The sequence below is a fragment of the Pristis pectinata genome, chromosome 10 (assembly GCF_009764475.1).
Source record: "Pristis pectinata isolate sPriPec2 chromosome 10, sPriPec2.1.pri, whole genome shotgun sequence".
NCBI lineage: Eukaryota > Metazoa > Chordata > Chondrichthyes > Rhinopristiformes > Pristidae > Pristis > Pristis pectinata.
Window position 1 is genome coordinate 78,348,938 of NC_067414.1, and position 72,089 is coordinate 78,421,026.

Here is a 72,089-nt window from a genome sequence, read left to right on the forward strand (position 1 = left end):
TGGTCTGTAATTCCCAGGATTATCCCTATTACCTTTCTTGAGCAAGGGAACAACATATGCAATCCTCCAATCCTCTGGTACCACTCTTCTGGCCAGGGAGGATGTAAATGTCATCGTCAATGCCCCAGCAATCTCTTCCCTTGTTTCCCATAGTAACCAGGGACTTATCTATCGTAATGTTTTCAGAAGCTCCAACTTTATCTCTTTCTTAAGCTCAACATGCTCCAGCACATTAGCCTGTTCTACACTGACCTCACATTCGTCAAACTCCCTCTCCCTACAGCTGAAGTCCCTCACTGAAGCAAAGTATTCATTAAGGACCTCCCCTTTCTCCTCCACCTCCAGGCACACATTTCCCCTCTATTCCTGAATGGTCCTACCCTCACTCTAGTCATCCTCCTATTCTTCACATATGTGTAGAATGTTTTAGGGTTTTCCTTAACCTTACTTGCCAAAGCCTTCTCATTGTCCCCTTCTAGCTCTCCTAAGTCCCATCTTAAACTCCTTCCTGGCTACCTTATAATTCTTAAGAGCCCTGCTGATTTTTGCTTCCTAAACCTTCAGTATGCTTCTTCTTCCTCTTGACTAAATGTTTCACCTCTCTTGTCAACCATGTTTCCTTTACCCTACCATCCTTTCCCTGTCTCAGTGGACAAACCTATCCAGAACCCCATGCAAGTGTTCCCTATTCCATTTCGCTGAGAGCATCTGTTCCCAATTTACACTCCAAAATTCCCGCTTAATAACATCATTATTCACCCTCCCCCAATTAAAAACTTAGCTAAAAACAGCTGCTTTCAGTCTATTACAGCTAGATCCTCTCATATATGGTATGAAAATCAACCCTCTCCCGAATTCAGGACCTTAATTAATGTCACTTAATAGAGTCACAGAGCATGGAAACAGGGCCTTTGGCCTAACCGGTCCATGCCGACCAAGATACCCATCGAAACTAGTCCCATTTGCCCACATTTGGCCTCTATCCCTCTAATGTTTGTGACCATGTTTATCCTTTTCTGTAATTACCATGAAACTTACAGTTACAGTCACTTTCTCCAAAATATTCTCCTACTGACACTTCGGCCACATGATGGCTGCACCTCCCACATTTGGGCCAGTCCTATCCCCTCTCTAGTAAATATGACTATCTCCATACCAGCTCAAAAAGCTCTTCTGGATTCATTTTAAAAACTGCTCCTAAGACTTTCACACGAACACAGTCCTTGTTAATACCGAGAAAGTTGAAATCCTTTACTCCTATTGACAAATTTTTCTTAAACCCCTTTGTGATTTGTCTGTATATCTGATCCACTATCTCCCACTGACTGATAGGAGGCCTGAAGTGCACCCTAGCAAAATGATCACCCCTTTTTGTTTATAAGTTCTACGTACATGGCTTCATTTGAAGTGCTTGCTAGGATATCCTCCTTCATTATTGAAGGAATGGACTCCTTAGTTAATATTGCAGTCACCTTTTTTTATATCCTTCCTTACCACTCCATCATGTCTGAAGATTCTATTCCCTAAAATGTTCTGTTACCAGCCTTGCCTTTTGAAACATGTCTCTGATTTTCTTTAATGTTTTATGATTGCATTTGACAAAGTGCCACATAAAAGGCTGTGCGCAACCTCACAGTATTGGGGCAAGTGTGTTAGCAATGGATTGGAGACTAGTTAGCACACAGAAGACAGAATAAATGGATCTTTTATAGGGTGCAAGGATGTAACTACTGCATGCCTCAGGGATGAGTTCTTGGACCTCAGTTCCTTAACATTTATGTTAATGACCTGGAAGAGGAAGTAGAATGTAAAGTATCCAAGTTTACCAATGACACCAAAAAGGTGAGAGGGCTTATTGCAGAGGATATTTGATTCTGCAACAGGATATAAATAGATTGTGAGTGAGTGAAAACTTAGCAAATTGACTTTAATGTGGGAAAATGCGAGATCATGCATTTTCGCAAGGGGAATCAAATGACAGACTATAATGTAGAAAGAGAAAAAATGGAAATGAGTGAAATACAAAGAGATCCAAGTGTTCTTGTGTGTGAATAACAATAAATTAGCAGGCAGCTACAGCAAGTAGTCAGGAAGGTAAATGACATACTGACCTAGAGTTCAGAAAGTATTGTTACAATTGTACAGGACGTTGGTGAGGTCACATCTGAAATATTGTGCCGTTTTGAAATTCTTATTCAACATTGGAGGCAGTCCAAAAGAGCTTCAGTAGGCTAATTCCTGGGATGAGAGAGTTGTCCTATCACAAGCAGCTCAAGTAGTTGGATCTGTATTTTCTGGAAAAATGATGAGTGTCCTTTTTGAAACAAATAAGTTCCTAAAGTGCCTGACGGGATAGATGCTCCCACCAGTGGGAAAATCTTGAATAAGGGGACAAAACAAAGGTACAAGGAGCCAGTTATTTAAAACTGAGCTATGTAGAAATTTCTTCTCTCAAGAGGGTAGTGAGATTCCAACATTCTCTACCCCAGAAGATTGCAGAGGCTAGGTTATTGATTGTATTTAAAGAGGTATATAAGATTGCTTCCATACTGTGCTGTGGGATGGGCAGTTCCCATTTGGCTCTCATTCTGGATCCTTATCAAGACTTATGATTTAATGAATTAGAAGCACAAGTAGGCTCCTTGGCCACATGACCCTTTGGACCTGCTCTGCATTCAATAAGATTTCAGCTGATCAAACATAGGATTAATATTGTACTGATATTAATATTTCAGTCCATCACAAAAAACTAACCTCCCCTCCATTGATTCTGTTTACACTTCCCACTGCCTCAAGAAAGGAGCTAATATAATCAAAGACTCCACCCATCCTAATCATTCTTTCTTCTCCCCCCTTCCATCAGGCAGGAAGTACACACTTGAAAACACACACCACCAGGCTCAAGGACACCTTCCATCTGTTATAAGACTCTTGAACGGATCTCTTGTGCACTAAAGAGGAACTCTTAATCTTTCAAACTACCTTGTCAAAGCCCTTGCACCATATTGTCCACCTGCACTGCACTTTCTCTGTAATGGTAACTGTAACACTGCAACACTGCCTTCCGTTATTGCTGTTCCCTTTGTATTACCTCGATGTACTTATGTTTTGGAATGATCTCTATGGATGCCATGCAAAACAAAGTTTTCATATTGAGGAAGTGAAGGGTTAAGAATTGCAACCATACCTATAACTGGAAGCTGCTGACCCACTAGTTAGGTTGGAATGTTAAGTATGTTAACTGCCTTTGTTTCGGGTATATATATGCATTTATATTTCTTTAGCAAGGACTAGCAAGCTGCTGACCCACTAGTTAGGTTGGAACGTTAAGTTTGTTTCGGGTAACGAACCATTCCGATATTTCAGACGGTGGCGATACTGAGTGTAATTAACATCGAGGTGAAGACTTGGTCTGAACAATGAAGGGTGATACCTGCCTTTGAAAGCCTTGAGTATAACTCAATTATACTAAGACAAAAGGTGTGATAGCTGTCTCGGGATCTCTATAGCTTGACCGAAACTCGCGGCGCCGTTTGCATGGGATGTGCGTGACAATTCCTGTATAAATGTCTGTCTGCCCTTTGTTCGGGGAGAACTCGGGAAGCGACTCTTAGTGAGTGCTGAAGAGAATTCTCCTAGCGGTGCACTGCTAATAAGGGTATTTGTTCGAATCGACCTCGTGGCACTGTGTTATTTACAGCGGACGGAAAGGGAAAATTGATTTCGGGACGACAATTTGGCGAGCCAGCCAGGAGTCCAAGACGAGGTTTCGGAAGCGACCAATGGGGATAACAGCCACCTGAGACGGACGGGCCCACAAGGTACGATTCACCTTGATCCCTCTCAGGGAGTTGGACACCAGATCGATCCCTTTGCTTACCGACAATCCTCTGACGGACTCCTCGCAAACCTGTCCGAGTGCCACAGGTAAGGAGGGGTTCAAGTCCCCAGTTAAGTTAATTTCTGTTCGGGGTTCGAGTCCCCAGTTTTGGGTTTGGGATTTTAAGTTTGTGAATTTCAAGGTTTTGAGTTCTAAGTTCTGAGATCGGTTCTCTGGTACTACCACCCTGCCTTAGGCCGATTCTTAAGAGGGGAAATCCCCCACGGAAAGGTAAGGAACCTGAAGTGGGTGAAGGAAAGAGACCGATCTTATAGGTAATCGCAGCGATTCGTACCGTCCGATCGGGTAGAATACAAAAATGGGACAAACTCTCGATAAGTCTGGGTCCAATACCCCACTATCTAAGTTATGTAAAGACGATCCAAAGAACGAGAGTAACTTCCGTAAATTATCAGCATGCCTCAATAAGAAATTGGGAAACGAAATATGGCCATTGGGGGGGGAACTTGGGATGTAGATAAATGCCTAAAGGCAGAAAAGGCAATTTGGGAGTGGAATACAGGGGAAAAATGGAAATTATTGATGTCCACTTGGAGACAAATGGCCGAAGACCTAACAAATAAATCTAAGCAGGCTAGCTGGGAACATAATGCGCGCAGAAGGGGAATTAGTGTGTGTGATGAAGAGGGAAATCCTAAGAGTTGGGAAGTCCTGAAGTCTCAGTGCGGAGACCACGATGCTGAAAAGAGCAGAAGGGAGAGAGAAGAGGTAAATGAGGTGTATAAGGAGAAGAGCAGAAATAAAAGTAGTAAGGATAAAGTAGAGGTACCTCCCGACATGTCTGACGTGCCCCTGTTGTTCCAAAGTAATGATACGGACGAAGAGGAGGAGGATTGGATGGTCTGACCCACAGCCCCTACCTACCCCCCGGTTTCATTGTTGCCCCCATATAATGTGGCTAGCCCGCCAGCCATCCCGCCCTTACCACCAGCGACTGCTAGCCAAGTCCCGCCCACAGGACAAGTCCATGGCCCTATTGCGTCCTGAACCAGGATGCGGCTTAGTCGAAGGGAAAGCCCACAGACAGGTGGCTCTAAGGCCACAGACAAACGACGAGGCTTTTTGGCAAGGGACGGTCCTTCAACAGATTCTCAGACGGACACCGACTCTGATTCTACCACTGATTATGGCGACCTTACAGATCCCAGCCTACCAACCATGTTGAACGGGGTTAAGGGAGCCAAGGTTAAGAAACAATTCCCCAACAGGAGTGTTCCCAATCCCGATCCAGCCCAAGCCAACGCTAATCCTAGAATCCAAATTTACACCCCTTGGAAGCCTCAGGAGATGTGCTTAATCATGAGTCAGGCGCCCAACCGTAAAACCAACCCGGAGGATTTCATAGATTATGTGATTGGAACAATTCAGATGTATCAGGCCGCCCCCCAAGACCTTTTCAGTCTTTGTTGCATGGCTCTTACAACTAATGAAGTGGCACAGTCGAAAGAACACCTGGGGAACTATGCTGACTGGACAGCCTTTCAGGCAGCCGTCCAGCCTCAGGACCAGGTGGACACTATTAGAACTGTCCTTCGTAAAACCCTCCAACAGCCTATTGACATAACTAAAGTTTTAGGATGCCTACCGAAACAGGGTGAGGACGGCCCAGAATTTTGGGACCGTTTCTGTTCATTTTACGGTACCTATGCGGGGGACGATGCCTACAACAGAGGCAATGCCCCCCCCCCCCCCCCCCCCCAGTTTAATGCCCTCCTACTACAATGCATCCCTGCGGGAGTGGCCTCAGCTATCCGCACTAATGACATGAACTGGCCTGACCACACACGACAAGCCATGAGGAGGGCACTAGTCCACTTCTGGAGTAACGGGCGTGCGTCGAAAGCCACAAAGACAAAACAGGAAATGGTGCAGAGACCCCCTCGGCCCCAACCTTCCTACTCCGACAATACGGGCTATCAAGTGGAGCAGCAATTTTGCGTTCCAGAAGGGGTTGACCAGTCCAGTAAAGGATACCCACTGTACCCCAATGACTTAAGAGCCCCAGTGTACGGGCCCCCTTGTGGGCCACCACCACCACCCTCTCGTAATTACCTAGGACCCAGGGGACCGCAACAACCCGCACCGGCGAGAGCCAGGCCGACGGGATGCTACCTTTGTGGGGAACCTGACCATTGGCGGAGGGACTGCCCCCACTACCGTCATCGGCAGACCAGACACCCTGGTAGACGACAACCTTTTTCAACCAACAACCCGTTTTCTGCCTGACTAGACGTGGAGAGTAGCCTCTCCATGTATCCTGCCCTCACCGATAACCCGGATGATGAACCCATCGTCAATTTCTTAGTTGAAGGAAAGCCAATTCCCTTTATGATAGACACGGGAGCAAATACTTCGACCCTTGAAGCCCCTTGTATTACCCAGCATGATTTTGAACTGTCCACTGCTTCAGTTCCATTGAGCAGACTGGAGGGACAGGAAAGATCCTACCCCTTAACTGAACCCTTACAAATTAAATTTGAAGATCAGGAATGCCTGATCCAGTTTGCGGTAACCACAAGCCTGGGGGTTAACCTAGCCGGGAGGGACCTGCTCTGCTCCTTCCAACTCAAACTACAATGCTTGGATGACGGTATTACCATTACTGGTCCTAAAAACCATAGGATCCTCTGGATTCACCAGCCTCCTCAGTGGTGGACAGTGAACCTCACGAGCAGCAATTTTGACCCACCCTTGGAAACAACTGACCCGCATGTGACACTAGCTTACGACCCCACTGGGGCCTCAAGGGAACTAAAAGGGTTGTATGCTCCTCTCCTGGGTAGCATGGTGACCGTCACTAATTTAGGGGAAGTAGTGGGAAAGGAGGGGGCAGCACTTCTAGTCCAAGTGCCTAATGAATTGTGGAATCAGTCAGGCTTGAGGTCCCCTCACATTACCCTGTCAGTTAACGAGGGACATAGACCAAAGGAACTGGGATTCCTAGCCCACCGGCTTGAGGTACAGGCAGACAAAGGCCTTTTCGGGGTTCCTCAGGCTCTGCCAGGGGGGACCCTGACTTATTACCTTGTCCCTTTCTCGGTGACGGGCTGTTTACACCATCACCGGCCCCATCGACTCCCTTCGGAAGAACCCACCCCCAATTTATGGGCCGCATCGAAGTCCGAGGTAGGGTACACCCCAGTGACCCCAGTCCAGATCCGTGTAAGACTGGGAGCACAACTGCCTTCCATCCCACAGTATCCCCTTTGGAGAGAGGCAGTCGACGGAATAACTCAGTGAAGAGATTCGTTCTGCAAACAGGGCATCCTGGTTCGTTGCCAATCACCTTGTAACACCCCGATTTTACCCGTCCCCAAACCCGGATGAACAGAGTGGCGCCTTGTACAAGACCTACGTAAGGTCAACGAGGTGGTGGAGCCACTACATCCCGTGGTCCCGAATCCAGCTACCATTCTCAGCAGTATCCCTGCCGACTCTTGCATTTTTACCATTGTGGATTTGCAGCATGCATTTTTCACAATTCCTCTCTCTCCCGACTCGCAGTACCTGTTTGCTTTCACCTTCCAAGGTCAGCAATACACTTGGACGTGCCTCCCGCAAGGTTTTATACACTCCCCGACTATTTTTCCCAAGTTTTACATAATCAACTCCAAGGGTTGCACCTTTCTGATAAATCCATCGTTGTCCAGTATGTAGATGACCTTTTACTAGCAAGCCCCTCGGAGCCCGCCAACATCGCGGACACGAATAGACTACTTAACGCGCTCCACTCTTGGGGATACGTAATATCTCCACAGAAAGTAAAACAAACCCAGCGCCAGGTGAAATTTCTGGGCACCCTCTTAAGTGCTACCGAGCAGCGGCTCACTCCCGAATGTATTGCACCCATCATTGCCACCCCACCACCCACTACCCCAAAGGGTATGCGTGCCTTCTTAGGGTTAGTAAATTTCTGCAGACGGTGGCTACCTAACGTGACGCTCCTTACTAAGCACCTCACACCCTTGGCCTCAAGCCAGTCCGTGGGACCCTTTGAACTTACCAAGGAACAAAGGGAGGCCTTTGATAGCCTCAAACAGGCCCTTGCCAGCGCCCCGGCCCTGGGACGCCCTTTGTATGATCGCCCATTTCAGCTCTTCATGAATGTCCTAGAGGACTGCGCTACAGCCGTCCTTACTCAAACCCATGGGGATAGGAAAAGACCGGTGGCATACTACTCCACTCGGCTGGACCCAGTTGCAGGGGGACTTCGACCATGCTCACAAATGCTTCCAGCCATTTATTCCCTAGTAACAGCAGCCTCCAATATAACCCTGCAACAGGCAGTGATGGTTTATTCCTCCCATACCATAATGGCACTCTTAACTTCTCACCAGACGCAACACCTTACCCAGGCCCGCTTAAACAGATATGAGGTAGCACTCCTGAATAACCCACTCCTCACTTTTGCCTACTGTACAACCATTAATCCTGCCACCTTCCTAGAGGCCCCACCTGAGGATCTTGCGGACCCACCTCATGACTGTCGAATGCGTAACCACTTTTTAACTGCACCCCGTCCGGACCTTTCAGATAAGGCCATCCAGTCAGCCGACTTAAACCTGTACGTCGACGGTAGTTCCTACATTTCTGAACAGGGCACCCACCTTAGCGGATATGCCGTGGTAAATGACTCCCAGAGTGTGGAATCTGCATCTCTACAGCCCCCAGTCTCTGCCCAAAAAGCAGAACTCTTTGCCCTGACCCGAGCTTGCATATTAGCCAAGGACAAAGTAGCTAACATCTTCACTGACTCCCACTATGCTTTTGGAGTTGCCCATGATTTTGGCCAACTCTGGGCACACAGGGGATTTCTGACCTCTACAGGTAGCCCCATACAGAATGCGGCTTATGTAAAGAACCTCCTCCAAGCCATCCTCCTCCCAAACAAATTGGCCATCATTAAATGCTCCGCTCACTTTTCAGATGCCTCCCTAATAACCCAGGGCAATAACAGGGCAGATACAGAAGCAAAATTGGCAGCACGCCAGGGGTCTAAAATCGTTCGCAAGCCAAAGATAGCAACACCGGGCACCCCAAACATGGTCACTGTGCAGCACTTACAGGGGGACGCCCCTGACTCAGAAAAACAAATGTGTAAGGCGCACGGGTGTACGCACTCTGCGCTACACGGCCTCTGGGTTACTCCAGTCAGTCAAGTATGTATACCTCATTCTTTGTTACCAATGCTTATTGACTGCCTACATTCTGACACCCACCTTGGCAAGGAGGGAATGAGTAACATTTTACTACGTACCTGGTGGCACCCCAGATTGGAGGAAGCAGCACAAGGCAAAATACGGTCGTGTTTGATATGCCGACAAACCAATGCTGGGAAAGGGGTGAAGTGCACCCCAGGCAAAACGCCCTTGCCAGGTGGTCCTTTTGAATGCATACAACTCGACTTTATTGAATTACCGCATGTACATTGTTACAAGTACTGTCTTATTATTGTTGATGTATTTAGTAGATGGATTGAAGCTTTTCCAACCACCAATAATAAGGCCTCAACAGTGGTAAAGTTATTGCTCACAGAGGTTATACCAAGGTTTGGGGTACCCCGACGGATAAGTGCTGACAATGGCCCCCAATTCATAGGGAAAATAAATAAGCAATTGTGCGAAGCACTGCATATCGAACAGCAGTTCCACTACACCTACCACCCTCAAGCAACGGGTGTAGTAGAGAAGGCTAACAGCACCCTTAAGAATAAACTAACCAAACTAGTGTCAGAGACAGGTCTAAACTGGTTGAAGGTTCTCCCCTTAGCATTATACCATATGAGAATCACCCCCAACTCAGCCACCGGGGTATCGGCTGCCGAAATCGTCTATGGGTATCCGGGAAGAACCCCATGGGACACCGCCACCCAACCCCCCCCCCCCCCCCACACAGGATGACCTTAATATCATGGGGGATGAACTACAAAGGTATTTCAGACAACTTACGTCCTCTTTAAAGTTTCTTCATTCGCAGGTGGAGAGTGCCTTTAAACCACCTGAAGGGCAGAACACGGAATTGCCTGACCTGGAAATCAGAGACTCGGTACTGATACGGGATTGGGAGCACCCTAAACTGGGACCTCGGTGGAAAGGCCCCTTCCAGATAGTACTCCAAACACCGACAGCCGTGAAAGTAAAAGGCCAGATTCATCTGAGCGACTGTAAACGATGGCCACTGGAGGAAAGCTAATAGTTTTTAAATTTGGACTCCTCACCATTACCAGTACTCTTGTGTGGGTGTTAGAGGATAATTTGTTTTACAAAATACATATGCAGCTATATGGGAATCGCACTGTTTGTTACCCCTTGGCAGAGTCAGTGGAAGGCCTTTTTGTAGTCACGCCAGGCTGGAGCCCCAGTGTCCTCTTAAAGTATGAATTTTCAAAAACAAAGTGTGTTGGGCAGATGGGAACTTACAGGAGGTGCTGCCGGGTAAATGCTGGCAGGGAACAGTAACAGGACCTAATAATACAGCCCACCACCAGTCCTTCTCCCACTGCTTCACCGGCACAGGGTGGGGTTGTGGGCTAGCAATTGGACAGCATACGATAGCATGCGCCGCCACTACCTGTACAGAGAGGAATTGCGGGTTTAAAGGGGGATGGTTTAGCCGTGAGTGCGCTGCCACTAGGTGTGCTACATTACTTGCAGGAGAGCAATGGGTTTGTGGAGAAGGGAACAGGACCCACGTGAGATTGTCTAACGTCTCTTTAGAATGGCTAACCAGGGAGAATTACCTGAGGGAGCATGGGAGAAATGTTGCTGGGATCTCTTGGTATTCTCAAATGCCCAGTCCACGGCAATCGGGAAATGTAACCTGCTCCCGGGCTAAGGAAGGGTATGTTTTCCTCTTTAGTGGAACTTACACCACAGCCACCCCCACTCTGCCAGCCTGGTTTGCAATAGGAACGATCAGGCCAGTCACGGTCCCCTGCGCCCAGAAGGCTCATGTCCGACAAAGACTTGTGGTGCGGTCAGTTAGTGAGGAGTTCTGTGAGGATTGGAGGGATCCTATGTCATTGGGATCTCCCTTAGCATTGTTAGGCCATGGATTCCTGAGTACTCTCTCTCTGGGGGGTTCGGCAGGAACTATAGCCGCAAACAACCGGAACTACCTTATTTGTGGACTGGCTGCACTGGGAAACAGTACTATGGAGGGCCTGAAGGCGGTGAACCGGGAACTGGCAGAGCTTCGACTTTATGCCCAGCAGACCCGGTATGCTGTGGATTACCAGCTGGCTCAGCAAGGAGGAGTATGTGCTATAGTTGGGGACAAATGTATCACCAACGTGAGAGATGAGTCCTACTACATCTTCCATGCCATTCAGGACATTCAGACGCAAGTAGATAGCTTTAGACAGGGATTTACAGGAGGGACAAGTTGGTTGGGGTGGCTGCTAGGAGGGTCGTGGGCATCATATCTGCTGCATGGAGCTGTGGGACCAATCGTGATTATAATAGTATGCTGTGTGTTGCTGGCCTGTCTAAATACCTGTTGCAAGGTCCTTATTAATAAGCTCTCGGCCCCGTTCTCAGCGCCGCTCTAGTTTATCATGAAATGATAAAAAGGAGGGAATGAGGAAGGGAATGAGGAAGTGAAGGGTTAAGAATTGCAACCATACCTATAACTGGTAAATATATATTATATATATATGCATTTCTATTTCTTTAGCAAGGACTAGCAAGCTGCTGACCCACTAGTTAGGTTGGAATGTTAAGTATGTTAACTGCCTTTGTTTCGGGTAACGAACCATTCCGATATTTCAGACGGTGGCGATACTGAGTGTAATTAACATCGGGGTGAAGACTTGGTCTGAACAATGAAGGGTGATACCTGCCTTTGAAAGCCTTGAGTATAACTCAATTATACTAAGACAAAAGGTGTGATAGCTGTCTTGGGATCTCTATAGCTTGACCGAAACTCGCGGCGCCGTTTGCATGGGATGTGCGTGACAATTCCTGTATAAATGTCTGTCTGCCCTTTGTTCGGGGAGAACTCGGGAAGCGACTCTTAGTGAGTGCTGAAGCGAATTCTCCTAGCGGTGCACTGCTAATAAAGGTATTTGTTCGAATCGACCTCGTGGCACTGTGTTATTTACAGCGGACGGAAAGGGAAAATTGATTTCGGGACGACAATATGACATGTGACGATAATAAACCAATTAATGTAGGATTAATGTAAATGAGTGTTTGATGGTCAGTACAGACATGAAGGGCTGAAGGGCCTCTTTCCATGCTGTATCTCTCTATGACTAATTGATTTTAAAAATTCGGGGAATTTAGGACTATGGGGAACTGGCACTAGAAAGGAATTGATGCCTGAGAAAATAATGATCATATTGAATAGTGGGGCAGGCTTCAGGGGCCTGGTGACCCTATTCTTTGTGCTCTTGAGTTTTCTACGAAGTGCACTTACTTTCATTAATTCACGTTGTTTTTAATGTATCAGAGAAAAAGCACCAAAATACATCATTATTCCAGCTCTTAATAGTTTGTGATCAGCATAACCAGGGCCCACATCTTTGATGTATCACTGAGACACAAGAGACTGCAGATGCTGGATTCTGGAGCAAAAAAAATGCTGTAGGAACTCAGTGGGTCAGGCAGCATATGTGGAGGGAAACGGATAGTCGACTGGCCATTCCCCTTTGATGTGTTACGTGCAGTCATCCACTTTGTGCAGTGGACCAAACGGGCAGGGCACTGATATACTAAGGAGGTTATTAATTAGAGCTGTGCCCTCAGAAACTGTAAAAATATTTTCAAATTGGTCAGCTTTCCTCTTAAACTCACGTCAAACAGTTTTCATGAAGTAACTGACCTGAAACGTAAAGTCTGTTTCTTTCTCCACGGATGCTACCCTGCCTGACAAGTATTTACAACACTTTTTATTTCATGTCAACTTAAATCTTCGGCCAATTCCGTCTGGAAATAATAAAATCAGCTGCGCTATGGTTACATTCAACTCAAATGGTGGCTTCATGGTTAAACTCTGCCCATGGGGTGAGCGACAGCGCAAATGGACCAATGGCGTCCCGAATCAGGCCCGACACTGATGTCGTCATGCGAAAACACCGGAAAAGGCGGGATTTCCAATGCCGCCATGGAGCAAGAGGATAAAGCGACGGCGGTGCCGATGGATGAAATCAGCAAGCTGCGTATTACCAACGTGTGGACCTTCCTGTTGTCGGTAAATCAAGGAGAACACCGACAATTTGCGTTGCGTAATGATAAAAAAAACCGAGGCTACTCAAATTGGTGGAGTTTTGATGCGTCGCTGTGGGTTGCCTTTCATCGACGTTGCTCAGGCGTCGTCAGGGGTAACTGACGTAATCATCCTGCGCCGGTGATGTAACCTTCGGCAGATGCTTGTGTTCGCCGCCCCCACCGCGGGGCCCTGCGGTCCCCGTCCACCGACCCCCCGCCGCGGGGCCCTACGGTCCCCGGTCCCCGTCCACCCACCACTAACTTGGGGTTGTGTGTTGGACAGGTCCCCGTTTACTCACTGGTGATGAGTTGCAAGTTTACAAAACACTGATGAAAAAACGAATTCTGCAATCTGTGTTTGTAATAAGTTTTATAGTAATCATGATTTGTAAACCATTTACTTTGTTTTGTTCATCATAAAGTTAATAATAAAGAAAGAAATTTAAGATGGTTTATTTTGCTCTGTTGCTTTTGTTTGTACAGATTCAGTGGTCAGAGCCATGGCTGATTGGGCTGCTGACTTTTCATGTTCTCTGCTTTTTCCTAACTCTGGTGACGATCAGATTCTACAGACTGCAGATTGCCCATTTCCTTTTTATGAGTAAGTTGTTTCTTATTTTGGTGTTGAAAATACAAGATGAATATTCAGTCAGAATCTAGTGCTTTAAAATGCTTTAGTTGAAGTTATGTGAGACCTCCTGTTAGGTCGTGTTCAGTTCTGTAAATGTCACCAAAATACCATGATCTAGCCATCCTTACAAGCTACTATGCCTTCTCCAATTTCCCTTTCTCTTAAGTGCTTGAACATATTGTAGGTTTCCAGTGTTGCCAAACTTCTTGTTTGAAATGAACTGATCAGTTTTCAGCCATTGTGGTACCATGACAGCATCAGAGTCATTAGGGTTGTATAGCGTAGAAATGGGCCCTTCAGCCCACCTTGTCTCTGACCTTTTTGCCAATCTACACTGACCCCATTTGCCCATATTTTTGGGCTGCATTTAAGTATTTGTCTAAATGCCTCTTAAACATAATTGTATCTGATTCCACCACTTCCTCCAGCAGACTATTCCAAATATGAACCACTCTGTGCTTAAATTAAAACCTGTCCCACAGATCCCTTTAACACTCCTATCACTTAGATCTGTACCCTCTTTTTTTTAAATATGCCTGCTATGTTTCTTGTAATCTATATACTTCTATTGGGTCTCCCCTTAGCTACCTTCAGTCCGGGGTGAAAAAAGGCCCAGTTTATCCAATCACTGCTCAAGGTCCTCCAATCCAGGCAAATCCTGGTGAATCTTCTCTGCATTCTCTCCAGGTCATTCACATCTGTCCTATAGTGTTGTCACTAGAACTACAAACAATGCTCTAAGTGCAGCCTAACCAGTGTTCTGTGAAGTTGCAATATAACGTCCCATATTTTGTGTTCTTAACCCTGACCTCTGATGACAAGCCTGTCATTGCCACCTTCACCACCCTCTCGAGCTGTGTTGCCACTTTCAGGGAGCAATGGACTTGACCCCTAGGTTTCTCTTTCCATCAAAATTCCTTAGTGGTCATGATCACAATCTTAAAGACATCTTATCAACCCAAATGCAGACTATTTCATGCTCCTCCAATACCGTTCTGTTGCAGTCAATGTGGGTTAGCCCAGGTTAATGTAAAGTCAAAAAAATTCATTCTTGAAATCTAAAACAAAAACAGAAAATGCTAGAAATCCTCAGCAGGTCAGGCTGCATCTGTGGGAAGTGAAACCGAGGTAATATTTCAGGTCGAAGACCCTTTGCCAGAAGGGTGGTCTCTGATAGGATGAAACTGGGGTATTGGTATTGGTTTATTATTGTCACTTGTACTGAGGTACAGTGAAAAACTTGTCTTGCATACTTATCGTACAGGTCAATTCATTACTCAGTGTAGTTACATTGAGTTAGTACAGAATGCATTGATGTAGTACAGGTAAAAACAATAACAGTGCAGAGTAGTGTCACAGCTACAGAGAGAGTGCAGTGCAATAAGGTGCAAGGTCACAACAAGGTAGATCATGAAGTCATAGTCCATCTCATTGTGTATGGTAGTGACAACCTTCATATTCTATGCCCTGACCTACGAAGGCAAGCATGCCTTATGCCCCCTTCCGACACCCTGTCTACCCCTATTGCCACTTTCATGGAAGTGTGGACTTGAACCCCAAAGTCCATCAACATTGCTTGGTGCCCCACCACTTTTCCTATGCTCTACCCCTATTTGATTTCCCAAAATGCATAATCTCACACTTGCTGGGATTAAATGTCATTGCCCTCTGATCTAAATCCTGCTGCAGCCTGAGACAACCTTCTGTGCTATCCACAACACCACTAATTTTTGTGTTGTCTCTAAACTTACTAATCATGCTTCCTACATCTACATCCTGCTCGTTAATATATATCATAAACAACCAGGGTCTCAGTACCAAACCCTGGTCACAGACTTCTAATCAGAAAAACAGGGAAGGGTTTAAACTAGAATTGTTGGGGGGTGGGATCCGAACTAGAGAGACTGGGGAAGAGGTGTTTGGCTCTCAAATAGAGAAAGCTAGTAGTAGGTACGATAGGAAGGTGATAGAGAAGGGACGTGCTCAGACAGATTTGAGATGTGTCTATTTTAATGCAAAGAGTATTGTGAACAAGGCAGATGAGCTTAGAGCTTGGATCAATACTTGGAGCTATGATGTGGTGGTCATTATGGAGACTTGGATGGCTCAGGGACTGGAATGGTTGCTTCAAGTGCTGGGTTTTAGATGTTTCAGAAAGGACAGGGAGGGAGGTAAAAGAGGTGGGGGACTGTCTACGGAGTCTCTGTGGGTGGAGGTTAGGAACAGGAAGGGGTCGATAACTTGGTGTTTTTTATAGGCTACCCAATAGTAACAGGGATATTGAGGAGCAGATACGGAAGCAGATCCTAGAAGGGTGTGAGAATAAGAGTTGTTGTGTTGGGGGATTTTAATTTCCCAAACATTGATTGGTATCTCCAGATAGTGAGGGGTTTAGATGGGAAGGAGTTTGTTAAGCTTGTTCAGGAAGGATTCTTGACACAATATGTAGATAGGCCTACAAGAGGAGAGGCTGCGCTTGATTTGGTATTGGGAAATGAACCTGGTCAGGTGTCAGATCTCTCAGTGGGTGAACATTTTGGTGATAGTGATCATAATTCTATCTTCTTAACACTGGAGAGAGATAGGAACAGACAGACTCGAAAGGTGTTTACTTGAAGTAAAGGGAATTATGAGGCTCTCAGGCAGGAAATTGGAAGATTAAATTGGGAACAGATGTTCTCAGGGAAAAGTACAGAAGATATGTGGCAAATATTCAGGGGATATTTGTGTGGAGTTCTGCATAGGCATGTTCCAATGAGACACGAGTCACGAGAAGATACAGGAACCATGGTGTACGAAGGCTATAATAAATCTAGTCAAAAGGAAAAGAAAAGCTCACAAAAGGTACAGAGCTAGGTAATGTTAGAGATCTGGAAGAGTATAAGGCTAACAGGAAGGAGCTCAAGGAGATTAGGAGAGCCAGAAGGAGATGTGAGAAGGCCTTGGCGGACAGGATTAAGGAAAATCCCAAGCATTCTACAGGTATGAGAAGAGCAAGAGGATAAGATGCGAAAGAATAGGGCCTGTCAAGTGCAGCAGTGGGAAAGTGTGAATGGATCCAGAAGAAATAGCGGAGGTACTTAATACTTTACATCAGTATTCACTACGGAAAAAGATCTGGGGGATTGTATTGGGGACTTGCAGCGGGCTGAAAAGCTTGAGCATGTAGATATTAGGAAAGAGGAGGTACTGAAACATTTGGAAAGCATCAAGTTGGATAAGTTGCCAGGACCCGATGAGATGTAACCTAGGCTGCTGTGGGAGGCGAGGGAAGAGATTGCAGAGCCTCTAATGATGACCTTTGCATCGTCGCTGGAGACGGGAGAGGTTCTGGAAGATTAGAGGGTTGCGGATGTTGTTCCCTTATCCAAGAAAGGGAGTAGGGATAGCCCAGGGAATTATGGACAAGTGAGTCTCACCTCAGTGGTTGGTAAGCTAATGGAGAAGATCTTGAGAGGCAGGATTTATGAACATTTGGAGAGGTATAATATGATTAGGAATAGTCAGCATAGCTTTGTCAAGGGCAGGTCCTGCCTTACGAGCCTGAATGAATTTCTTTGAGGATGTGACTAAGCACATCGATGAAGGAAGAGCAGTAGATGTAGTGTATATGGATTTCAGCAAGGCATTTGATAAGGTACCCCATGCAAGGCTTATTGAGAAAATAAGGAGGCATGGGCTCCAAGGGGGCATTGCAGTGTGGATCCAGAACTGGCTGGCCCACAGAAAGCAAAGAGTGGTTGTTGAAGGGTCGTATTCTTCATGGAGGTCGGTGACCAGTGGTGTACCTCAGGGATCTGTACTGGGACTCTTACTCTTTGTGATTTTTATAAATGACCTGGATGAGGAAGTGGAGGGATGGGTTAGTAAGTTTGCAGATGACACGAAGGTTGGAGGTATTGTGGATAGTTTGGAAGGCTGTCGGAGGTTACAGAGGGACATAGATAGGATGCAAAGTTGGGCTGAGAAGTGGCAGATGCAGTTCAACTCAGGTAAGTGTGAAGTGGTTCATTTTGGTAGGTCAAATATGATGGCAATAGTCTTAATGGTAGGACTCTTGGCAGTGTGGAGGATCAGAGGGATCTTGGGGTCCGAGTCCATAGGATGCTCAAAGCGGCTGTGCAGGTTGACTCTGTGGTTAAGAAGGCATATGATGTATTGTCCTTCATCAATTGGGGTATTGAATTTAGGAGCTGAGAGGTATATAGGTCCCTGGTCAGACCCCACTTGGAGTACTGTGCTCAGTTCTGGTCACCTCACTACAGGAAGGATGTGGAAGCCATAGAAAGGGTGCAGAGGAGATTTACTAGGATGCTGCCTGGAATGTGGAGCATACCTTATGAAAGCAGGTTGAGGGAACTCGGCCTTTTCTCCTTGGAGAGACGGAGGATGAGGGGGGACCTGATAGAGGTATATAAGATGATGAGAGGTATTGATTGGGTAGATAGTCAGAGGCTTTTCCCCAGGGCTGAAATGGTGGCCACAAGAGGTCATAGGTTTAAGGTGCTGGGGAGTAGATATAGAGGAGATGTCAAGGGTAGGTTTTTTACTCAGAGTTGTGAGTGTGTGGAATGGGCTGCCAGAAATGGTGGTGGAAGTGGATATGATAGGGTCTTTCAAGAGACTGTTGGATAGGTACATGGAGCTGAGAAAAGTAGAGGGCTATGGGTAAACCTAGTAATTTCTAGGGCAGGGACATGTTCAGCACAGCTTATTGGCCGAAGGGCCTGAATTGTGCTGTAACTTTTCTATGTTTCTATCCGTCTACCAATGGCCTCTGCCTCCTATTACCAAGCCAATTTTGGATCCAATTAGCCAGCTCACCCTTGATCCCATGTGCCTCAATGTTCCAGACTAGCATGTGGGACATTGTCAAATGCCTTACTAAAGTCCATCTAGACAACATCCCTACCTTTATCAATCTTCTTAGTTACCTCCTCTAAGTACTCAATCAAATGAGTGATGCTGACCATCCCTATTCAGCCCATGCTATTCCAAATTCACAAATCTTACCCCTTGCAATTTTCTCCCAATATTTTTCCCACCACTGACATAAGGCTCACCATCTGCCAGTCTTTTGGCATGTGATCGGTGTCTAATGAAGGTGCAAAATTCTCCATCGGGGCCCCAGCTATCTCCTCCCTGGCTTCCAAAGTAACGTAGACTAGATCCCATCTAGCCCTGGGGATTTATTATAGTTTGAGTTTGAAAACATCTAACACCTCTTCCTTCTTGATACTGACCTGCTCCTGGTTATCTACATACCCCTTCCTGTACTCACTATATTCCACATCCTTCTCCTTGGTGAATACTGATGCAAAGTATTCATTTAGGACCTTGTTTACATTACCTGGCTCTGCACATAGATCACCTTTTTGATCCCTGTTGGAACCCACTCTTTCCCTGACTACCCTTTTGCTCCTGACTGATTTACTGAATGTCTTGCGATTCTCCCCTCTTACCTACCAAAGCTATTTCATTGGCACCTTTCCTGCTTTTCTAATTTATTTATTAAGTTCTCTGGGCTCTATATTCCTCACGAGACTCCCGCAATCCTGAAATATGAAAGTGGCAACGCATAGATAGGGTGGTAAAGAAGGCATGTGGCATGCTTGGCTTCATAGAACAATACAGGCCCTTCAGCCCACCATGTTGTGCTGACCTTCAAACCATGCCTGAGACTATCTAACCCCTTCCTCCCACATATCCCTCTATTTTAAATTCCTCCATATGCTTATCTAACAATCTCTTGAACTTGACCAACGTATCAGCCTCCTCCACCACCACCCCAGGTAGCGCATTCCATGCACCAACCACTCTCTGGGTGGAAAAACCTCCATCTGACATCTCTGTTGAACTTCCCACCCATTAACTTAAAGACATGCCCTCTTGTATTGAGCATTGGTGCCATGGGAAACAGGCACTGGCTGTCTACTCTATCTATTCCTCTTAATATTTTGTATACCTCTATCATGTCTCCCCTCATCCTCCTTCTGTCCAAAGAGTAAAGCCCTAGCTCCCTTAGTCTCTCTTCATAATGCATACACTCTAAACCAGGCAGCATCCTGGTAAATCTCCTCTGCACCCTTTCCAACGCTTCCACGTCCTTCCTATAATGAGGTGACCAGAATTGGACACACTACTCCAAGTGTGGTCTAACCAGAGTTTTGTAGAGCTGCATCATTACCTCGCGGGTCTTAAACTCGATCCCACAACTTATGAAAGCTAACATCCCATAAGCTTTCTTAACTACCCTATCCACCTGTGAGGCAACTCTGTGGATGAACCCCCAGATCCCTCTGCTCCTCCAGACTACCCAGAATCCTGCCGTTAACCTTGTACTCCACTTTGGAGTTAGTCCTTCCAAAGTGTACCACCTCACACTTCTCCAGATTGAACTTCATCTGCCACTTGTCAGCCCAGCTCTGCATCCTATCAATATCCCTCTGTAAGCTTCGACAATCCTCCACACTATGCGCAACACCACCAACCATTGTGTCGTCTGCAAACTTGCTAACCCACGCTTCCACCCCCTCATTTATGTCATTAATAAATATCACAAGAAGTAGAGGTCCCAGAACCGATCCCTGTGGGACACCACGAGTCACAGCCCTCCAATCCGAATGCACTCCCTCCACCACAACCCTCTGCTTTCTACAGGCAAGTCAATTCTGAATCCACACGGCCAAGCCTCCCTGGATCCCTTGTCCTCTGACCTTCTGAAGAAGCCTACCATGTGGAACCTTGTCAAATGCCTTACTAAAATCCATGTAGACCACATCTATGTACTACCCTCATCAATCTTCCTGGTCACCTCCTCAAAGAACCCTATCAGCCTTGAGGCAAGATCTTCCCTTCACAAAGCCATGCTGGCTATCCCTAATTAGTCCATGATTCTCTAAATGCTCATGGATCCTATCTCTTGGAATCCTTTCCAACAGCTTGCTCACCACAGACATAAGGCTCACTGGTCTGTAATTCCCTGGACTATCCCTACTACCTTTTTTGAATAAGGGGACAACATTCGCCACCCTCCAATCCTCTGGTACCATTCCCATGGACAAAGGACTCAAATATCCTAGCCAACGGTTCAGCAATCTCCTCCCTCGCCTCGCGAAGCAGCCTGGGGAATATTCCGCATCAGGCCCTGGGGACTTATCTATCCTAATATTTTCTCACAGCTCCAACACATCCTCTCTCTTGATATCTACATGTTCTAGAACATTACCCTTACCAACACGGTCCTCAGCGTCATCAAGACCCCTCTCCTTGGTGCATATTGAAGAGAAGTATTCATTGAGAGCCTCACCCACTTCCACAGCTTCCAGGCACATCCTCCCACCTTTATCTTTAATCGGAACTACCTTTACCCTAGCCATCCTTCTGCTCTTCACGTATGAGAAAAAAGCCTTGGGATTCTCCTTAACCCTACTTGCCAAAGCCTTTTCATATCCCCTTGTTGCTCTCCTCAGCCTCTTCTTAAGTTCCTTCCTTGCTACTCTATATTCCTCATAAGCCCTGTCTGATCCTTGCTGCTTACACCTTATGTATGCTGCTGCATCTTCCTTACTAGTTGTTCCACCTCTCTAGTCACCCATGGTTCCTTCACCCTGCCATTCTTTCTGTGCCTCACTGGGACAAATTTATCCCTAACGTCCTGCAAGAGATCCCTAAACATCGACCACACCTCGATCATACATTTTCCTTAAATGTCATCTCAGTTTACACTCTCAAGTTCTAGCCTTATAGCCTCATAATTTGCCTTTCCCCAATTAAATATCTTCCCATCCTCTTTGCTCCTATCCTTGTCCATGACAATGTTAAAGGTTATGGAGCAGTGGTCGCTGTCCCCCAAATGCTCATCCACCGAGAGCTCTGTCACCTGACCCAGTTCATTACCTAAAACTAGATCTAATATGGCATTCCCTCTAGTCAGCCTGTCAACATACTGTGACAGGAATCCGTCCTGGACACACTTAACAAACTGCCCCGTCTAAACCTTTGGCACTAAGCAGGTGCCAATCAATATTTGGGAAGTTGAAGTCTCCCATTATAATAACCCTGTTATTTTTGCATCTTTCCAAAATCTGCCTCCCAATCTGCTCCTCAGCATCCCTGCTGCTACCAGGGGGCCTATAGAGTAACTGCTTTTTTGTTCCTAACTTCCACCCATACTGACTCTAGAGAGGATCCTTCTACATTATCCACCCTTTCTGCAGCTGTAATAGTATCTCTAACCAGTATTGCCACCCCTCCTCCACTTCTCTCCCACTCTCCCCACCCCCCCCCCCCCCAATCCCTTTTAAACCACTGAAAACCAGGAATATTCAATATCCATTCCTGCCCTGGTGTTAGCCAAGTCTCTGTAAGAACCACAATATCGTAGTCCCTTGTACTTATCCAAGCTCTCAGTTCATCACCCTTATTCCTGATACTTCTTATATTGGCCAAGGCATTGCGTATAAGAGTCAGGAAGCTGTGTTTCAGCTGTATAAACTTTGGTTGGGCTGCATTTGGAATATTAGTCATTCAGCATGGAAATAGGCCATTCAGCCCAACTGGTCCATGCCAACCAAGTTGCCCATCTAAGCTAGTCCCCTTTTGCCTGTATCTGGCCCATATGCCTCTAATGATTTCTGATCTATGTACCTGTCCAAGTGCCTTTTTAAGTGTTGTTTTGTACCTGTCTCAACCATTTCCTCTGGCAGCTTATTCCATATACGGACCACTCTATCCATATATGGATATATAATTAAATCTCTCCCCTCTCACCTTCAACCTCTGTCCTCCATTTCTTGATTCCCCAACCCTAGGAAAAAGATTGTGCATTCACCCTATCTATGTCCCTCATACAGCTCTATAGCATCATCCTTCATTCTCCTGTACAACAATAAATAAAGTCTCAATCTGCTCAACCTCTCTCCATAACTTAATCCCTCAGATCCTGGCAACATCCTCGTAAATCTCTTCTGCACTCTTTCAAGCTTAATTCCATCTTTCCTGTAGCAGGATGACCAAAATTGAACACAATAGTCCAAATGTGGCCTCACCAACATCTTGTAGAACTGCAACATAACATTCCAACTTCCATGCTCAGTGCCCTGACTGATGAAGGCCAGAATGCCAAAAGCTGCCTTCACCACCCTGTCTATCTATAACTCCACATTCAGGGAACCTTGTACTTGTACTCCTAGGTCCCTCTGTTCTACAACATTCCCCAGGGCCCTATCATTCACTGTGAAAGTCCAACTTGTCTTTCTTGCACTTATCCAAATGCAACACCTCGACTTATCCAAATTAAACTCCATTTGCCATTCCTCGGCCCAATTACCCAGCTGATCAAGATCCCTCTAATTCCTGATGACCACCTTCACGGTGTCCCCATTACAGGAAGGATGTGGAGGCTTTGGAGAGGGTTCAGAAGAGGTTCACTCGGATGCTGCCTGGATTAGAGAGTATTAGCTGTAAGGATAGGTTGAGCAAACTTGGCTTGTTTTCTCTGGAGCATTGGAGGCTGAAGGGAGTCATGATAGAGGTTTATAAAATTGAGATGCATAGACAGGGTAGATAGTTTTTTTTTCCCCAGGGAAGAATTGCGGGTAGACTTGTCAAAACTAGAGGACATAGCTTTAGGGTGAGAGGGGGAAAGTTTAAAGGAGATGTGGGGGTAAGTTTTTAGCATAGAGAATGGTATGGGTGCCATGAAAGCACTGCCATGGGTGAAAGCAGACATGCTAGTGTCTTTTAAGGGGCATTTAGAGTGGCACGTGAATGTGCAGGGAATGAAGGGATATAGATTATGTACAGGCAGATGGGTTTAGTTCAATTTGGTATCATGGTCAGCACGGACATTGTGGGCTGAAGGGCCTGTCCCGCGCTGGACTGTTCTGTGTTCCGTGTTTTGTATTTTTCCTATTTAGACTTTCAATATCCTTTGTCATCCAAGGTTCTCTCATCTTGCCATCTTTGCTTTTCACCTCTGCTGGAACCTGCTGTCCCTGAACTCATACTAGCTCTCTTTGAAAAGTCTGTCACTTGTCAGCTGTCGTTTTACCCGCAAGTATCTGTCTGTCTACTTTCGCTAGGTCCTCTCTTGTGCTATTAAAATAGGTTACGCTATAGTCTGAGGCTACTGAAAGATATTGATCAGCTGGTAAGTTTGGCAGAGCAGTGGGAGATGTAATTTAATCTTAATAAGTTTGAATTGATGCATTTTCAGAGATCAAATAAGGGTAGGACGTGCACAATGAGTGGAAGGGCCTAGGGAGTATTGAGGAACCGCGGGACCTGGTGTACAAGTCCGAAGATCCCTAAAAGGTGGCAGCACAGGTTGATAATGTAGTAACAAAGACAGCTTTCATTGGCCAGAGCACAGAATATAAGAACAGGGAAGTTATGGTACAGCTTTATAAAACATTGGTGAAGCCACATCTGAATTATTGTGTGCAGTTTAGATTGCCACAGTACGAAAAGGATGTATTTGCTTTGGAGAATGGGAGAATGTGCACAGGAGATTAACCAGGATGTTGCCTAGAATGGAGTATCTCAGTTATGAAGAGACATTGCATAGACTTGGTTTGATTTCTTTGAAGCAGAGAAGGCTGGAGGTGGGGTGTGGGAAATCGATGGACCTAATGGAGCTGTGCAAAATTTTGAGAGGCATCAATGGAGCAGACAGTGGTAAACTTTTCCCCATAGCAGAGTGTCTGTAACCAGATAGCATAGCTTTATGGTAAGAAGGAAAAGATCTAGAGGGGATATAAGAGAAAATTCACCCAGAGGATGTTTGGAGTTTGGAATGCCTGAGAGGGTGGTAGAGGCAGAGGTTCTCACAAGTGTCTGGATGAGCACTTGAATCCTCAAGGCTTGGAAGGCTATAGATCAGGTGCTGGTAAATGGGATTGGTATAGAATGTAGTTGATGGTCTGCATTGGACAGGCTGTGCCATATGACTCTGACAATGTGGTAGTCAGTGTTGTGGTTTGTGCTGAAACAATACCTGGATAACATCAGTAAAAGTTCTTTCAAAATCTTACATGCATTCATTGCCAGAGAAAGCTGTAGAGGCAGTACAATTACAATGTTTAAAAGACATTTAGACAGGTACATGGATAGAAAAGTTTAAGAGGGTTATGGGCCAAACACAGGCAAATGTGACTACTTTAGATAGGTATCTCGGACAAATTGGGACAAAGGTCACAAAATGTTGGAGTGGTTTACTGAAGTACTGCATATTATTGTCCAACAAAACAGGTATTACTTCTAAAAACTAGCTTCACTTTGAACTATATCCTCTGCTTTTGATAGAATTGTGATGTAGTGTTTTGTATACAGTATGTATTTTCCCCATCTTTATTTCAGTATTACTCTATAGAATTGATGTGCAATACTACTTTCTTGTGGGGAAAATGAGATGGATATGCATGCAAGGCAAACAAAGTTGTCTGCAATTCATTTGAGTTGAAAAACACTGCAAGTGGTGTGGCAGGCCATTCTGATTAACTTGGTTGAAACTTTGAAAATAAATGCATAACTTGTGGTAATGCTGGGGATTGCAGTATGGTTATTGACACTAGAGGTCAGTGTGGCACTTTATAAATATTCTAAATCTACTCCAGTATAGAGTTTGATACAACTAACCCGTTAACTAATGGGAGGATGTCACAAAATAGGTTTCATCTTGAATTAAGTTGCTAGGTTTTTCATCTAACTGAACCCCAATCTCTTGTCTAATTTGGGCATGTATTTCAATATTTTTCGTATTTAATCATTTAACAATATCATAATACTTGGAACATGGGAACAAATCATTGGTGCAACCAGTCACTACTGGAGTTTATGCTCCATGTAAGCCATTTTCTACACAAATTATTAAAGCCCATCTGTTTATTCTTGTTTTGAATAAATGGAGCTGGTGTCATTGGTAGATGAATGGCGTATGGAATCTGGATCAACCAAAGAAGTCTCAGCCAAAGCAGAAACCTTAGCATGAACTGTGAGGCCCAACTGCCCTATATGTGTACTTTATACTTTACATGATTCCAAGTATCACCAGTTGTCCAGGCAAATGATAGAAAAATAGGGGTCTGTGTGGGAGGGAAGAGTTTTAGAGCAGGATAAAATGACAGCACAACATTGTGGACTGAAGGGTCTGTACTGTGCTGTAGTGTTCTATGTTCTATGCCTACATCTTAATTTGCTGTGTAACTTCACAAATCTAAGACCTAAACATGGACCCAATTTTGGTATTGCTAAACTAAATACAATTCAATATCTATTTGTGATGTTCATAAGGAACTGTCACGTGTATCAGGCTGTGAACCATCTGAAAATTTTGCTGTTTGTTCTCAATACCCTCACATCCTTCTGCAACCAAATGGTGCTTTTGTTGCCCTGATGCACTTACCCTTTGCCTCATAAAATTCCGTTCCTTTACCGTTCACTGAAATCTGCCTTTGGATAGTTATTTAATATGTATAGTTTAATTGCAGTTTTAGTTTAGCTACTCTATTATAGTTTATTACAGTTCACTTGTTTTTATTTTTTATGTACAGTTGATAATGAACTTTAATACTTTCTAATAATCCAGAAAATAGATAAAAATACACTAATTGGAGCATGTAGTTTGCTGTATTTGAACTTTAAATTCAACAGGGAACAGTAAGCAATGCATGTTACATGAGATGCAGTTCGGAGCACTTACCATAATTGTTGAGTCATTTCCTTTGATAATTTTCTTTCCATTTGCAAATAGGCCACCACTGTGAATATTGACCATTAGTGTGCAAATTAATATATATTCTTGTAATAACGTAAACAAAGTTAAAAATGTTGAGCAATGAGAGCAACCATTGGTAGTGGCTGAGTAGCTTTCTCTTTTGAATTTCATTCCAACCTAGAATCTGCCATCTTGATGAGCTACTTTAGGGATTTGCTTCAATGAAGTCCAAACTTAGTTATTTGTAGAGCTTGAATTTTTCAAGTTTTAATTTTGGTTGTGTGCATTTCTTCAGTTATCCTTGTGGGGAGCAAAATAGGTATTTAAAATACTTAGGGCAAATGCATCAACTTTTGGTCTCTAATACATTGCAACTAAGTGGATACTGAAAATAATACTTGCGTATTCAACACCCATTGCCACTTGTGTTTTTAATAATTCAGGTTTCTAATCCAATGTTCTGCCCTGCATTACTGAGTTGTGTTACCAATAAGAATATTCTATGTACACAAACAAAAGCAATTTGTCAGTAGTCCATGTATAATTTCTGCAATTTGAAAGCTATATTCCTGGAGCAAAGTGCATGTCAGAGTTTTATCACTTTTTTTAAATATGTAGGCCTTTGCAGGTCATAGAGATTTACAGCACAGAAACGGGCCCTTCAACCTATCAAGTCTAGAGAAAACATCAACCATCCTTCTACACTTCCCATTAATAGAAGAATACCTTGTTGTGAATAAAGAGATATTAATGCATCTATTAATTGAGTTCCATACAAGTTGAACAAGTTCGCAGGAGATCAGCACGTGATTACATAAACTTCAATCCTGAGACCTAAAGTTTCACATCTCAAATGGACTATTATATAGGTATAGTCTTTCTCACTGATACTTACATTTTGGATGTAAATTAGAGCTGTAATCTCGTAAAACAAAATATCCAGCTTGGGTTTACCTCTTTATTTGTAGAGGTACTACAAGTAGATTATGCTGTGCTTGAGTGCAAACAATGTATTTCTAGAAACTATTTGAGTCCAGTTCTAATTAGAAAGAATAAAAATCTGTTTACTTCCTAATTGTTGAAAACATCCGGCATGAAATGAGAGGTCTTTCTTTCTCCAGTGGCAATCAGTAGTAGAAAGCTGCAGGTAATTTGGTTGTGATTTGGCACTTGCTCAAGTTTCACATGCATTTCTGTTGTCTTTAGATTATTTAAAAATTCTTTAAAAGTACGAAGTGTTAAAAATCTGAAGTGCTTCAAACAATCTACAAATGTTAGAATGTAAAAATTCCTGACAAATTGGTCAAAAATTGAAATAAAACCAACTTCAGTTTAGCAGGTGACTGTTCAAGTCTTGCTAATATGCATCGCATTATTTTCTATTACAGTTGTGTTAGTGTACTGCGCAGAATATATCAATGAAATGGCAGCAATGAACTGGAGGTAAAGGCTATGGAAATCTTTATAATATTAAATCTATTTTATATAAAACTCCATAAGCAGCATCTTTTGTCAATATTTTTTCATTAATTTTTCATAATTGGTACTCTGTATACATTAAAAAGTTGCTAACTTCTTATCATAGAATAATCCAATGTATTAGGTTGTTTCTTGATTACCTCTCTGCTTGAGTTGAGTCTGGTTCCGTAGTCGTATAGTTTTAAATTCTTGTAAAATAAATTATAAATGTTATTTAATCCATCTTGTGTCAGAGAATATACTTAAGTGCAGAATTATGGTTCAGATCATATTTTGACCAAACAAAAGTATCTTTGGGCTGGGCATTCCCATTTTGTTACAACCCTACTGGCACCTTGACAGTTTAGCTATAGGACTAAGGAAAGTGGTGTTCAAATTTGTAGATAATGGGAAGGAGAAATATAGCAAATAATTCTGAGTGTTTAAAAAAAAATGTATACAAGGATATAAATAAGATGGCAGAATGGGGAAGAAAACAAGACATGGATTTAACTATCAGTAATTCTGTGGTGGTACATTTTGATTCTTTAAAGCATTGCACATTGTTGAAGAGCAAATAGATTTTGGAAGTTTCAGTAAAAAGACATTAAAAGTAGCCTTCAAATATGAAATGAATTACCAGAATTGGATATTTGAAATGGAGGCAATGCCATCATAGCAGCATTTAAGAACAAATTAGGGGGTTGAACATGAAGGATGTAGGGCAAAAATTGAAATAAAACCAACTGCTGGTTGCTGCTGGTGGAGGTGATAACCACCAATGTAGATTAGTGAAACTGCTTGCTTCTATATTGTGATTCTACTCTTTTTGAAGCACTTCAGCTTAAACATTTATGATAAGAAAATCAAAATAATTGCAAATGATTTTTTTTATGATCTAATATAAATGTTGAAGTTTTATTTAACAATATGTTAACTTCAATTTACATTTAATCTTGTAATGTTGCTTTTGAAGAGAAAAAAAACTGCTGAACATTTCAAACTTATTTTCTTTGGCTCAAACTTGTCCTGATTTTAAAAGTAGAAGCTCAATTTGTTTATATTTTCTTACAGATTATTTTCTATGTATCAATACTTTGATTCCAATGGGATGTTCATTTCTCTCATCTTTTCAACTCCACTTCTACTGAACACAATGATCATTGTGGTACGAGTTCACTTTTACTTAATTTTGTGCTTTCAGTTGTCCAATATTTGAATAATGTTTCCAGCAACTTCACTTTCTGGTTTTTGCTTTTTTTTAGATCATGTGGGTATATAGAACATTGGCAGAAATGAAGTCACTGAAGCAGAAGAAGAAAGCAAACAGGGAACACGGAAAGAAAACTACCTAAGACTGTTTAAGTAGCTTTGGATTTCTTGAAGCCTGTCCAATTCACCTTGGAGCTTTCCCATTTTCTGTTGTACAAAATCAGTATGAATATAGGTTCAAGGTTATTGTTATGGGCATACCCAGGGTATAAATGTCACGAAATCTTTTTGCAGGAACACAGTACATTAAAAATTGTACAAATTGGAGAGATTTTACAACATAAAAAAAATAGAAACGGGGTGGACCATTCAGCCCCTCATGCTTGCCCCATTATTCTGTAAGGTCATGACTGATCTTACAGTCAAGGTGTAACATTTGTTGATTACACGTGTGCTGACTTTAACACTAAATCTGGTAATTGAATGAATGATATTATGAACTTTTCACCAGTGGTGTATGGGCATAAGATTGCTTCGTTAAATATTAAGTGGCATTGCTGATTCTCTTAGTTTTCCAATTAAAGCTGAGCTTTTGTCTTAGAACTGAAAGATTTGGGGTTTAGTTTACATCTTGAGATCGCCAGAGCAGTACCTTGTGTAGTTAAAGCTCTTGATGCATTGGAAACTTGGTAGCTTTTGCCCCAATCTGTTGAGAAGAGTGCAAGGTCATTTGTATGAGCTTTGGCATTACGCAGTTAAGTGAGAATCCTGGGAAGTAGTACTTTAGATTCTATTTTTTTAATTATTAGTTATCTGTACACTTTTTAACTGAAACTGGTATTTTATTAAATCAGTGTTGTAACTTTTGAACTATCTCGAGTCAAGATAATGTTCCTTATTCCATAAAATGTCATTGGTGGACTTGCATGGGAATTAAGGTTATAAACAAAGGCATGGACCTGACCTGTCTTAATCAAAAATTTAAGAGAACATCGGTAGTATTTTAACAGCCACTGCTTTTGGATCAGGCTCAAGGCTAAGGCTAAGTCAAAGTCATGGAGTTCCATAAAATTAAATGAGCAAAAGAGGAATTAATCTTTTCAGCCTTGGGCAGATTTTCTGAGAACAGAGGATGATCTGCCTTCACTGGGTATATGGAGCCATCTTTTGGAATATTAATAAAATGGGATTAAAAAGAGATGATGTAAGAGTTACAAGTTCAGCCTTGCCAGACAGGGTGATTTGTGGTGGGCCTCCCTCTACCTGGTACATTTGTACTTTTGTTCTAAAGGTTTCACTGAATGAGAAAAATTTAAAAGGGTATCTGTGAGGGGAAAATGTAGCATGATTCAGCCATTAGCTTGGGACCATTGAGCAGAAAAAGTCAGGGACAGAAAGTCTCGGCTGTTGGAATGATCAAGTGAGAGATACCAATCTATGGTTCTATCTGAAGGTACTCTGGTATGGAGGTATAGGTGTCTTGGGCAGTGTCTTTAAAACGTTACTTTATTTATACAGCACAGTAACAGGCTCTTCTGGCCCAATGAGCCTGCGCCACCAAATTACACCCATGTTAACCTACTAACCTGTATATCTTTGGAATGTGGGAGGAAACTGGAGCACATGGAGGAAACCCATGCAGTCATGGGGAGAATATACAAACTCCTACAGACAGCAGCGGGAATTGAACCCCGATTGCTGGTGCTGTAATAGCATTACGCTAACCGATACGCTACCGTGTTGCTCGGGGTGACTTGTGTAGATTTTGATTTCTACCCAGGGCACAACAGGGAAAGGAAAAAGATGCTGGAATTTAGAACGAAAACAAAATGGTGGCAGAACTCAGTGGGTCAAGCAGCATCTGTGAAGGCAAAATAACTTTAAACCACAACAAAATGTGCTAAGTCTTGTTTGCTTTGAATAAAGTACTGTTGCTAAAGTATGGTCAGAGCTGACTAACTTCTGATTTGGTTGTGAGTGGGTTAAGTTGGCACAAAGAAAATAGTTGAAGAAAATTGGTTCTAAATTTCCATGTGGATGAAATCTGTAACTGGATGCTCTTACTGGGAAACTCTAAGTAACAAACCCCTCAGAGAATACAGGACCCATCAAGGTTCTTTCATTAAAAAGTCAATAGTAGATGCCAAAAAGAGCATATTTTTCTTAACTTTTCAGGATCCAAGCTTGAAAACAAAGGTGACTACCCCGTCCATTCTCCCTGTGTACTTGTCGTCTCATTGCCTGGTTGCTTTCCAGGCCATGGAATTCACTCCCTAAGCCAATACATCACTGACTTTGCAGCAGAGTCTCTATTCAGATCAAGCAAATCAATGTAGAAATAAATTTAGTGGGGGAGCCAACCTGAACTGATTATAACCTAAATTTTGGGCATTGTATTGAACTTCCATTATATAGTTCATATGCTGGAGAGAGTACTGATTACCTACTTAAGTATCTCGTGTTTTGAAAAAAAAATACCAATATGTATCTAAAATGGATACTTGATTTTTGCCTCACCAGTTGTGTAAATGTATAATTCATTTAAACTGTACACCAGAAGGATGGAGAATGAGAGTGCTTCAATATAAAAATGTCTCCAAAAATTAGGTTTAAAGTTATTAACTAATAAATAAAGCCACTTTTAACCCTTAATGAATTAAAAGTTGCTTATTTCTCAACCAGCTGACCTATACATAAACTTATTGTAAAATTCTGCTCTGCTAATGCTCAACAGATCCTTCAACTTATACACTTTAAAAATCAAAAGCCTTTAGTGAACAACTTTATCTCAAGTCCTGCTTATGATTTTCCTCCAAACCCACTAGTTTTCTTTAAGAGCTGACAATGGAAAATGGTGAGGGAACTTCGTAAATGCCAGATTTGTCTTTTTTTTTGATTTTGTCATTAGATGTTGTCATCCAAGTATGAGCAGTGTATTCTTAATAATGCCTTATTATGGGTCATTCTTTCTTGTTAATGACTTCCCAGTGTCTGATGTGCACAGTAGCCGCAGGCAGCAGATATACTGTGTTGCTGAGCAAATTGCAACTGGACAATACTTTTGAATTGAAAGGGTGATACATCAATGGCACACTGCTGAATGTCACTTTTGCCATAGTAGCAGGGATTTTTGGTTTTTGAAGCTGGAAGGTACTGTAACCTTTCCAGATTTAAGCACGGGAATGTGATAGATTTTTTTCAGGGCAACAGCTGGTCAGTAGGATAAATGCTAGGCTATGAATATCTACAACAAGTGTCTCACTATCTTTGGCATTCAATGGCATTACCTGACATTCAGTGGCCAGGTTCCTCCACCAGCAACATCCTTGGGGATCATCATTGATGAGAAACTTAACTGGGCAAGCCACACCATGGCTGCAAGAGCAGACGGGAGGCTGAGGATCCGGTTGAAAGGATTCACTCTTGACACCGCATAACCTTTCAATCATCTACAAGGCACAGGTGAGAGTGTGATGGAACACTCTCCCCTTTGTCCGGATGAGTGCTGCTACAACAACTCTTGAAGGTCAACAGAAATGTATTGCCATTCCTTCATTGTCATTGGCTCTAAATGGAGGGGGGGGGGGGGGGGGGGGGGGGTGATCCATTGTTTTTAGGGAGGGTGGACATTAAAAGTTGGACTGCAGATTAATTGTGCAGCTACAGGTCTCTAGTAATGGAATGCTAACTGCTCTTTCAGAGAGTGGCAAACAAGTGGCAGAACTAGGCAAGCTACCATTCTGACATCTGCGCCTTTCCAATGATAGCTGAAGATTCGGTGCATCATGGCCATATTCTTTTTCTGTACTGCATCATTATTCTGGTGGTTCTATGATGTACTGGAAGTTTTGTATTACTGGTGCATTCACTAAAAATATAAGTTGACAATGATTGTCTTCAGTCAAGTCATTGACTTAGCATAAATTTTATTTATCAGATTTTATTTTGGAGTAACTTTTACATATAATAAGTGCGGGAAATGCTGGAGTTACCCAGCAGTCAAGCACCAACTGTGGATTCAGTTCACTGTTTTCGGTGTATCTGTTTGTCAGCTAAGTATTTACAAGTAAACATTTATCAAGGATAACCCCCAGACAAAGAGTAGGATGGAGCCAGGGGATGTGAGTAAGCTTTTAATTGAAAGTTTCTCGTCTATATTCAGTAAGGAGAAAAATATGGTAGATGGAGAGTTTAGGGAGAGGGAAGGTGATATTTGAGAGCATGTTAGAAATGAAGAGGAGTGTTGGATACTGTGGGGCACATAAAATCCCCAGGGCTTGATGAGATGTATGCCAGGCTGCTATAGGAGGAAGGGAGGAGATTGCTGGGATCCCGATGGAGATTTTTACATCTTTGATAGCCAGAGGTGAGGTAGCAGATGACTGGAGGATAGCAAATTATTTAATCAAGAAAGGAAACAGGGACAAGATGGGTAACTAGGCCAGTGCATTTTACATCAATGATAGGGAAATTATTGGAAAAAGTAATTTACGCTTGGAAAGGCAGAGATAGGCAACATGGCTTTGTTCATAGGAAATGCTGCCTCACTAATTTGATTAAATTTTTTGAAGAACTAACTAAGTGTATTGATGACAGTGTGATAAGTATTGTCTACCTGAACTTTAATGAGCCCTTTGACAAGGTCCCTCATGATAGCTGGTCCAAAATGTTAGAACCCATGGGATCCAAGGGAAGCTAGTAAATTGGATCCAGAACTCACTTGGTGATAGAAGGCAGGGGGTGGTGGTGGAAGATTACTTGTATGACTGGAAGTCTGTGACCAGTGTACCACGGGGATTGGTGCTGGGACCCTTGATGTTTGTAATATATATTAATGAGGTAAGAATTGAACCCAGTTTCTGAAAACTTAGAAAGCAGCAGCATCAACTGTTTCACCACTGTGCCACTCAGTTCTTTTGATTGTCTTGCCGCTGTTCCTTCCATTAAAATCAATCGGGAAAGATTCCTTGCCCCTCAAATTTTGTTTAAAAAAGTGCAATTACCTTGTCAAGTTCTCAGAGCTCATGGTGAATCACTGGTAACAACATCCATTTTTCTGCAGAAGCCTCAACATTGCAGTCACTTTCATGGAGGAATAAGGGCAAAGAATGGTAATTTCACTATATCGTTTCACCTGCTAAATCCAGGCCAAGATAGAGGAATAACTAATTGAATTGAAAGATTTTAGTTTGTTAAATTTTGCAGAGATTCCTTCATGTTATTCAAACTTGTATAATTCTTGTTAACCATTTCAAGAAGATCTATGGTTCCAAATAAATGACCGTGTCAAATTTTAACACAACTCTCTCTAGCTTTATCTAGTTCTGTAATAAGCATCACCAGAGGCTGCTTCTTTCTCTGCCAGCTCAGTATGATTCAATAATACCTTTATTGCTTCTTTAGGAACTTCATCGTTTTCAAATTCAAGGTCATTTTATATCCATATAGGTGATGGACCATTTCCTCAGGCAAAGGACACACATGCCACTTGGGATTTCCACTATATGTGGTTATTTTTAAGTAGTCTCAGCTTGAATTCTATTGTACCTGGTTTGATCCAGATCTATCGTAATGTAAGAAGCGCGGTAAGTAATTTGTGACAGCAAGATCCCAGATAACAGATGTCAAAACTTATCAGTTTGGATTAAATACTCAAGTGTCTGGAATGGTCTTAAACAGATAATGTTCTATCTTAAAAGTGAATGTGTTACCAAGTACGATCCATCTTTAGAGATGATTCAAGAATTTAATGTTCATTGAGTATTCAAGCACAGGTTGTTGGTACTGTTAGGAAGACCAGAATTCATTGCTCATGCAAAACTTCTTTTGCAGAGATAATAGTGATATGCATTTTCAGTCGCTAATGCCTGTATGGTGAAGTTCTGCCTCAAATCTACTATCTAGGAGGCTCCAGGATTGTGATGCAGCAACAATAAAGGAATAAAGATATTTCTAAGAATGGTATACATTTTGAAAGGGAACAGACATGGAGGTAGTTTGATTCCCTCATTGTTCTTGTTAGAGGTCATGGGTGTGTGAGTGCTGTGCATTTTGTATACAAGGCACACTGCAGGCATGGTTGTCCAAAGGGAGTAAATGTTTGAGCTGGTAAGTGGTAACATGTCCTGGTGCCAACATTTTGTGTTTTAGAGCTTCTGTCATCCGGACAAGTGGAGAGTGTTCTACCACATTTCTGACTTGTGCCTTTATAGATGGTGGATTGTGAAGTAAACAAATGAAACCCTCTCCATAGAACACTTGGTCTTTGCTCCTGCAGCCACAATGTCTTTGTGTTAGGTCCAATTTGTGGTGATCACGGGGGTGAATGTGATGTTGTTAATGCTGTTGTACCCTGGGGAGATGGCCTGATTCTCCTTTATGCCAAGCAACGATCATCTCCAACATACAGTATGTGGCCCAAATATTACTACCATTTAGTAGCTCAAACCCAAATGTTGTGCGGGTCATCATGTATTTAGGTGTGGGCTGCTTCATTGAGAAGGTGTAAATGAACTGAATCCATCATCACTTCGGACATTACGATGGAAGGAAAGTCATTGCTGAAGCAGTTGAAGGTGGTTGGGCCCAGAACATTGCTTTGAGTAACGTCTGTAGTGATGGTCTGGGCTGAGGTAAGAGGCTTGTAACCAACTGCCCTTGTAATTAATATGATTTTCAGTCCATAGAGTGTTTTTATCCCTCAGTTCAATGACAAAAGCTAGATGTGTGAAGCTGAAATCAGTTTTACCAAGGCTCCTTGATGTCAAGAGTAGTCACACTCACCTCACCTCTGGAATTTAGCTCTTCTATCCATGTTTAGATCAAGGCAGTAATAAGGTGTGGAGCTGAGTGGTCCTGACTTTATTGTGCCCGATAAATAACGTTAATAATCACTAAAATGACGTTAATAATCACTAAAATGGTTACAAATTTTCATCTCACCAGACTCCTTGAAAGCAACACGTACATTTTTCCATTCTAGACAATTTATGTACTTTCAGAAATTTGCCAAATTCCAAACCTTGCTATGAACATACGCCTTGACATCTTAAGTGAATTGGATTACAAGTACTAGAGCTTATTATCGCTGAAATAGGGCAGAGCCACAGCCACAGACGTGCACAGTTTTACCAAGGAAAATAATGAAGGATTAGATTTGAGTGAAATGGAATACTGTTTTTCCAATCATTGATGCTGAGCTAATTTATTTGTATTGTCTTAAAATGAACACTCCCAAAAATGTTTTGTAAGTTATGTCTCAAAATTAATACATATTCATACTTTAACTCCTTAACTGAGAAGAGTAGCTACAATTATATTTTAATCAGAGACATTCTTTCTGTTCAGAGGTGGATTATTACTTTAGAACAGTTACCAGAATATCATATTTACTGTAGTAATAGGAAAGATGGCAAGTTCCAGTCATAGTTTTATCACACAATTTGATAAATTAATAAATCCATTATTAAAAGAGCATATGGTCATTCATTTACAGCTTAAAAGGACTCTGCAAAGCATTTTCTCAATGTTGTGAAACAGAGCAGTTGGATAACAAGAGAGAGACAGAGAGAACAGTGAAAGCAGAAGACCAGAGAGAAAATGAAACGGGGAAAGATGCAGTCTGTTGACTGGAGGGGGCTGAGCAGGTATATGATTAGAGTGACAAAGCATGTAGGAGATGACCAAAGAGACAGCATAAAGACCAGAAGGAAGGTGTATGTGTGGGGGTGTGAGAGCATGCAGTTAAGATATTTGACCAGAGAGAGAGCAGTACATGTGTGGACAAGGAGTGTGGCAGCTCTGCAGAGAGATGACAGTGAGAAAGAGGGCCATGCAAACAAATTTCTGAGGGTGGGAGCAATAGACACTGAATGCAGTGCATGTGGATGACAAGAGACTGAGACTGCAAGCATCTGGAGAGATGACCAGAGAAAATGAAAGAGACAGCAGTGCAGACTGTTGACCAGAGATAAAGACTACTGTAGTCACACATGATTAGAGAGAAAGAGGAAAAGTGAAAGCATAGAGGCTGATTCCCAGAGAGTCAGTGGGAGGGAGAGAGTAGTGTAGGCAAATGACCAGAGAAGGAAAGTAGTGCAGGCTGATTATGTGAGAGGGAGAGAATGTGAGCAGATAGTTGGGGAGAGAGAAATAGCAGTGCAGGCAGGTGACAAAAGGAATGAATGCATGTTGACAGATGACCAAAGGTAGAGCGAGAAAAAACTTCAGGCTAAAGATTTGAGAGAGAGAGAGAGAACTTAGTGCAGACACCTGACCAGACTGAGAGAGGGAGACTGAGAATGAGGGGAGAGAGAGAGCAGTGCAAGCAGATGATCGGAGAGGGGAAAAGAGACAGATTGAAAGTTTGTAGACAAGAATAGATACAGTGAAAGAGCAATACAGTTTACCAAAGAAAGAAAGGGAGTAAGCAGTGTAGGCAGACATTCAGAGAGAGATAAAGAGCAGTGCAGATAGGTGACTGGAGGAAGTCACCTCTCTCATGGGTGAGAGAGAGAGAGGCAGACAGTGGTGCAGAGAAATGAGAGAGATGATAAAGCTTCATAACCCAGGTAGATGATGAGGTGGAGAAGTAGAGACATGGCTGTCCTACTCTGCCACTCTTTTGCTCCCTCTCTGGTCATTTGGCTGCATTGCTTTTCCTACTGACCTCGCAACTTGCAGGATAATTGGGAACAGGGTTGATTCCCTTGTATACATGGGAACAGACTCCTCTGGGTAATCACCGGGATGAGTTATATTTGAAATCATCTAGAGTTAAAGAGAACTGTAGCTATAAGTTGTATGCAAGTCGAAGAGCAGCTTGCAAGGAAATTACAGATACGGTTAAACATCTGTAGAGGTAGGAATAATTGCTAGAGTAACTTGCATTTGGAATCACAGAAGTACATGCAAGTTGAAGTTACAGTTAAGTGTTAAAGCTGTGTGAGGTCATTAGAGTACACTGATGATACTGGTACATGGTTTTTTGTTGTAGCTTAAATATAATTTTTGAGAATATCTTGTGACATGGTGCATTATTGCAGAGCCTTTTTTATATTATTTAATTTGAAGCATTTAGAGAGAGAGAGGGGCTAACCACGTGTGTGGGCTGACAATTATGACTATCAGTCTCCATGTGACATCTCGCACATTCTGAAAACACAGAGCTTTTCTGTGACCTTCACCTGACCTCAGTTGTTGAGAGGATGGTTCAAAAATACTGGGCTCGGTCCACCTCAAATGTTGCCCAACTCTTAGTTGTTGCATGTTATACTGCTTCTCTCCCTAAATCCATGCCAATGCCACACAAAGATATGGAAGTGTGTATCTATTCCTGATAACCCCAAACAGTGGAGTGGGAGAGTTGGTGACCTGTGGGGTAGATTGTCACTTCAAATCTTTGTCTGGGCTGATACCGGGTAAAGGAGGCAGAAGCAAAAGCAGTTGGTGACAAAAATCCACATAATACAAATTTCATAAATTTTTATTTATTATTATTACAAAATAAAAAAATACAGATTTCATAAACATGACCAAATGCCAGACTCTCTCCCAAATTACACTTGTACTTTCTTCAGGATTCTGGCAACTGCAACATCTCATGTCACCACGGTCTGACTGCCTCAGAATGTGACAGCAGAACAAGCTAAGAAAATTTCCAACTGCCCTCTCACTAATCCTGTGTAACTTGAGACAGTGGAAAATTGTGGAATGTACCTTAATGACTACAGCCCAGTTGCTCTGACATCCACCATCATGAAGTGCTTTGAGAGGCTGGTCATGGCACGCATCAACTCCATCCTCCCAGACAATCTCGATCCACTGTAACTCACCTACCACTGAAAGAGGTCTACAGTGGATGCCATCTCCCTGGCCCTACACTCAGCTCTGGAGCAACTAGATAGTAAAGACACCTATATTAGACTATTTATTAACTACAGCTTCACCTCCAATACTATAATTCCAAGCAAACTCATCACCAAACTCCAAGACCTGGGACTCAACATCTCGCTCTGCGACTGGATCCTTGACTTCCTGACCAACAGACCACAATCAGTGAGGATAGGCAGCAACACCTCCAGCACGATTATTTTCAACACTGGTATCCCACAAGGCTGCATCCTCAGCCCCCTATTCTACTCCCTATACACTCGTGACTATGTGGCCAGATTCTGTTCTAACTCCATCTACAAGTTTGCAGATGATACCTCCATAGTGGGCCATATCTCAAATAATGATGAGTCAGTGTACAGGAAGGAGATAGAGAGCTTAGTGACATGGTGTCATGACAACAACCTTTCCCCTCAATGTCAGCAAAACAAAAGAGCTGGCCATTGACTTCAGGAAGGGAGGTGCTGCACATGCTCGATGCTGAGGTCAAGAGGGTTGAGAGCTTCAAGCTCCTTGGAGTGAACATCACCAATAGCCTGTCCTGCTCCAACCACATAGACACCATGGCCAGGAAAGTGCACCAGCGCCTCTATTTCCTCAGGCTATCTGGATACATCGCAGCTTGATATGACAACTGCTCTGCCCGGGACCACAAGACACTGCAGAGAGTTGTGGACACAGCTGAGCACATCACGGAAACCAGCCTCCCCTCCATGAACTTTGTCTATACTTCTCGCTGCCTCGGTAAAGCAGCCAGTATAATCAAAGACCCCACCCACCCAGGACATTTTCTCTTCTCCCCTCCTCTCCCATCAGGCAGAAGATACAAAAACCTGAAAGCATGTACCACCGGGCTCATGGACGGCTTCTATCCCGCTGTTATAAGACTATTGAACAGTTCCCTAGTACGATAAGAAGGACTCTTGACCTCAGTCTACCTTGTTGTGATCTTGCACCTTATTGTCTACCTGCACTGCACTTTCTCCATAGCTGTTACACTTTACTCTGCATTCTGTATTGTTTTACCTTGTACTACCTCAATGCACTGTGCAATGAATTGATCTGTATGAACGGTATGCAAGACAAGTTTTTTCACTGTACCTCAGTACAAGTGACAATAATAAACCAATTTGAATTCCAACTGATCACAGCATGGATAGATTCAGGTGACTGCAATCCATCCAACTGGCATCTGGCTGCAGAGGCTGGGATTGTTTTCCCTGGAGTGAAGGAGGCTGAGGGGTGTCCTTAGAAAGGTTTGTAAAATCCTGAGGGGCATAGATAAGGTGGAATAGTCAGTCTTTTTCCCAGGGTAGGGGAGTCTAAAACTAGAGGGCATGGATTTAAGGTGAGTGGGGAAAGATTTAAAGGGGACCTTGGAGGCAAGTTTTTCACACAGGTATATAGAATGAGCTGCCAGCGGAAGTGAGAGAGGTGGGTACAATTACATTTAAAAGACCTTTGGACAGGTTCATGGATAGGAAAGTTTTCAAGGGACATGGGCCCTTTACAGCAAGTGGGACTAGCTCAGGAAGGCACTTTGATCAGCACAGACAAGATGGACCAAAAAACCTGTTTCAGTGTTCTATAACTCTATTGCAGCAAATGGTATCTTGGTGTATATAATGCCTCCATACCCCTTGAGTAGAGAATTCCAATGATTCACTACCCTCTGGGTGAAGCGAGTTCTTCTCAGCTCAGTCATACATGGTTCAGACTGTAACCCCTTCTTGACATACAAATCAGGGAAATATCATCAACCCTATCAAGTTGCAAGAGAATTTTATATGTTTCAATGACATCACCCATCATTCATCTAAACGGTAGGCAGTATAAGCTCCAGTTATCTGCTTACTCTCTCCTCATAGGATAATTCTGTACCAACTCCCCTTCCTACCCCCAGACCATGCCAAGAATCAGTCTGGTGAACTGTTGCTGCACCTCTTTGTCATAAGTAAATCCTTATTTTGGAAGGGACCCCGTACCAGAAAACAGGTGCAGTCTCAGGCCCCTTTATTATTTCAGCAAGACTTTTCTTAGGTACTGAATCAAGAGACTGGAGGTCAGTGCAGGAAAGTGGCACTGAGACAAAAGATCAGTCATGATACTGAAAGGCGCAACAGTCCTAGGAGCTGAATGGCCTCTTCCTGCTACTGTTTCTAACATTCTCGTCATGTTCTTTGCTCTTTTACTCAAATCCTTTTACAATAAAGACCAGCATACTATTTGCCTTTTATGCCATAGCTGGATAATAACATTCAAAGATATGTGTACAAGGATACACAGGTTATCAATGTCACAGTTGATTTGCTTAGCTGAATCAGTGATACAGCTTGTGAACAATAAGGTATTGGTATTGGTTTATTATTGTCACTTGTACTGAGATACAGTGAAAAGCTTGTCTTACGAATGAATCGTACAGGTCAATTCATTACACAGTGCAGTTACATTGAGTTAGTACAAAGTCCATGGATGCAGTACAGGTAAAAACAGTAACAGTACAAAGTGTCACAGCTACAGAGAAAGTGCAGTGCAATAAGGTGCAAGGTCACAGCAAGGTAGATTGTGAGGTCATAGTCCATCTCATTGTATAAGAAACCGTTCAATAGTCTTATCACAGTGGGGGTAGAAGCTGTCCTTAAGTCTGATGGTATTGCAAGAAGGAGAATTAGAAATGAGCATACCATTATCTTCACTGATCTCTAAGGCATCACTAAGCATGGATTCTGTTATGGGCACTCCAGTAATAGATAGTACTCTTCTTTAGGCAGAGAGTAGGTGCAAACTGATTTGACTGCATAGTCTTCTGACAGGGATTATGTACCACCCTGTACTGTAAGCAAGATGCAAATGTGTTGGTGATGTGTTTGGCATGTTTGAATACCTGAAAATGTGAGTGTCAGCACTGCAGTGGTGGTAGGTACATTAGGGTGTGGTGGGATACATGAATGTTAGATCTTTTTATTGGCATTACATACATTCATTGGTGCCTCACTCCTGGTGTTAATCTCGTTGGTGACCTCTTCCCTCTGGTGCTTCATAATCAACCTGAGGACCTTTCCCCTCCTCTGTACCTTGGTGCCCAGAACCACATCAGAAAGATAGACGTCTTGTCCTTTTCCCTATTCTGCCATATCTTCCAGCAAACTTTCCAAAGTTTTGGAATGACTGCCTGGAGAAGCAATCAGAAGCAGTGAAGACCCATCCTTCAACAAGTGCAAGCATAATTTCAATTTGTGTGAATTAAGATAAGATATCTTTATTAGTCACATGAACATTGAAACACACAGAGAAATGCACCTTTTGCATAGAGTGTTCTGGGGGCAGCCCGCAAGTGTCACCATGCTTCCGGCACCAACATAGCATGCCCACAACTTCCTAACCTGTATGTCTTTGGAATGTGGGAGGAAACCGGACCATCCAGAGGAAACCCACGCAGACATGGGGAGAACGTACAAACTCCTTACAGACAGTGGCCGGAATTGAACCTGGGTCGCTGGCGCTGTAATAGTGTTACGCTAATAGGATTCCATGGTTGAGCCTATAATACAGTTGAGCTGGTGCTATGTGGACAGCCCAACAATGAAAATCAGATTGGGTTTGGGGAAACCACAAATTTCAAATGCATGTTACATGGATAGGAAAGGTTTAGAGGGATAGGGACCAAATGCTGGCAAATGGGACTAGCTTAGATGGGCATCTTGTTCAGCATGGACCAGTTGGGCCAAAGGGCCTGTTTCCCAGCTGTAATTACCCTATGTCTCTATGCTGCAGGAAGTCAGAAAAGAACAGGTTAATTAAGCATTGTGATTCCAGTTCACATTTTCCTGCACCATCAGAACTTTTCTCGATGTTTTAATAAGATAGGTGCTCTGCACAAAACTTTAGTTAATACTGAACTAATTTTCCAAACCTAAGATGTTTTTGGGACCAGATGTCTAATAAAGTTATTTTAGTATTCCACTTTGTCTGCACAATGTTTAGTCTCCAAGTTTTGTTGTATTTCTGTTAAATTTTCAAAATGCCCAGGTGGCATAACTCATTCGCCATATTAAGCTAAGATTATGATCAGCACATGTTGATCCCTAATGGGTTTATCCGAGGTTCTCTTTATTGCCATCATATACTGTACATGCATAAGCATTAGCTGGAGGAATCAAAATGTGGTGAATATGTTGGACATTTTGGAGAGCTATACATCAGATATCTTACAGATTTAGGGGTTAATAATCAAACTTCTTTCTATCTTAAATAACAGACTTTCTAAGATAAAGAAGGTAGCACTGGTGTGCCACAGGCAGAAGAATTGTTTTTGAAGTCTGAGTATTTTCTGTGAGAAATGCTTGTTGAAGAAAATAATTGAATAGGGAAGCAACAGGCACATGTGATTAAATTATGACTTTAGTAGCTAGTGTAATAAACAAGCAAACGAGTCCATTAACTAGTATAGCAGTTAATAAAAATAGTTTTCAAAGAATTCAGGAAAACAAATCTTGCAAATCTTGTTTGAGAGGTATATCTGAAATAAGCAAATTTGACTATGATAACATACAATCTCAAAGGAATCAGGAATAGATAACAAATTGAGTTTTTTTCTCCGTTAATGGCTTTAATGCAGATTCGAGGTGTTTACAAAAGCAAGGCTTTCCACAGTTCTTTGTTAGACTTGACTGAAGAAGCAACCAAAAGCCGCTCCCATATGGAAATTGATTGAGCGCTTGTACTGAATTTGATTTATCTGATGTCTCATGCTCAGTCAAAGTCTGTCACTGTGATCCATGAAAAGAAGGAATATGATTAACAATTAATTCTTAACATGCAATTGTATGATTGACGTAATGATACTCAAAATATTCATGGAAGCACTTAAGTTGTTGCTAAGGTAAAGTTGCATCTTCTTTCTCTTACATTACAATTTTGCATAGCCAACTTTGCAGAGCCAAAGCAATCTCAGCAGTGAATGAGACTGAGCAAAAGTGAATGAATTCAGCAAAAAAAAGACAAAATTCAATGGTAATTTCTGTACATTCTGCAATTTTGATTTGAGAAAAATGAAAGCAACTGATAAAGACTGACCAATATAATGATTTCAAATGGCTAGTTAATTCAAATTTAAAACAGGATTTCAGAGGCCTATTCTTTAGTTAGGGAAAGCACTCCCATCCTTTCTCAGAGAAGCTAAGAATTAGAATAATTTAAACATTTTTGCAAAAGGTACTAATGGTTTGGTTCTGCTCTCAAATCTGACAGTGAAACCTCTGTACAATCCTTTAAGCAACAAATACAATTATTTCCTCTGACACATTTAAAGGTCAAAACAATCAAACGATACTGATAAGTTTTTTTAAAGCAATGCCATAACAGAATGAACGAAGTAGCGAACAGCTTGAGGGTTTTCATGGCCTAGTAAGTTCAGCTCATTAGCAAGTAAATAGGTTGGTGTGGCAACTCACCGTCTAGTCGGGCGAACCGGCTCGGCAGTCGGGTCGCGCGGCGTCAGAGCGACGAGGCCCAAGATGGCGGCGGGCCTTGTCTTTCCGAGCGACGGGGAGAACCCGCGCGCGGGAAAGTCCTGATGACGTAGGACTTACGTCATTGCCAGTTGTTTTGGGCGGGAACATTCTCCCTTAAAGGGCCCGCGCAAGGCAGGAAAATAAACCAGTTCTGTTTGGCAATCCTCCGAGTAGAGTCTTGTTTTATTCCGCGGTAGCAACCGCTACATTGGTGACCCCGACAGTCCAAACGGCTTTTGGACCCGCGAAATGGACGACAGCGCAGCAGCCAACGCAGTGGCCCTCAAGCTGCCCACCTTTTGGACACTTCGGCCCAGCGTCTGGTTTGACCAGGCCGAAGCGCAATTCCACCTTCGGCAGATCACCTCCGACTCCACGAAGTACTACCATGTGGTTAGCTCTCTGGACCAGGAGACAGCCGCCCAGGTTGGAGACTTCATCCAGTCGCCTCCGGAGGGAGATAAGTACCTGGCTTTCAAAGACCTTTTGATCCGGACCTTCAGCCTCTCCCGTCGTGAGCGCGCCGCCCGCCTGCTTCATCTGGGTGGCCTGGGGGACATATCCCCATCCGCCCTAATGAATGAGATGCTGGCATTGGCCGAGGGACACAAGCCATGCCTGATGTTCGAACAGGCCTTCCTCGAACAGCTCCCCGATGACATCCACTTGTTGTTAGCTGACGCTGACTTCAGCAACCCCCGTGAGGTGGCCGCCCGGGCAGGTGTCCTGTGGAGGGCCAAGCGCGAGAGCGGTTCGTCCGTCAGTCAAATCACCAGGCCGCGAGCCCAACGCCCGCCTCGCCCGGCCCCAGCAACCGAGCAGCCACGCCCCAGGAACGCAGACGACGACACGGGTGACCAGCTGTGCTTCTACCATCAGAGGTGGGGTGCGGAGGCCCGTCGATGCCGCTCACCCTGCAAGTTTCAGGGAAACGCCAGGGCCAGCCACCGCTGATGGCTACGGCGGCTGGCCGCCGACAGAGCCTCCTCTTCGTTCAAGACAAGAAATCTGGACGGCGTTTCCTCGTTGATACTGGAGCGGAGGTCAGTATTTTGCCCCCGACAAGCCGCGACACTCGTGACAGGCCACCAGGTCCTCTACTCAATGCCGCCAACGGTACAACGATACGGTCTTTCGGCACCCGTATGCTTCAATTACACTTTGGCGGCAGCCGTTTTACCTGGACCTTTACCCTTGCCACCGTCGCCCGACCACTCCTAGGAGCCGATTTCCTTCGGGCCCACAACCTGTTAGTCGACCTGCGAAGGAAGCGGTTAGTCCACTCTAGCACTCTCCGGACCTATCCCCTGGGAGAAATCAGCCCACCAGCCCCGCGCCTGGACTCCATTTCCCTTTCTGGCGACGATTTCGCCAAGCTCCTAGCCGAATTCCCATCGATTTTGGCACCTTCGTTTACAAATCCTAGGCCCACACACGGGGTACGACACCACATCATTACCACAGGGCCACCCCTTCATGCCCGAGCACGACGATTACCTCCAGACAAGCTCCGCCTGGCAAAGGAAGAGTTCTGTCACATGGAGGAGCTGGGGATTGTTCGCAGGTCAGACAGCCCCTGGACCTCCCCCCTGCACATGGTCCCCAAAGCCACCGGAGGGTGGAGGCCCTGCGGCAACTACCGCAGGCTGAATGACGCCACCACCCCGGACCGCTATCCTATCCCTCACATCCAGGACTTCGCAGCGAACTTACACGGGGCCCGCATCTTTTCCAAAGTGGACCTCGTTAGGGGATACCACCAAATCCCGGTCCATCCGGATGACGTCCCCAAAACTGCGATTATCACCCCATTTGGCCTGTTCGAATTCCTTCGGATGCCGTTCGGCCTTAAGAACGTCGCGCAGACCTTTCAGCGGCTGATGGACGCGGTAGGCCGAGACCTGGACTTCGTGTTCATTTACTTGGACGACATACTGATCGCCAGCCGTAACCGCCAGGAACACCTTTCCCACCTCCGCCAGCTGTATTCCCGCCTCCGCGATTTCGGCCTCACGATCAACCCGTCCAAGTGCCAATTCGGACTTGACTCTATCGATTTCCTCGGCCACAAAATCACCAGCGACGGGGCAACACCCCTACCCGCCAAGGTGGATGCTATCCGCCATTTTTCCCGCCCCGACACAGTCAAAGGCCTACAGGAATTCCTTGGGATGGTCAACTTTTACCATCGTTTCATCCCTGCAGCAGCCCGTATCATGCGCCCTCTGTTCTCGCTGCTGGCTGGTAAGGGCAAGGACATCACCTGGACTGACGAGGCTGCTGCTGCTTTCGTTAAGGCCAAAGACGCCCTGGCAGATGCCACGATGCTGGTACACCCCAGGACTGACGTCCCAACTGCCCTCACGGTAGACGCGTCCAACACCGCGGTGGGTGGGGTACTGGAACAGCTACTCGAAGGCCGCTGGCAACCCTTGGCATTTTTCAGCAAGCACCTTAGACCGCCCGAACTGAAGTACAGCGCTTTTGATTGGGAACTTCTAGCGCTGTATCTGGCGGTCCGGCATTTCCGATACTTTCTAGAAGGCAGGCCTTTCACCGCTTTCACCGATCATAAGCCTCTGTCCTTTGCCTTCTCCAAAGTCTCCGATCCCTGGTCAGCTCGTCAGCAGAGACATTTATCCTACATTTCCGAGTTCACAACTGACATCCAACATGTCTCCGGAAAGGATAACGTCGTTGCTGATGCACTTTCCAGACCAACCATCCACAACCTATCCTTGGGTGTCGACTACACGGCCCTAGCTGACGCACAGCAAGCCGACGACGAACTGCCCAGCTACAGAACCGCAGTCTCGGGTCTGCAGCTCCGAGATTTCTTGGTTGGTCCAGGTCAGCGGACCCTACTTTGCGACGTTGCGACTGGTCAGCCCCGCCCTATAGTCCCTGCAGCCTGGCGGAGACGCGTTTTTGACTCGGTACATGGGTTGGCGCACCCGTCCATCAGATCTACTGTCTGACTGGTCGCCAGCAAGTTTGTCTGGCATGGCCTGCACAAACAGGTCAGTGAGTGGGCCAGGACTTGTCCGCACTGCCAGACGTCAAAAATCCAGCGACACACCAAGGTCCCACCACAGCAGTTCAAGCCTACCCGTAGGAGGTTTGACCACATACACGTCGACCTCGTGGGCCCTCTGCCGGTTTCAAGAGGAGCCCGGTACCTCCTTACCATCGTGGACCGGTTCACGAGGTGGCCTGAGGCAACCCCCCTGGCTGACATCACAACTGATTCCTGCACCCGGGCGCTGCTCACAACTTGGGTCTCACGTTTTGGCGTTCCGGCCCACATCACTTCAGACAGAGGCACCCAATTCACTTCCAGTCTCTGGGCTGCGTTAGCGAACCTGCTAGGGACGCAGCTGCACACCACCACGGCCTACCATCCTCAATCAAACGGGTTGGTGGAACGTTTTCACCGCCATCTGAAATGGGCCTTCATGGCCCGCCTGAAGGGTCCTAACTGGGTTGACGAGCTGCCTTGGGTCCTGCTCGGCATACGCACTGCCCCCAAAGAAGACCTCCGCACTTCGTCAGCTGAGCTTGTATACGGGGCGCCACTAGTTGTCCCCGGGGATTTCATACCTGCCCTTCGGGACCAAGGGGAACAACCCCCAGCAGTCCTACAAAGACTGCGCGAGAAGCTTGGCGCCTTGGCCCCGATTCCCACCTCACGGCACGGTCAAGCCTCATCCTGCCAGCCCAAGGAACTACGGGACTGTAAGTTTGTTTTCGTTCGCAGGGGCACACCTCGGGCGCCATTGCAACGACCATATGAGGGACCATTCCGAGTCATACGGAATAACGGATCCACTTTTATTTTGGACATTGGAGGCAGGGAACAGGTTTTCACGGCGGACCGCCTCAAATTGGCCCATTTGGATCTGCAACAGCCTGTCGAGGTTGCCACGCCGCGATGCAGAGGCCGCCCCCCTAAGCGGCAGCTGGCACAGCCCACGGACCTTGGGGACTGTATCGTCGGTTCTGGGGGGGGTGGTGTGGCGACTCACTGTCTAGTCGGGCGAACCGGCTCGGCAGTCGGGTCACGCGGCGTCAGAGCGACGAGGCCCAAGATGGCGGCGGGCCTCATCTTTCCGAGCGACGGGGAGAACCCGTGCGCGGTAAAGTCCTGATGACGTAGGACTTACGTCATTGCCGGTTGTTTTGGGCGGGAACATTCTCCCTTAAAGGGCCCGTGCAAGGCGGGAAAATAAACCAGTTCTGTTTGGCAATCCTCCGAGTAGAGTCTTGTTTTATTCCGCGGTAGCAACCGCTACATTGGCATCAATAGATGAACTGCTGACCATTGTGGAAGTCTTGATCATTGCAATGAACAGAGCACAAACTGAGGACCAGAAATTCAAGAACAGCAATTTTACATTGAAGAATGAACCAAAATTATTTTTAAAAGACTGCTAAATTACATTAGGATCATAAAAGCTGGCTTCACATAGGCCCAGCTGAGCTGGATTTCGTTTTATTATCTATGGAAAAAGGAACACCAACCAAATAGTGACCATAACACGATTGAATTTAATATTAAGTTTGAGAGGGAGAAAGGTGAACCGTGGACTAGGATTTTAATTTTAGATGAGGCTGATTTTGAAGGGATGAAGCAGAAACTGACCAGAATAAATGAGATGGAAATATTAATGGTGAAATGCAGATAAATAATAGGAGGTATTCAGATAAATAATTGGTTCAATTGGCAATTGTGTAATTAACTAATCCTGGTGAACAACAGAATAAAGAATAATACAAAACTAAAGGAAAAAGGTGTAGAAAAATAAAAGTAATCCCACAGATTGGGAAGAACAGCAAAAAGATACAGAGTAGCTGAACAGGAATACATGAAAAATAAGCATTTGAGAGATACCCAATTAATGCTCAAGATGCTTGTAGACTTATCCATGAAGAAAATGTCCTCAAGCTTATTGTGGCCCCTTTAAAGCAGAAATAGGTGATGTTTGAAAAGCAGGAAGTGTCTTGCAGAGGGTAAATGATTACTCTTGTGGACAAAATTTTGGAAAATGAATACAGGGAAACAACATTTATCCTCCTTAGATCCAAGATAAAAAGAGTATATGATCAATGGTGAGAAACTAGGAACTGAGAAAGTGCAAGCGGATTTAGGAGTGACAATGCAGAAATCACTGAAAGCCAGTGAATAGTTAAAGATGTCTTTAAAAGTTGATTATGACATTGGTCCTTATCACAAGGATACTGGAATATGATTTCAGAACAGGCCTTATTTACAGGATATGTGGCAATGAGTCACTGATTGATACTGGAACTAAAATGGCTCCATGATGAAGATAGGTACATAGATTAGGATTACATTCCCTTTCTCCCTGAAAGCAGCCGCGCAAGTCGATAGGGTGATAAAGAAGGCATATGGCATGCTTCTCTTTATTAGTCGAGTCTTTGAGTTCGAGTCAGGATGTCATGTTGCAGCTTTATAAAACTCTGGTTAGGCCGCATCTGGAGTTTTGCATTCAGTTCTGGTCGCCCCATCATAGCAAGCATGTGGATGCTATGGAGAGGGTGCAGAAGAAGTTTACCAGGATGCTGCCTGGATTAGAGGGCATGTGCTATGAGGAGAGGTTGGGCAAACTAGGGTTGTTTTCTCTGGAGCAGCAGAGGCTGAGGGGAGACCTGATAGAAGTTTATAAAATTAAGAGAGGCATAGATATAGACAGATGGTATCCTTTTCCCAGGGTTGAAATGTCTAATATTAGAGTGCATGCATTTAAGGTGAGAGGGGGAAAGTTTAAAAGAGATGTGTGAGGCAAGATTTTTTATACAGAGTGTGGTAGGTGCCTGGAATACGCTGCCAGGGGTGGTGGTGGAGGCAGATACCATAGAGGCATTTATGAGGCTCTTAGATAGGTGCGTGAATATGCAGAGAATGGAGGGATATGTACATTGTGTAGGCAGAAGGGATTAGTTGTCACTAGCTTAATTAGTTCTGCACAACATCATGGCCTGAAGGGTCTGTTCCTGTGCTGTACTGTTCTATGTTCTAAGATCAGAGAAGAATATTTGTTTTTAAACAATTTGATGGGATAAATAACGGGAAAGTTTTCCTTCCATTTACTAAAATGATACAATGAGCAGAATTCACATCTATTTTTCCAGTGTAGTTGCTGTGTGATTTTCTTCCATGCATCTCACACAAGAGCATAGTGTGCGCTGCAATCCCATGGACCTGGCCCCAGAACACATGTGGTAAAAATCACAGGAAGCAACAACAAACCCCACCGGTGCAGTGCCACCCTCTTGCACTGACTGCTCCTTCAATGTTTATGCATACATGCCTTACACATACTTCTCGTTATTCAATCATGGCAGGCCTACCAGGCATATACATTCCAACATAATCACTAAGACTCTTCCCTCTGCCTTGCAGAACTAGGTTATTTGAAGAGACAGTCTGCAGCTGCAGGGGAGCCCTACCATGTCCACAGATCCATTGATTTGCTGGTGATCATGATTTTCTCTGCCACAAACCCAGCGAGCAACAATGGAGCAGAGATCAGTGAGGATGATTCACAACTACACCTCTTTCACACATCTCACTTTCCCCTCATTCCACAATCTCTTGCTTTTTTTTAGAATATCTAAAGGATTCAAATGTGCCTCTGTCTAGTGGTTAGCATAACGCTATTACAGTGCCAGTGACCCGGGTTCAATTCCCACCACTGTCTGTAAGGAGTTTATACGTTCTCCCCATATGTCTGTGTGGGTTTCCTCCGGGTGCTCTGGTTTCCTCCCACATTCCAAAGACATACAGGTTAGGAGCAGTGGGCACGCTATGTTGGCACTTGCAGGCTGCCCCAGCATATTCTCAGTAACCAAAGGGACGCATTTCACTGTGTGTTTCAGTGTACATGTGACTAATAAATAAATATCTTAGCTAAAATCACCTGGTCACTTGATCTAGTCTGACAGCAGTGTGGTCCCATCCTGAGAAGTAAGATGAAGACATCATGTCACAACATCTCATCTTGGGCTTCGATCTTGTCTCTTCCTGGACATTAAAATTCAGAGGCATGATGTACTATTGATAATCACCAGACATGAGTGGACTGCAGCCAGACTTGTAGCTCATGTATTGGTACCCTGAGGGGAGGGTCACACGCTGATACTGCTCCACAAGATTCAGATCAGTACTATGATGCAGCACCCTAGAGAGGTACAATGGTGAGCACTGACTGGGTTTGGCAACCATTGGAGATTATACTGGAGTTATGGAGCTTTTTTATTTAATTGATTGAATTACATTTTCCAACTGCATTGAAATCACATCTCTGGCATATTTGATGGTGCTCTTCTCTCTGGAGGTGTTGGAGATGCCATCTTGACATAAGATGTTAGTCAAAGTCCCATCTGTGTTTTAAGACGTTCATAAAAGGTTCCAGGGCACTACTTAACAAAGAAAGAACCAGGCAGTCATTTCCCCAAGTCTCCTCTGTCCTTCTCTGTGCCAAAAAAAAGCACTAAAACTTACCATCACAATGCTGTTGGAAGGAGCTTGCAGTGTACAAATTAGGTGCTGCTTTCCCTCCATTGCAGTAATGATTATACTTAAAAGTACTTTATTGGTTGCAGAGTCTCTTGGACATTCCAAGATTGGTAAAAGCATGTTTTTTTTAAATATATCAATACATTTAGTAATTTTATGTGCTGGCACCTCGTGTAATGCCCTTCGGTGGTGCATTTTGTTATAAAAAAACACAGATCATTCTTTAAAGCCATACATGAAATAGAACTGCTTACCCAAAGTGGCCTAGTCCCTACACAAGACCCTTTTCACATGAAATGGTTCATGCGACATATGCATCAAAATGGCTTAGCAAACCCAGCATCAACACTACCCCCTCCATCAGAGCATAACCAGTGAGGGGCAATTAATGCAGCCCTGCCAATGTCACTCACATGATGAAAACAAATATGTATAAAAGTACTCCTTGAGGGAGCATTAAATTATTTTGATAAAGCCTCTTGAATTTATGTTAGGAAAGAAAAAAAATTCAAAAGATTCCAAATTAGAATATCAATCCAAAATGCAGATACATTAAAATGTAAAAGGAGAAGACTATTTAGCTGAATTATTTGTTGCACCCATAAAACAGAAGTTGCCACTTCAGTGAATACAAAGAAAGATCTGTACAATTGTTTTTAATATAAGCAACAAGCAGTGTATTCATCATTCAAATTGAACAAAAGATGTGACTTTTCTTTGAAAAGTCCAGAATTTCTCAGTTTGCTCCCACTGAAATTTACTACATCCCTCTCTTTAAAATTGCAATATAGTCACGTTTATCTGATTGCTATCTTTGATTCATTACCACATAGTATGCACATTCAATGCATCAATTGTTTGGTGCTGGTAGCTGCATGAAATATAATTCCTAAAGCAAAATATACTTTATTTCCAAAAGATGTCTTTTCTCTGCAACTTATTTTCCATTGTACCCTTACATATTTGCCTGTGGTTACACAAAATGCACAAAAATCTTGCCAGCCAAGTAATTGCTAATAGAATCTTTTTTCTACTCAATCAAAACAACAAATGTTCCTGGTAAAACAGTGAGTCTCTATGTATCTAATTACGTGGGATTCTGGGGCCAACTTCAGTAGCAATTTAATTGGTGGACAGATCTGTTTTCTCTGACAGTCTATTGGCAGTCTGTACCTCCTCTATTCCCAGTAGTATAATGCAGATCCTCGGTCAAGTAACCTGATATTTTATGGATGCTAGCTGTGGTTATACACTTGCTATTATTTTTCATTCTCTGGGTAAGGATAGTTTATAACTGTCAGGAGTGCTAATTTCAAGTTCAGAGCTGAAGTCTGTTTTAATCTTAATGTTCATGTATGGATTGCATTCTAAACTGCTTCCATTTTGTCACTTTGAAAAATGCGTATATTTACTTTTGCAGCGTTGTTTTAACCAAAATGGATGTAGGATGGCTATTATAGGATTTTTGGATTCATAAAATGGAGCTATATAGGAACTTCATTAAATTTTTGTTCAGCAATCCCTTCAATAGTTCTAATGACCATCAGTGCCGAACAAAGATTAAATTTAATGGTCTAAAAGCTGCAAGTTGAAATTTATGGAGACAATGGAATTGTGGAAGTTGTAAATCAATTAAGCATATTATATGGATATATAAAAAAAGGAGAATCTCCTGAAATTTGTCTATTTTGGGAGGACAGAAGTAGCATCTGAATCTAGAATGTGTGTTCGAAGTGCCAGAGTGCATCAGCTCTTGTTGAACTTTCTAACTGGGTGGGAAGTTGAGGATGTTCTTCACTCCTTTCAGTGTTTGCACATGACTTCTATGTACTTCTATGTGGCAGTGAGCATGAATCCCAGATGGTATGTTGCCTCTCAGGTGCCAGGGTCCGGGATGTCACTGATCGGGTCCACAGAATTCTTGAGTGGGAGGGAAAGCAGCCAGAAGTTGTGGTCCGTATTGGCACCAATGACATAGGTAGGAAGGGGGATGAGGTCCTGAAGAGTGAGTTCAGGGAGCTAGGCGGAAAATTGAGGAACAGGACCTCAAGGGTAGCAATCTCGGGATTGCTGCCAGTGCCACGTGATAGTGAAAGTAGGAATAGAAAGAGGTGGCAGATAAATGTGTGGCTGAGAAGTTGGTGCAGGAGGGAGGGTTTTAGATTTCTGGATCATTGGGATCTCTTCTCGGGAAGGTGGGACCTGTACAGAGAGGACGGGTTACACCCGAACCAGAAGGGGGCCAATATCCTTGCTGCGAGATTTGCTAAGGTGGTACAGGAGGGTTTAAACTAGTTTGTGAGGGGGAAGGGAACCGGAGGAGGTCAGAGGAAGAAGGGAATGGGGAAAAGTTAGATCAAACAGGTAGAGAGGCTTTGGGGAAGGAGAAGCAGAATACAGGCTGTAAAAGTAGTAAGGTAGATGGATTGAAGTGTGTTTACTTAAATGCAAGAAGTGTCAGGAATAAGGGGGATGAACTGAGGGCTTGGATAAGTATGGGGGACTCTGATATCGTGGCTATTACTGAGACGTGGCTGACGTCAGGAGAGGAGTGGATATTGAATATTCCTGGTTTTCGGTGTTTTAAGAGGGATAGGGAAGGGGGGAGAAGAGGTGGAGGGGTGGCGATACTGGTCAGGGACACTGTTACGGCTGTGGAAAAGATGGATGTTGTAGAAGGATCATCTCTAGAGTCCATATGGGTGGAGTTAAGGAACAAGAAAGGAGCAGTTACTCTACTAGGAGTATTCTATAGGCCCCCCGGTAGCAGTAGAGATATAGAGGAGCAGATTGGCAGGCAGTGTTTGGAGAGAAGCAAAAATAACAGGGTTATTATAATGGGAGACTTCAACTTCCCAAATATAGACTGGAACCTGATTAGTGCCAAAGGTTTAGATGGGACGGAATTTGTTAAATGTGTCCAGGAGGGATTCCTGACGCAGTATGTTGACAGGCCGACTAGAGGGAATGCCATGTTAGATCTAGTTTTAGGAAATGAACCGGGACAGGTGAAGGATCTATTGGTGGGTGAGCATTTGGGGGACAGTGACCATTGCTCCATAATCTTTAAAATTGTCATGGACAGGGACAGGTGCAGAGAGGACAAGAGGTTTTTCAATTGGGAAAGGGCTAACTACGAGGCTATAAGGAGAGAACTTGGGAGTGTAAATTGGGATGTCCTTTTTGAAGGAAAATGTACCATGGGGATGTGGTCGATATTCAGGGATCTTATGCAGGATGTTAGGGATAAATATGTCCCGGTGAGGCAGAGAAGGAATGGCAGGGTGAAGGAATCGTGGGTGACGAGAGAGGTGGAACAACTTGTTAGGGAGAAGAAGGTAACATACGTGAGGTATAAGCAGCAAGGTTCAGACAGGGCCCATGGGTAGCGAGGAAGGAACTTAAGAAAGGGCTGAGGAGAGCTAGAAGGGGACATGAAAAGGCTTTGGCTAGTAGGGTTAAGGAAAATCCCAAGGCCTTTTTCAAGTACGTGAAGGGTAGGAGGATGGCTAGGGTGAAGGTAGGTCCGATTAAGGACAAAGGTGGGAGAATTTGCCTGGAGGCGGCGGAAGTGGGAGAAGTTCTGAATGAGTACTTCTCTTCGGTATTCACCAGGGAGAGGGGTCTTGATGATGCGGAAGGGAGTGCTGGTAGGGGTAATGTTCTCGAGGTTGTTGATATCAAGAGAGAGGATGTGTTGAAGTTGTTAAATAATATTAAGACAGATAAATCTCCGGGGCCTGACGGGATTTTCCCCAGGCTGCTTCGAGAGGCTAGGGAGGAGATTGCTGAACCGCTGGTAAGGATCTTTGAGTCCTCGTTGTCTACGGAGGTGGTGCCGGAGGATTGGAGGATTGCGAATGTGGTCCCCTTGTTCAAAAAAGGTAATAGGGATAGGCCAGGGAATTATAGACCGGTGAGTCTCACGTCTGTGGTGGGTAAGCTGTTAGAAAGGATTCTAAGGGATAGGATTTATGAACACCTAGAGAATCATGGACTGATTAGGGACAGCCAGCATAGCTTTGTGAAGGGAAGATCTTGCCTCACAAGCCTGATAGAGTTCTTTGAGGAGGTGACCAGGAAGATTGATGAGGGCAGTGTGGTGGATGTGGTTTACATGGATTTTAGTAAGGCATTTGATAAGGCATGGTAGGCTTCTTCAGAAGGTCAGAGGCCAAGGGATCCAAGGAAGCTTGGCTGTGTGGACTAGGAATTGGCTTGCATGTAGAAAGCAGAGGGTTGTGGTGGAAGGAGTGCCCTCAGATTGGAAGGCAGTGACTAGTGGTGTCCCGCAGGGATCGGTTCTGGGACCTCTACTTTTTGTGATATTTATAGATGACTTAGATGAGGGGTTGGAGGGCTGGGTTAGTAAGTTTGCGGATGACACTAAGATAGGCGGTGTTGTGGATAGTGTGGAGGGCTGTCGGAGCTTACAGAGGGATATTGATAGGATGCAGAGCTGGGCTGACAAGTGGCAGATGGAGTTCAATCCGGAGAAGTGTGAGGTGGTACACTTTGGAAGGACAAACTCCAGGGCAGAGTACAGGGTAAACGGCAAGGTACTTGGCAGTGTGGAGGAGCAGAGGGATCTGGGGGTTCATATTCACAGTTCGTTGAAAGTTGCCTCACAGGTGGAAAGAGCAGTTAAGAAGGCCAATGGGATGTTGGCTTTCATAAGTCGCGGGATTGAGTTTAAGATCTGCGAGGTTATGATGCAGCTTTACAAAACAGAGGAGATTTACCAGGATGCTGCCTGGATTGGGGGGTATTGAATATGAGGAGAGGCTTAAGGTGCTCGGGCTTTATTCACTGGAAAGGAGGAGGATGAGAGGAGACATGATAGAGGTATATAAAATATTGAGAGGAATAGATAGAGTAGACAGTCAGCGCCTCCTTCCCAGGGCACCAGTGCTCAAGACGAGAGGTTATGGCTTTAAGGTTATGGGTGGGAAGTTCAGGGGAGATGTCAGAGGGAGGTTTTTCACCCAAAGAGTGGTTGGTGCATGGAATGCACTGCCTGGGGTGGTGGTGGAGGCAGATACATTGAACAGGTTCAAGAGCTTGTTGGATAGGCATATGGAGGAACGTGAGATAGAGGGATATGCGGGAGGAAGGGGTTAGGTAGTGTGAAGGTGGTCTGATGGACGGCACGACACGGTGGGCCGAAGGGCCTGTTTTGTGCTGTATGGTTCTATGGTTCTATGGTTCTATGGTACTCCTGTCATAGATACTTGAGCCTTCCTGGATGCTCCTTCTTCATTTTGAGCAGTTACAGGCCAAGGATTCCCATGAATTGGTGAGGATATTATATTTTTCATGGAGAATTTGGGAATATCCATGAAACATTTTGTCTGCTCTTCAGTGACTGAAGCTCAGAGCAGAGCACTTATATCAGATAAAACCATAGAACCATAGAAAACTACAGCACAGAAAACAGGCCATTTGGCACTTCTAGTATACCCCATATGATAGAGCTGGTTGAACATGTTCAGAGTCAGAATGTTGACCTGGGAGAAGACATTGACAATGGTTCAGTTATTCTGTCCATGGATTTGATGGGTTTTGCAGAGATAATATTGGTAATACTTCTATAGAGCTTTGGGGTGTCTGCTCTATGTGGTCCAGTTAACAAGACAGTAGTGATCACTGTTGCTCCGTAAGCAACGTTTGGTACCAGATCTTTGAACATTCTTTTTCTCATTTGGCTGAAAAGATGGTGCACTGGAGGTGATGGTGAATTTTATCTTTAGTCGACCTTCACTGAGAGGTTGACAGAGAGGAAGATTTTTCCTACATAATGTCATCAAACTGCAACAGTTGAATCTTAATTAGGGTCCAGCCTTCCAGGAGATCCCTAAAACATGCCTGTTAGTTTGACACTTGGTGGCCATACAATGTTACACCTGTGAGTGCCATTCTGTCAATATTTCAAAGCTGGGGTCTAGGGGTTGGCACAGTGGCACAGCTGGTAGAGCCACTGTCTTAGAGCACCAGACCCTCAGGTTCAATCCTGACCTAGGGTGCAATCTGTGTGGTGTTTGCATGTTCTCCCTGTGACTGTGTGGGTTTCCTCCCACATCCCAAAGACATATAGGTCACTTGGTTAATTAGCCACTGTAAATTGCCCCTAGTGTGTAGGTGAGTGGTAGAGTCTGAGGGGGGATGATGAGAATGTGGGATTAATGTAGGATTAGTGTAAGTGAGTAGTTGATGTCAGTGTGGACTGTGGGCTGTAGGACCTCTTCCCATGCTATACCTCTCCATGACACTATGACTCTGATTGGTGCTGTTTTTACATATTTTTACAAGTGACAATTAAATTTGTTTCTCTTTGTTGTCTTAAAAAATCTTCCCATTGCTTTTATTAGACTGACTTCTGTTGGTTGCTGGATTTCTTACTCTTCCTTTCACAGAAACACAGAATCATAAAATATGCAGCAGAGAAATGGGCCCTTTCAGTCCACCTCATCTCTGCTGAACTACTCGAATCCCACTTCCCTGTGTCAGGCCCATATCCCTCTGTGCCACTCCTATCTCAGTACCTGCACTAACAACTTTTAAACAATGTAGAGAAACAAAAGACCACAATTACATTGTTTAAAACAACAAGATAATGGAGGAACTCAGCAGGTCAAGCAGCATCCATGGAGAAAAGCAGACGGTCAGCGGTTTGGGTCAGGACCCTTCTTCAGGACTCACGGATGCTGCCTCACCAGCTGAGTTCCTCCAGCATCTTGTTGTTTTAAACAATGTATCTGCCTCCTCTGCCTCCTCTCATTCCAGGTCACCACCACCCCCTGTGGGAAAAACTCCATCTCCTTTAAATTTCCCCCATATCACCTTAAACCTGTGCTCTCTAGTTCTAGACTTCCCTTCCCTGGGAAAAAAGATTCTATCTGTCCTATTTATGCCCCTCATAGTTTTATAAACCTCTATAAGGTCACCCCTCAGCCTCCTAAGTTCCAATGAGAATAAATCCCGCCTACCCAATCTCTCCCTACAACTACAGTCCTCCTTTCCATGCATTATCCGAATGAATCCCTTCTGCACTCTCTCTATTCCTACCCCATTCTTCCTGCAGTATGGCAACCAGAAATGTACACAGTCTAAACAACATTTTGTTCAACTGCAACATGATATCCCAAATCCTATGCTCAATGCCTTGGCCTATGAAAGCAAGCATACCAAATGCCTTTTTCACTGCCCTACCCACCTGTGTTGTCACTTTCAGGGAGCAATGGACTTACACCCCAAGGTATCTCTGTACACCAACACTTCTAAGATCCCTGCCATTTATTCTACCCAACATTCCAGCTGATCTATGTCACACTGTATCCTTAGATGACCTTCTTTGCTGTCTACAAAAGCAGGACTTTCAGCTCACCAAGTCCACACTGACCAACTTGCACCCATTTTCTTCTCCCCACATGCCCATCAACTCCCCACAGATTCCATCATTCACATATACACTCAGGGCAACTTAGAGGAAGTATCAGCACCCAGGAGAAGCTCATGTGGTAGAAGAAGAACATGCAAATTTCACACAGACAACACCAGAGGTCAAGATTGAACCAGGGTCACCAGTGAGGCAGCAGCTCCACCAGCTGTACCACTGAACCATCCCACAAGGAGGGAGATAGGTTAGTACATGTGTAACTGGAAGCTTCAATGTAAATTACAGAGCATTGGAAGAACTTCAGTGATGCTGATCTGAACACTCACTGTAATTATTGAATGGTAACCTCATAAAGTGCCTGGTAAAGTTACATGCAGGAATTCCAAAACTACTGCAGACAATAGTTAAAATGCAGAAAGCAAATGTCATTCTTACTCATTGCAAAATATAGCAAAAGCTCAGCTGTGTTTGATAAGGGAAGGTCAGCCCACACAATTAAGCCAAGGGTGCCAGAGGTGATAATGGAATAAGTACCATTATCCTGAGTGTACTGTTTTCTCAGCCTACTGTTGGCAGCATTAAAAAGTAGTAGGAACATGACCAACCTAAAGCCCCTTGAGCTTATTCTAGTATTCCGTGAGACCCTGACTGATCTGTGGTCTGATTCCAGATTCCTGGTTTTTCTCCATATTCTTTAATACCTTTGGTTAACCAGAAATTATCGACCACAGATTTAAAAGTAATTTCAATTTCTGTTTAAGTAAAAAAGGATTTCAAATTTCCAATGCCCTTTTATCTGTAGAAGAATTTTCATACATCCATTCCTGCAAAGTCCAGTTTTATCCATTAGACAGAAGGTTCCAAATTAGCCGAAAAGTAAAGTTAGTTTTTTCTATCTATGTGTGAGTCCCCTTTAATACCCTGAAATGTTCAAACAAATATAGATGCCAGGAATAAAATGCACTTTTACATAGAAACATAGAAACATAGAAAAACTACAGCATAATTCAGGCCCTTCAGCCCACAAAGCTGTGCCGAACATGTCCCTACCCAAGAAATTACTAGGCTTACCCATAGCCCTCTATTTTACTCAGCTCCATGTACCTACCTAACAGTCTCCTGAAAGACCCTATCGTATCCACCTCCACTACCATTTCCGGCAGCCCATTCCATGCACTCACCACTCTCTGAATAAAAAATTTACCCCTGACATCTCCTCTATATCTACTCCTCAGCACCTTAAACCTATGTCCTCTTGTGGCCACCATTTCAGCCCTGGGGAAACACCTCTGACTATCTACCCAATCAATACCTCTCACCATCTTACACACATCTATCAGGTCCCCCCTCATCCTCAGTCTCTCCAAGGAGAAAAGGCCGAGTTCCCTCAACCTGCTTTCATAAGGTATGCTCCGCATTCCAGGCAACATCCTTGTAAATCTCCTCTGCACCCTGTCTATGGCTTCCACATCTTTCCTGTAGTGAGGCGACCAGAACTGAGCACAATACTCCAAGTGGAATCTGACCAGGGACCTATATAGCTGCAACAATACCTCTCGGCTCCTAAATTCAATTCCCCGATTGATGAAGGACAATACACCATATGCCTTCTTAACCACAGAGTCAACCTGCGCAGCCGCTTTGAGCGTCCTATGGACTCGGACCCCAAGATCCCTCTGATCCTCCACGCTGCCAAGAGTCCTACCATTAATACTATATTCCGCCAACATATTTGACCTACCAAAATGAACCACTTCACATTTATCTGGGTTGAACTCCATCTGCCACTTCTCAGCCCAACTTTGCATCCTATCTATGTCCCGCTGTAACCTCTGACAGCCCTCCAAACTACCCACAACACCCCCAACCCTCATGTCATCCGCAAACTTATTAACCCACCCCTCCACTTCCTCATCCAGGTCGTTTATAAAAATCACAGAGCAAGGGTCCCAGTAAAGACCCCTGAGGTACACCACTGGTCACCGACCTCCATTCAGAATACGACCCTTCAACAACCACTCTTTGCCTTCTGTGGGCCAGCCAGTTCTGGATCCACACTGCAATGTCCCCTTGGATCCCATGTCTCCTCACCTTCTCCATAAGCCTTGCTGAAATCCATATACACTACACCTACTGCTCTCCCTTCATCGATGTGTTTAGTCACATCCTCAAAAAATTCAATCAGGCTCGTAAGGCAGGACCTGCCCTTAACAAAGCCATGCTGACTATTCCTAATCATACTGTATCTCTCCAAATGTTCATAACTCCTGCCTCTCAGGATCTTCTCTATTAGCTTACCAACCACTGAGGTGAGACTCACCAGTCTATAATTCCCTGGGCTATCTCTTCTCCCTTGCTTGAATAAGGGAACAATATCCGCAACCCTCCAATCTTCCAGAACCTCTCCCAGCTCCATCGACGATGCAAAGATCATTGTCAGAGGCTCTGCAATCTCTTCCCTCGCCTCCCACAGCAGCCTGAGGTACATCTCATCCGGTCCCGGTGACTTATCCAACTTGATGCTTTCTAAATGTTTCAGCACCTCCTCTTTCCTAATATCTACATGCTTAAGCTTTTCAGCCCACTGCAAGTCCCCACCACAATCCCCCAGATCTTTTTGCGTAGTGAATACTGACGTAAAATATTTATTAAGTACCTCCGCCATTTCTTCTGGATCCATACACACTTTCCCACTGCTGCACTTGAAAGCCCTATTCTTTCGCATCTTATCCTTTTGCTCTTCACATACTTGTAGAATGCCTTGGGGTTTTCCTTAGTCCTGCCTGCCAAGGCCTTCTCATGCCCCCTTCTGACTCTCCTAATCTCCTTCTTTAGCTCCTTCTTATTAGCCTTGTACTCTTCCAGATCTCTAACATTACCTAGCTCTCTGTACCTTTTGTAAGCTTTTCTTTTCCTTTTGACTAGACTTATTATAGCCTTCATACACCACAGTTCCTGTATCCTCTTGTGACTACCCTGTCTCATTGGAACATGCCTATGCAGAACTCCACACAAATGTCCCCTGAATATTTGCCACATTTCTTCCGTACTTTTCCATGACAACATCTGTTCCCAACCTAATCTTCCAATTTCCTGCCTGAGAGCCTCATAATGAAATTTTTAAAAAATTTTAAAAATTCCCTTCACTCCAAGTAAATGCCCTTCTAGCCTGTCTGTTCCTATCTCTCTCCAGTGCTAACGTAAAGGAGATAGAATTATGATTACTATCACCAAAATGTTCACCCACTGAGAGATCTGACACCTGACCAGGTTCATTTCCCAATACCAAATCAAGCACAGCCTCTCCTCTTGTAGGCCTATCTACATATTGTGTCAAGAATCCTTCCTGAACACACTTAACAAACTCCTCCCCATCTAAACCCCTCACTGTCTGGAGATGCCAATCGATGTTTGGGAAATTAAAATCCCCCATCACAACAACTCTGTTATTCTCACACCTTTCTAGGATCTGCTTCCCTCTCTGCTCCTCAATCTCCCTGTTACTATTGGGCGGCCTATAAAAAACACCCAGTAAAGTTATTGACCCCTTCCTGTTCCTAACCTCCACCCACAGAGACTCCGTAGACAGTCCCTCCACGACGTCCACCTTTTCCACAGCCATGACACTATCTCTGAGCAACAGTGCCACTCCCCCACCTCTTTTGCCTCCTTCCCTGTCCTTTCTGAAACATCTAAAACCCATCACTGGAAGCAACCATTCCAGTCCCTGAGTCATCCAAGTCTCCCTAATGGCCACCGCATAATAGCTTTAAGTATTGATCCAAGCTCTAAGCTCATCCGCCTTGTTCATAATACTCCTTCTGTTAAAATCGACACATCTCAAACCTGTCTGAGCACGTCCCTTCTCTATCACCTGCCTATTGTACCTACCACTGGCTTTCTCTATTTGAGACCCAAACACCTTTTCCCCAGTCTCTCCAGTTCGGATCCCACCCCCCGACAATTCTAGTTTAAACTATGCCCAGTAGCCTTAGCAAACCTTCCCGCCAGGATATTGGTCCCCCTGGGATTCAAGTGCAACCCGTCCTCTTCGAACAGGTCATACCTGCCCCAAAAGAGGCCCCAGTGATCCAGAAAACTGAATTCCTGCTCCTTACTCCAATCCCTCAGCCACGCATTTAACCTCCTCCTCATTCTGTTCCTGTACCCACTGTCACTTAGCACAGGCAGTAATCCAGAGATTACTACCTTTGAGGTCCTGCTTCTCAACTTCCTTCCTAATTCTCTATAGTCTCTTTTCAGGATCTCATTCCCTTCCCTACCTATGTCGTTGATACCAATATGTACCACGACCTCTGGCTGTTCTCCCTCCCCCTTCAGGATATCTTGGACGCGATCCGAAACATCCCGGACCCTGGAATCTGGGAGGCAAACTACCTTCCAAGTTTCTTTCCTGCGTCCACAGAATCACTTGTCTGCCCACCTAACTATAGAGTCCCCTATCACTAGTGTCCTCCTCTCTCCATCCCTACCCTTCTGAGCCACAGGGCCGGACTCTGTGCCAGAAACACTGCCACTGTTGCTTCCCCCAGGTAGGCTGTCTCCCCCAACATTACTCAAGCAGGAGTACTTATTGTCAAGGGGTACAGCCACAGGGGTACTCCCTAGTACCCTTCCCCCTCCTGACTGTGACCCACTTGCCTGACTCCCGTGGCCCCGGTGTGACCACCTGCCTATAACTCCTTTCTATCACCTCCTCACTCTCCCTGACCAGACGAAGGTCATCGAGCTGCATCTCCAGTTCCCTAACACGGTCCCTCAGGAGCTGCAGCTCGACACACCTGGTGCAGATGTAGCCTTCCCGGAGGCAGGGAGACTCCAGGAACTCCCACATCTGACACAGAGTACAGGAAACCGCACTCATACCTCTTCCTTAACTCAAATCACCTACCTTTCCTTTATGCCGAAGCCCCTTGAGCCAAAGCCCAAAACACTCTGCTCCCTCTCACTCCGCTGCCCGCTCCGACGCTGCCCACTGGATATGGTGCTTTGCTTTTTAAACTGCCCGCGCCTTACCTGCTGACATCACGCGCCTGCGCAGTCCAGTCCCCACTATTCCCGATTAAAACTTATATAAAAACATAAAAAAGAACTTTATAACACTAAACCTTATAATTAAAAACCCTATGCAAAAAAAAGAAAAAGTTATCTGTCCCAAAGTCCTGACGTCTGCCGAAGCGAAACCCACGAAACCTCCAGTTTTTTTTTCTACTCGCTTTTTTGGGGAGAAAAGCTGCTCCGACTGGCTGCTCTGACTGTGGGGTGAGGGGGCCCCCAACGTAAGCCTCTGTCACCAGGAAGCGAGCGCCCTAGGGGGCTTGTCTGACCAACAGAGCATTAACAATGCCCTGCAGGCACCATCAGGAGGGGCTGGAAATGACACTACCCTGTGGGATCGGGTAGTGACCGCAGTGAGGGTCTGGTACCCTATCCTCCTCGAATGGGACTTATATGGGCGACCACAGTGGAGCACGGTCAGTGAGGGCACCAGGGTCGTCAGGGAATGGGCGCTGGTGACCGGCATCTATGAGAGGCCCAGCAATCGCGGGTTGTTAGAAAACACCAGGGTGACCAGCGTGCTAACAGGATACCTGGTCACCACCATGCGCCCCGATTTGAGGCCAGTGGTCCTGCCCCTCATGGGACCGGCTAATGGGAAGACCGTGCAGGATGCCATCACCCTCCTGGAAGGGCTGGAGTTCTGGCAGCGGGGGAAGCCCATCCAGGTCCGTAGGGCAAAGACGAGGGCTGGAGACACAACCCCCTGTTTTACATGCAAACGGCTATCCTTGGACCTGCTGCATGCAGGGGTAGACCGCGACAGCATAGATTGGATCCCAACCTCCGCCAGTTACGCCCTCTGGAAAGAGCATTGCGGGGGGACATATGGCCAGGGGAAAACCCACAACCACCCTGGGATCAAGCCCCCAACTCCAGACCACGTGGGCTGCTCCCGATGACACTGCCTCTGTCCCTCCCCCACTCGAAACAGTCTCTCCTGCCCTCAAGGCTGAGAGCCGGGACCTGCTGAGACAGGAAATAGCCCATCTCCACCAGCAGGAACCTTCACCCACGGGGTGGCAGAGCCCCACCCCCCTCCCACAGAATGAAGGCCAGGGGTCCTGGCGCATTTGTTCCACCGCCCTCTCCTGCCCGGGAGACCTGAGGCTACATATACCCATCGCTGTACATTGGGGAAGGGGAAACATATAGAGGTGGATGGCACTCGACGACACAGGTGCCCAACACACCATCATCCCGGGCGACCCCATCGGGTGAAAAGGGACACAGATGCAAATAGAGGGGTTGGGGGGGTTCCTTTTTACCTGCAAGGGAGATCACAGTCCGCATGACCATCAGCAACCAACCCCCTCAACCCGTAACAGTGTTGATAGCAAACTCGCCTGAGTGCATCCTAGGGATCAATGTCTTAAAGGGACAGTCCCTCCATACTAACCGGGGCAAGTTTACGTTCGGGGTCGCGCGGGCTGCAGTCATGGTTGGGGCAGCCAAATGGGAACCAGTTGTTGTTCCCCCTCCCTCCAAGGTTGTCTGTAGCCGACAGTCCACATTTGTACGGGGACCTGAACAACAGGCTGCTTTTGAAACAGCAAAGCAAGCTGTGGTATAAGCACTGCCACTTGCTCCCTGCCAGGCAGGTGTCCCTTTTGAATTACAGGTCTCGGCCAGTGAGACGGTCGCTGAATGGAGCCTCTGGCAGAAGATCCAAGGTAGAATCGCTTATGAATTCGCCAGCACCTCCAATAAATCAGACTGCTGGACTTGCATCCGAACCCCAGCACGTGCCGGTGAAGCTCTACCACTTACACTGATCCCCCGGATGATCTTCGAATGAACTGTTTACATAGACTTTTTGCGCCTGTCGGGTTCGGTATATTGGTTTGGGGGGGGGGGCTGGATGGCAGTTCCCCACCACTCCCCTCACCTGTACAGGACATCCCTTCAATCAATCCCCGATGGGGTAGGTGTTTCAGGAACTGGTATTTCCCTCCCTCCAATTTGACCTCCACCCGAGTCCTGACCCTCCGGTTCATCCCACAGCTACTGGGCAAGCCTGGGGAATGCTGGTGCAGACTCCAGAATGAGCACAGTTCCACCCTTTCAGCTGGCCACAACGAGTATGAGCAAAACTGGTATCCGGGTGCCTCGGTGACCACTGCCGATGGTGCCGCTAAGCTGGGGGCTCTCTGGACTTTGAACGGGACCCACTGGATTTGCGGCTACCATGCCTACCCATGGCTCCCCACGAGCTGGTACAGCTGCTGCTTTCCAGCGTTTGTGGTGCCCTATATCCACACTCTCGATGAACTTGGGGAGCACCCAGCATACAGCGGACACAGGGACAGGAGGGCCATCATGTAGGCAGAGAGGTTCTGGATGATAGCCTTTCCCACATATTGGCACGGGCCGACTGTCCCGTAAGGTCATCCAGATGACCAGTGTGCTCCAGACTCGAGCTAACGAAATGGCAGTGGCACTGCAACATACCAAGGATGCCCTGACAAGGACAGCAGCAGAGCTGGCTGCCATCAGGTTGGTAGCCCTGCAGAATCGAAAGGCCCTGGACTACCAACTTGCTGCGGACGGTGGCACCTGTGCAGTGATTGGTCAAGAGTGCTGTACCTTTATCCCTGATGAGTCCAGCAACATCACCAACATGGCTGCTCACACTAGGGACTCGGTGGCCAAAATTCAAAAAGCAAGGGTCCAGCTCCTCCAGCACGACAGCTCATGGGGAAACTGGTGGCCGTTTGGGTCTCTGAGGGGATAGTGGGCAACTGTCATCCACTGGGCCACCACCCTCGGTCTAATTGTAGTAGCTATCTGTATCTTGTGCTGTGCTTGTCAGATTATTAAGACCATGTCTGCCCTTCACTAGTACTGTATACTGACATATAGTTTAGTGTGAAAGATCATGGCTGTCACGTGACAGTGACAACACTGACCCCAACTGGTTGGATGACAGCATTACTCATCGGGTCGGAAGACACACCACTGTCAATCAAGGTTTGGCTCCACCGCACCCATCACGTGCACACCTGAACCATTGGCCCATTTAAGCACCTTTGTCCTTACTGGCACCAAGCCATAGGCCCTTTTGAACGACCTGGGCTGGACCACCCGGCCCTCCAGCATTATAAAAAGTGCCACATGCTTGGTTCTGCCTCTTTGTCTTCTCTGAGGGATGTTGAGGTAAGCTGTGCACTGCTAGAGAAATTAGTTAAGTATCCCTGGGACCATAGAGCCGATGCTTGTACAGAGTCAGGGGCTCAGGCATTGTATTGTTTTTTCCCTGATCATTTGTAACCAGTTTGTTGTGTGTGTGTGTATCTCACCCTTGTTGCGATTTCACACCCCCCACCCCCACTTTCATGATCACCTGTGTGTGTACAAGTGTGCGTCCGTTCCCATTCATTCTGTCCCGCGTTTGTCTTTGTGAATAAACCATTTTTAAACTCCAAAGACTGTGTCCGGAGTCCTTGTCCTTCAAGACCTCAAAGAAACGTTTCTTACAATAGGCAGGTCATTTGTAAACTGGGCAAACCCTGTATAATTAAAACACAAGAAACTGCAGATGCTGGAATCTGGAGCAACAAACGATCTGCTGGAGGAACTCAGCGGGCTGAGCAGCATCTGTGGGAGGAAAGGAATTATCGACGTTTCAGTTCAAAACCCTGCATCAGGACGGATGTATGCAGAGTTTCGATCAGAAACATCGACAGTTCTTTTTCTCCCACAGATGGTGCTCGACCCATTGAGTTCTTCCAGCAGATTATTTGTTGCTCCTATATAATTAGTTAATAATGCAAAAATGCTAGCAAATAATAACAACATAACAACAAAAGTAAAATAACTCATGGCACTTTTCCACATCCGAAGTGGTAATAACCCATTCAAATGAATAAACTTGTCATTCACACACCAGCCCTCCCTTATGTAAATCTGAGGGGCTGATTGCAAAGTATTGGTTTATTATTGTCACTTGTACCAAAGTACAGTGGAAAAACTTGTCTTGCATACAGGTCAATTCATTACACAGTGCAGTTACATTGGGTTAGTACAGAGTGCATTGATGTAGGACAGGTAAAAACAATAACAGTACAGAGTAAAGTGTCACAGCTACAGAGAAAGTGCAGTGCAATAAGGTGCGAGGTCACAACAAAGTAGATCATGAGGTCATAGTTCATCTCATTGTATAAGGGAACTGTTCAATAGTCTTATCACAGTGGGGTAGAAGCTGTCCTTAAGTCTGGTGCTACGTGCCTTCAGGCTCCTGTATCTTCTATCTGATGGGAAGGAGAGAGAATGTCCCGGGTGGGTGGGGTCTTTGATTATGCTGGCTGCTTCACCAAGACAGCGAGAGGTAAAGACAGAGTCCAAGAAGGGGAGGCTGGTGTCCGTGATGCGCTGGGCTGTGTCTACAACTCTCTGCAATTTCTTGTGGTCCTGGGCAGAACAGTTGCCATACCAAGCTGTGATGCATCCAGATAGGATGCTTTCTATAGTGCATTGATAAAAGTTGGTGAGAGTCAATGGGGACAAACCCAATTTCTTTAGCTTCCTGAGGAACTAGAGGTGCTGGTGAGCTTTCTTGGCCATGGCGTCTACGTGATTTGACCAGGACAGGCTGTTGGTGATGTTCACTCCCAGGAACTTGAAGTTCTCAACCCTCTCGACCTCAGCACCTTTGATGTACACTGCCCCCTTTCCTGAAGTCAATGACCAGCTCTTCTGTTTTGTTGACATTGAGGGAAAGGTTGTTGTCATGACACCATGTCACTAAGCTCTTTATCTCCTTCCTGTACTCTGACTCATCGCTGTTTGAGATACGGCCTACAACGGTGTATCATCTGCAAACTTGTAGATGGAGTTAGAGCAGAATCTGGCCATACAGTCATGAGTGCACCTAGACCCTCTCATCAACAGGTCACTTTTTTGGCACTGTGCTCAATGGTGAGCATAGTGAGGAATACAGCAGAGAGGAAGTTTGGATGCATTGGCATCTAACTGAAAGGACACTTTGCACTTGTATGTTTCAATGCACTTATGGAGCAGCCTGAATGGACATTGAATGTCTACAGGCAAGCACAATCCAGCTCATTATCTATACCAGTCCAGGATACTTTAATGATCTTTGTATCTGAATCGCTAGACTTCTTGTACTCCCTCGTGCTTCTAGCTTGCACCATTTAGAAAGCACTCTGTTCTGTCCTGTTTGGACAACTCACATTTGCCTGAGTTTTGCTCACTTGCTTAAGATTTTAACAATCCTTTGTTAACTTACAGAGCTGTCATCATTGGTCGCCAACCATTGAGGCCTTATGATAAGGCCACATTCTTTTAAAACCCAATTGATTATAAAACAAATATTAGGGCAACCTACAGCAAACTATAACAGCTGTTATAAGTGACTTACGGGTCCTCCCCAGTTTATGCACGTCAAACCGATGTACAGCCCACACATGCAAATGAATGTTTGGGAGACCGGCGGGATGGATTTCCTGGCTGCTGTGGGGCTGCAAGAATCTTCTACTGCCTGGAACTCAGTTCATGGCTGCATTTCCCACTTGTGAACTGTTCAGGTTACGAGCAGTTCACAGGAACAGAACCCTGCCATAACCTGCGGAGCACCTGTATTTGAAGTTTTGATCCCAGAAAAGTGCTTGTTAATTAATATATTTTTCTGACAGTTTTGATTGCTTACTATTAGGAGATAAAGTTCATGATTGATAGATGTACTTTCTTTGCTGTTTTATCTTTCATCAATTAACTTCCTGAGGATATTAAACAAAATTGCAGAGAGGCAGTAAAAACTCCATTTGCTCTTTAGGAAGCAGAATTCAAAAGGCTGAGACACCATTGTGCATCTTAATTGTTGACCTCTGGGTCTAAGGTTGTGGGCCCCACACATATGTTTCATCACAGCTTCTCTTGTGCGATGTAGTGGGTGTACTGCATTGTTGATAATGTTCATTTTCAAATATGATGTTGAATGTAGGTTCCAAAACCACTTAGATGCATTGTTAAGTCCCATAACACTTTATGTAAATTTGTTGATGGTGTGCAATGGTGAATTGTCTGTCTGACTTACAACCCGAACCACTTTTCCCCCACAATGAGAACAGGGAAAGAATGGAGTGCTAAAGGGACTTCCAAATTGCTATTTGTTTCACACTGTTGGCACAGTCAAATTTCACCACCACCACCTTGGGTTTCCTCCCTTGGAACTTTTAATATGTTGGGAGATGCAGTCAATGGGATGCATCGCTTCACTTGAGAACTTTCATTCTCCTGTTAATTTCCCAATTTTCTTTACTGTGTGTTAAACTCAGTTATGATTTAATTTATAATTGAAAAGTATATTCAGTCATTAAAGGTGAATTGATAAACATTGTGGCTGCCCTTTCTTGACAGAATTATTGATTCCTCCTAATCAACATATTTATCTTAAATCCATCTGCAGAGGTTCAAAGACTGTTTGGTGTCATGTAGAGAGTAAAGACTCCACACTGATTCAGTTTAGCATCAACTCCTTTGAGCTTTGAGTCTTAGACATTGTTAACAAAGTATGAGCCTGTCTCAGCAAAATATGAATCATTGGGAGTTAATTTTCACTAGCTCCAATGGAACTAAAATATCCTCAGAATATCACTTGAGATTTCTAAGATTATATGTAACAATAATACATAAGCAACATAAATCATGAGAAAGATTGTACCACTTTACATTTTACCACTTTTGAAATTAAGAGATACAAGAATGGAATTGGGTTCCTTCTATTTACTAGGGGGCATAAGTATTTGTATTGCTCACTTATGAGCTCCTTAATGCTGTGTTCAGACTCAGTGGAGAGTCTCAACCTACGTTCATCAGGGAATCAATGCCCGAGAATAATTAGCAACTACTTTTTCAAGATGTCCATTGGGAAAGACTATCCTGGGGCAACACATAAATTCAGTGCAAAATCTATAAATCTTTTCTTGAAAGAAGGGAAATTAAAAAAGTCTGCCTCATTTTAAATTAATCTGAAGGGCAAGGGAAGAATTAAGTAAATACAGCTGCTCTTACAATAGATAGAAAGGCAATCAAAAATTAAGTGTAAAGAACTGTGTAAAAGTACATTTTACTTTGAATATTAAATGAGTAGAAAAATAAACAAGTGTAAAGTTCAGAAATACAAAGGTTAACAGAAATGACTAAAAGCTAGAGAGCAGGAATTCTAGTAGGTTTTGAAAGTCAGTAAAACAAATATTGTGGAAAGGCAGATACAGCTTGGTGAGGTAGGAACAGAGAGGTTGTGAGGGATTGGAAAATAAGAATTCACGTTTAACTTTGATTCACAGAAAGACCTGTGGGCTGCTAAGACAAGAGTTGTGGCTCATTGTTTGGGTGAATTGAAATGAAGTGCATGGAGGATGAAAAATGCACAGCAGGTAATTAATATATTAGGCAAATCAAGTCTTATAACAGAAAAAAAATATAGGTAAACATTTCTGCATGGAAGGAGTTGAAGTGGTGGTGGAAATCTCAATAGAGCAGCAGGGAAACAAGCAGTCCCGATCATAGGGTGTGAGGCT

General features: G+C 44.5%; 1 protein-coding gene across 1 annotated transcript; it reads left to right on the plus strand.

Moving 5' to 3' along the window:
* Positions 1-12,606: 12,606 nt before the first annotated feature.
* tmem18 (transmembrane protein 18) lies at positions 12,607-31,781 on the plus strand. The gene is made up of 5 exons (XM_052025171.1): positions 12,607-13,093; positions 13,594-13,711; positions 27,848-27,902; positions 28,992-29,085; positions 29,183-31,781. The coding sequence occupies exons 1-5, from the start codon at positions 12,923-12,925 to the stop codon at positions 29,270-29,272; spliced, it is 528 nt and encodes a 175-aa protein (XP_051881131.1). The 5' UTR covers positions 12,607-12,922; the 3' UTR covers positions 29,273-31,781.
* The last annotated feature ends 40,308 nt before the right edge of the window (positions 31,782-72,089 follow it).

Bases quoted from the DNA above. Each gene is read 5' to 3' on its own strand.
- tmem18 (XM_052025171.1), top strand. From the start codon at position 12,923: ATGGACCAATGGCGTCCCGAATCAGGCCCGACACTGATGTCGTCATGC. The intron at 13,712-27,847 runs GTAAGTTGTTTC...TTTCTATTACAG, and splicing joins TGCCCATTTCCTTTTTATGA to TTGTGTTAGTGTACTGCGCA. The intron at 29,086-29,182 runs GTACGAGTTCAC...GCTTTTTTTTAG, and splicing joins TGAACACAATGATCATTGTG to ATCATGTGGGTATATAGAAC.